The following is a 72,089-nucleotide window of genomic DNA, read 5'->3' on the forward strand; positions in this document are numbered from 1 at the left end:
TCTCACCCATGGCTATTTACTTCTATGTTTAAGATTTGAGCATACTTCAACGATGACAATTCACATATGACAAATTCACTCTAACTTTTGTATATGTTCTAGTCTTAGTAGTATTCTCTCAATCTTATTCTTGTACCTTGTGTGAGTCTTGAATTGAGAGATAAGATTTATGTAATTCCTTTTATAGAGTCCTTCTAGGCTAAAGACCAATTTAGAAGGCTTTTTCGCATGTTAGGCCATGGGATTTTTTTCTTTTTTATACTTATATGTATTTCATAAATTGTATTATTTGAAAGTGAAGATGTCATTTGAAATTCCTTGTTATTTGATGAGTAAAAATTTATTGTTTGGAGTTTGATTCTTCAAATTTTGTTTTATGTCATTATAGTACACTCTAAATACTAAACTTCTACAATCAAATTTAAAAATAGTGAAGATTCTTTAAACCAGGAGTTTGAGCCTGCGTCATATCTCAATGAGGGTACATAAAGATTGATCATGGACAAAAGAGGGATTTTTCAGGATAACTTAGTGAAAACTAAAGAATCAAGGAGATAAGGTTGCAAGCAAGGGAGTTAAACCTAACAATGGGTTAAAGAAAGCATTACTAACAACTAAAGAGAGCAAGAATTAAAATGCAACTAATTAAAGTTCTTGGCTAACATTGATGGTTAAGGATCATAATCCTTATCACTAACCACAATATGATAATTTACTAAGAGTCAACCCAATTGGTTAACCTTTACAAATTGAAAAAAATCAATTAGGCTTAATTAATCCTTATTCACAAGTCCTAACTAACTTAGTAATCAAATTTAGTAAAAGGTTAGTATTAGTGAAGACAAGATTAATTAATAACCGTTGATTACCATTTTACTTGGATATTAGTGACTCAAGATCAACCAAGTTCTCAACCACAAGTCAAGAGTAAAAATCTACTCCATACTTAGTTCAAACTTTTTATCAAACAAATAGAGTGTATAAACATAAAACATCGTAAATTACAATAATAATAATTAAAAACTACAACTACCCATTTCAAAAAAAACAAGTAATAATAACTCAATTCAACTAAGATAAAATACAAACATCAATTTGCATGAATAAAAATCAACATTCAAACATGTTTATTAATTGAAGTGAAATTCAAACTAAAAAGTGAGTAGTAGCATAAAAAAAATATAAGCAAAAACTAAATTTCAACAAGATCAAAATCTAAAACTAGAGAGAAATTGACAAGAAACTAACAAAATCGACCCTAATTCTACAGAGAGGAAAGAGCTTCTCTCTCTAGCAACCCTAAAACTTCATACTAAAACTAACCATAAACTCTTCCTATCTTCCCTCTTTTATATTTTCTCTTTAAATACTCAAAAATCTAATGCTTGGTAGCCTTTTAAGAGTTCCAAAACATGAGCCACACATTTCATTAAAGATGTCATGTGAGGCTTGATTCATGTGTGTAGCTCACATTCACTGTCTACTATAAGATATATGCATATTATTTTATACCACTGGATGTTAGCTTTCTAAAACTACAAAAACTGCGTCAATTGAACCTCTGTAGATCATGTTATGGTCAAATTAGTACAAAGAGGTCATGAGTCATGATTGATAGCATCCAAAATATTTTTAGCACTAATCTTTGATTGGAAATTATACCTAGAATTCTGAGAATCGAATAATGTGTTCAACATAAAAGTTTGCTCCAATCCAATTATTATATCTCTTTGTGATACTTTTTCCTTAAACAATGCCATGTATTTTGATGAGCGGATATTTTATACGCTTTTTGGTATCATTTTCATATAGTTTTTAGTATGTTTTGTTTAGTTTTTATTAAGTTTTTATAGGTTTTAGTAGAGTTAAATTCACATTTTTGGATCCTACTATGAGTTTGTGTATTTTTTTACAATTTTATTTTTTGGCTGAAATTGAAGAGCTGGAGCAAAAGTCTGATTCAGAGACAGAGAAAGCACTGCAGATGCTGTCCGAATCTGACCTCCTTGCATTCGTAAGAGCTTTTCTGGAGCTATAGAAGTCCAAATGGAGCGTTCTTCACGGCTATGAAAAGCTGACTTCCAGAGCTTTCTAGAAATGTAGAATAGTCCATACTCTGTTTTAGATTTAAAGGCCCAAAACTGGCGTCCAACGCCAGCTTCCTGCCCCTTCCAGGCGTCCATCACCCAAGGAGAAGAGACCAGTGTCAAAACGTCCAAATAGGACCCCCTAGCCAGTGCTCAACACCCTAGAGGCCTCCTAACACGTGGATCTTATCAAAGCTCAGTCTAAACACTCACCAAGTGGGCCCTAGAAGTGGATTTTAGCACTAAAAAGACTATTTTTAGCCTTTTTATGTAATCCTTAGTCATTAGCTTAGTATTTAAAGAACTTTTACACCTCTCATTGAGGGAGATCTGCCATATTTTCATTTTTACCATTGTATTTTCTATCAGTATGAGTTTTTAAACCTCCTAGGTTGAGGGGAGGAGCCCTGCTCAGTCCTATGAATTAATAAAAGTATTACTGTTTCTCTTCGATCCGTGTTTGATTTAATTCTAAGATGTATACTCGTTCTTCAACATTGTGAATAGGATGACCAGTGACAATCAGCTCTGTTCATCATACTAAGACCGCGTGCCTAACAACCACCCGTGTCTACTTAGGTTCGTGTGAATACGTGACTAGAAAGTACGAATCGCGAGCTTGATTATACATCTTTCAGACGGCTAACCCACGACTTCGTTGGGGTCTTCTCGAGACACCAGTTCTGCCAATTTCTGGGGAGATTAGGGTCTCTGTGGTAGAGGCTAGAACCCAATGGAGCAGCATTCTCTGATCTGGAAGATTCGACCTTGTCTGTGGCGTTTTGAGTAAGATCACCAAAGAGAATGAACTGCTAGAGCTTCACCCTCGTTCAGATTAGATGACCGCGGCCATACGGCGTTTGATTTGAAGCAGAGAAGATTGATGATCGTGGCCCACGACGTTGATCACGTACAACCCACCATAGAAGAAATCATTCACAAGCAAAGAAGACAGTAATACCAGAGTTAATTCAAAAAGTCAAAGCAACTCCAATCCTTAACTATATTCCTATTTCTGATTCCATTTAATTCACACTGTATTTTATACATTTTTCTTTATTCCTTTAATGTAATTAAGCCTCAATAAAGGAATAAAAAAATGTATTAAAATTCCAACACTTGAATGGGATTGGTTAGGACTTCCCAATACCTCACTTTCTCGAACTGTGGTGCTCCAATTCTTTGGATTTGGGTTCACACTAGTGTCATGGTTTTTAGTAACCCATGCATTAGAATAGAACTCTTGCACCATTAAAATCCCAACATCTTGAATGGGATTAGTTAGGACTTCCCAACCTCTTCTCGGGATCTCTCTTCAGATTTTTGGATACTCATTCTTTTTGAGTCTGAAAGGGACTTCAGAAATCACTTTCTTTTCTGCCACTAGTTCATACAAGTGGTCTTGGTGAGCTTTGGTGATGAATCTTTCCATCTCCCAAGATTCAGAGGTGGCGGCTACTGCCTTTCCTTTCCTCTTTCTAGAGGGTTATCCAACCTTGGGTGCCATGAATGGGAATGGAAAGAAAAAAAGATAGGCTTTTCCAACACCAAACTTAAAACTTTGCTCGTCCTGATCAAAAATAAAGAAAAGGGAAGACTGGAGTAGAAGAAGAAGAAAATAGAGGAAGATAGAGGGAGAGAGAGGGCTCGGCCGTGGGGTGCTTTATGGTGTATGAGAGGTGTGTGTATGAAGGGTTATGAAGAAGGGTATTTATAGAGGTGGAGTAGGGTTAAGTTCGTCCATGGGTGGGGTTTTATGTGAGAAATTTGATTTTGAAGTGGGTGGGGGTCGGTGGGAGTTATGATGGTTTTGGGGAAGTGATATGGATGTGATTGGGCTAGGGTTTATAGGGAAGTGTGTAAGGGGAAGTGTGAAAGTAAGTGGGGTAGGTTTAGATGCTGTGGGACCCACTGGTCCTGAGAGGCTAGGGAATTCAGATTCCCTGCCCTCTGCACTAGTGTTTGAACGCCCAGGGTCTGCTCCCTGGCTAGCGTTCAATGCTAGCAATGCTGCCCATTTGGGGCGTTGGATGCCTAGCCAGTGCTCATTGGCTAGCGTTTAACTTTAACAACACTCCATCCAGAGTGTTCTGTTTTCACTACTGAATAATTCTGTCTCTATTCTGACTGCTGCATATGATCATTACCCTAAAAATAACTGAAAGAAAAATAAAACGAAAGAAGATAAAAATAATTAATTAAGGTTAGGTTGCCTCCCAACAAGCGCTTCTTTAACGTCATTAGCTTGACGGTTAGCTCCTTACGGAGGTGAGTATGGGCTCAGATTTTTCACCCTTTACAGTGAATTTTCCTCCTGTCTTCTCATGAATGAGCTCCGCATTCTAGAGATAGGACATGACTCATTGTATGTGGTATGACTGGTTTCTTAGTGAAGACAACTCTCATGCCAGGTGAGAGGCCTTCAGTTGGGACTTTCTTATCCCTCCAGCCATTAGGTACTTTCTTCCTAGTACCTTTGTGCTTAGAGCTTGTTGATGACTGCCAAACACTAAACTTAGAATTGATGTTTGGGGGCTCAGTAAAGCTCTGCATAGAAAGAGAAGGTTGGAACACTCGGTGTTGCACAGTTATCTCTCTTTTATTTGAGGGAGAATTGGGATGAGGCATCTTGAACAAGATGTGGTCCTCCCCTAGTTGTAGAGTCAGTTTTCCCTTAGCCACATTAATGATAGCATTGGTAGTGTCTAGGAAAGGTCTTCCAAGGATGACAGGGTCATCCTCATCCTCTCCAATATCAAAGACTATGAAGTTTATAGGGATGTAGTAGTTTTCAACTTTTACCAAGACATCCTCTACTAAGCTATATGGCTTCTTCATTGTCTTGTCTGCCATCTCTAATGAGATGTTTGTAGCCTGCACCTCAAGGATGCCCAGCTTCTCCATTACAGAGAGTGACATGAGGTTTATGCTTGACCCTAGGTCACACTGAGCCTTGTCAAAGGTCATGGTGCCTATGGTGCAAAGGATCAGAAAGCATCCAGGATCTGGAAGCTTCTGACGTAGCTTCGGCTGAACCAAAGCATGGAGTTCTTTGGAAAGTAGTGGAGGTTCTTCCTCTAGAGGCATTCAGCTTTATGAGAGCTCCTAGGTACCGAGCAACTTGCTCTTCCCTAGTGTCCTCATCCTCATCAAAGGATGAGTATTCATCAGAACTCATGCACTGTAGAAGTGCATACAAAGGAACCTCTATAGTTTTTATGTGAGCCTTAGCTTCCTTTAGTTCTAGGATAGGGGTTTCTTGAGTGGGCATTGAGCACTCAGAGGGTGTGCTTTTACCAGCGTTCAACGCCAGCTCTGATAGCTCTTTGGGCATTGAACACCCATGCTGTGCACCCTTACTGGCATTAAACGCCAGTTCCTCTATCCTTTTGGGCGTTGAATGCCTAGTGAGGGGTTCCTCACTGGTGTTCAGTGCCAGAGTACCTGCCTGTTTGGGCGTTGAACGCCCAGCCAGTGCTCCCTGGCTGGCGTTCAACGCCGGCTCTGCTTCTAGGATGGGCGTTGAATGCCCATCCAGTGCTATCAAGCTGGTGTTAAACGCCAGGTTTGCTGTCTGTATGGGCGTTAAACGCCTAGTGAGGGGTTCCTCAGTGGCATTTAGCGCCAAGCTCTTGGCCATTTTGGCCGTTGAACGCCCAGTGCGGACTTCTTCACTAGCATTCAATGCCTTCCCAATTTCTCCAGATTCAGCCTCAAAGGTGATGGCCTTGCACTCTTTTCTTAGGTTTACTTCAGTCTTACTAGGAAGAGTGTCAGGAGGAGTCTCAGGGATCCTCTTGCTCAGTTGACCAACTTGTACCTCCAAGTTTCTAATGGAGGACCGTGTTTCATTCATGAAACTTTGAGTGGTCTTAGAGAGGTTGGAGACCAGAGTGACTAAGTCAGAAAAGCTCTGCTTAGGGGTCTCCATATTCCCTTGAGAAGATGGGAATGGTGGTCTGTTGTTGAACCTATTCTGCTTCCTTCCACCTTGATTATTATTAAAGCCTTGTTGAGGCTTCTGTTGATCCTTCCATGAAAGGTTAGCATGATTCCTCCATGAAGGGTTGTAGGTATTTCCATAGGGTTCTTCTATGTAATTCACCTCCTCTATGGTGGCGTGATCAGGTTCATAAGCATTTACATTAGGAGATACTTCTTGGGTACTGCCAGCTGCAGTTTGCATTCCAGTTAAATGCTGAGAGATCATATTGACCTGTTGGGTTAAGATTTTATTCTGAGCCAATTTGGCATTCAGAGTATCAACTTCAAGAACTCCTTTCTTCTGATGGTTCCCATGGTTTACAGGTTTTCTTTCAGAAGTGTACATGAACTGGTTATTTGCAACCATCTAAATGAGTTCACTTGCTTCTGCAAGTATTTTCTTCAAGTGGAGCGATCCACCTGTAGAGTTGTCCAATATTATTTTGGACATCTCAGACAGACCATCATAGAACATGCCTATGATAGAGAATTCTGAGAGCATGTCAGGAGGACATCTCCTGATTAGTTGCTTGTATCTTTCCCAAGCTTCATAGAGGGATTCACCTTCTCTTTGTTTGAAGGTTTGAACTTCCACTCCAATTTTGCTCATCCTTTGAGGGAGAGAGAATTTAGCCAGAAAAGCATTAACCAGCTTTTCCCAGGAGTCTAAGCTCTCCTTTGGTTGAGAATCCAACCATATCTTAGCTCTGTCTCTTACAGCAAAGGGAAAGAGCATAAGCTTGTAAACTTTAGGATTCACTCCATTAGTCTTTACAGTATCATAGATTTGCAAGAATTCAGCCAAGAACTAATGTGGGTCTTCCATTGGAAGTCCATGAAACTTGTAATTCTGTTGCAGAAGAGAGACTAAGTGAGGCTTTAGCTCAAAATTGTTAGCTCCATTGGCAGGTACAGAGATGCTTCTGCCACGAAAGTCAGAGGTAGGCATGGTGAAGTCACCAAGAACCTTTTTGGCATTACGTTCAGGTTCGGCCATGTCTCCAATTTCTTGTTCAAAGTTTTCTGAAAGGTTTCTTCTGGAGTGTTGTGCTCTAGCTTATTGTAAGCTTTTCTTTAAAGTCCTTTCAGGTTCAGGATCAAGATTAAAAAGAGGTTCTTTATCCCTGTTCCTGGTCATAAACAAGAAAAGAAAAAAAGAAAGAAAGAAAGGAAGCTTCTATGTCTGATTTGAGTATAGAAGACTCCCAGTGAGATGTGAAGAAAGAAGAGGAAGATAGAAAAGTGAAGATGGAGGATGAGAGAGGAGTAGAATTCAAATAAATAGAAGTGAATAGGAGAAGAACTAGAAATAGAAGAGATAAATAAGAATTAAAATATTTTTGTTTTTATTTTATTTGTTAATTAATTTTGAAGATTAGGTTAATAATTTAAAAAGGAATTGAAAATTAGTTAATGAATTTTCGAAAATAGAAGAGGGAGAAGAAGAAAGAATTTTTGAAAATAAGGAGAGAAGAGTTAGTTAGGAAGTTTTGAAAAAGAGGAGAGAGAAATAAGTAATTAATTAAGAAAAAGTTTTAAAAACTAGATAAGGTAGAAGATAAGAAAAGATATGAATTTAAAAATTTGAAACTAAAAAAGATAAGAAGAGATAAAATAAGAAATTAAAAAGATTTAAAAGAGATTTGATTTTAAAAATTGAAATTAGAAAAGATAAGATAAGAAACAAAAAAAGATTTGAAAAAGATAAGATTTGAAATTTGATTTTGAAAAAGATTTGATTTTAAAGTTTGAATTTTGAAATTTTAAAGTTTTAAATTTTGAAAATTGAAAATTGAAAATTGGATTTTGAAATTTGAATTTTGTATTTTAAATTTTGAAATTTGAAAAAGATAAGATAAGATTTTGAAAAAGATATGATTTTGAAAAGATTTGATTTTTGAAATTTAAAGCTAAGATAAGATAAGATAAAAATTTAAAAATTAAAATCTGAATTTTTATTTAAAATTCTCAAAAATAATTTGTAAATAAAGATAGAAAAATATTTTTTTTTTCATTTTTGAATTTAATGAGGAAAGTAAAAAACAAGTAAAAGACATAAAACTTAAAATTTTTATATCAAAAGCACCTAATTTTCGAAAATTTTAAGAAAAACACAAAGGGATACTAAACTTAAAAACTTTTAAGATCAAAACAAAAAGAAAACACAAGAACACTTTGAAGATTTAAAAGAACATAAAGAACAAAACTTAAAAAATTCGAAGAACACAAGAACATGCAAAAGACACCAAACTTAAAAAATTTTGAGAACCAAGCATAAAATTTTCGAAAATCTAAAAGAAAAACACAAGAAGACACCAAACTTAAAGATTTGACTCAAGATTTAAACAAAGAAACTATTTTTGAAAATTTTTTAGAAGAAAGACTCAAGATATTCGAAAAACTCAACAAGAACAAACACAAAAGACTCAAACCAAAAACAAAGATTAAACAAAGAAAAGAAATATATTTTTGAAAAAGGTTTTATTTTTTTGAAAATAAAGAAGAAGAAAATAAAAATAAAAGTCTCAAACAAAATAAAATAAAATACCTGATCTAGGGAATAAGATAATCCGTCAGTTGTCCAAACTCGAACAATCCCCGGTAATGACGCCAAAAACTTGTTGCAAGAAGCCCCACACTCCATACAGCTTTACCAGCAAGTGCACTGGGTCGTCCAAGTAATACCTGAGCGAGTTAGGGTCGATCCCATGAGGATTGTGGTTTGAAGCAAGCTTTGGTTATCTTGCAGGTCTTAGTCAGGAGAAATCAAGAAGTCATTGGATCCAGGCTTAATTGCATTAAAGTAATAAAGAAAAATGTATAAAATACTTTGTGAATTAAATGGAATCAGTAATAGGAATATGGTTAAGGATTGGAGTTGCTTTGTCTTTCTGAATTAACTCTGGTATTACTGTCTTCTTTGCTTGTGAATGATTTTTTCTATGGCAGGCTATATCTGATCAACGCCGTGGGCTGCTGTCATCAATCTCCTCTGCTTCAGATCAAATGCCGTATGGCCGCGGTCATCTAATCTGAACGAGGGTGAAGCTCTAGCAGTTCATTTTCTTTGGTGATCCTACTCAAAACACCACAGACAAGGTCGAATCTTCCGGATCATAGAATGCTGCTCTTTTGGGTTCTAGCCTCTACCACAGAGACCCTAGTCTCCCCGAAAATTGGCTGAACTGGTGTCTCAAGAAGTCCCTAAGGAAGTCATAGATTAGCCGTCTGAGAGATGTATAATCAAGCTGGCGGTTCGTACTTTCCAGTCACGTAGTCACACGAACCCAAGTAAACACGAGTGGTTGTCAGGCACGCGGTCCTAGTATGATGAAGAGAGCTAATTGTCACTGATCATCCTATTCACCATGTTGAAGAACAAGTATACATCTTAGAATTAAATCAAACACAGATCGAAGAGAAACAGTAATACTTTTATTAATTCATAAGACTCAGTAGGGCTCCTCCCCTCAACCTAGGAGGTTTAGAAACTCATACTGATAGAAAATACAATCGTAAAAACTAAAATATGGCAGATCCCCCTCAATGAGAGGTGTAAAAGTTCTTTAAATACTAAGCTAATGACTAAGGATTACATAAAAAGGATAAAACAGTCTTTTTAGTGGAAAAATCCACTTCTAGGGCCCACTTGGTGAGTGTTTGGACTGAGTTTTGATGAGATCCACGTGCTAGGAGGCCTCTAAGGCATTAAATGCTGGCTAAGGGGTCCTCTTTGGGCGTTTGAATGCTGGTCTCTTCTCTTTGGGCGTTGGACACCTGGAAGGGGGTAGGAAGCTGTTGTTGGACACCAGTTTTGGGCTTTCTAAACTAAAGCAAAGTATAGAATATTATACATTTCTGGAAAGCTCTGGAAGTCAGCTTTCCAGAGTCATTGAGAACGTTCCATTTGGACTTCTGTAGCTTTAGAAAAGCTCTCCTGAATGCAAGGAAGTCAGATTCGGACAGCATCTGCAGTGCTTTCTCTGTCTCTGAATCAGACTTTTGCTCCAGCTCCTCAATTTCAGCTAGAAAATACCTGAAATTGTACAAAAATACACAAACTCATAGTAGAATCTAAAAATGTGAATTTAACACTAAAACCTATAAAAACTTAATAAAAACTAAACAAAACATACTAAAAACTATATGAAAATGATGCCAAAAAGCGTATAAAATATCCGCTCATCAAAATACATGGCATTGTTTAAGGAAAAAGTATCACAAAGAGCTATAATGATTGGATTCGAGCAAACTTTTATGTTGAACACATTTTCGATTCTCAGAATTCTTGGAATAATTTCCAATCAAAGATTAGTGCTAAAAATATTTTGGATGCTATCAATCATGATCTTATTGTACTAATTTGACCATAACATGATCTACAAAGGTTCAATTGATGCAGTTTCAATAGTATTAGAAAGCTAACATCTAGTGGTATAAAATAATATGCATATATCTTATAGTGGATAGTGAATGTGAGCTACACACATGAATCAAGCCTCACACGACATCTTTAATGAAGTGTGTGGCTCATGTATAAAATTTTAAGGTTGCTAGAGAGAGAAGCTCTTTTCTCTCTATAGAATTAGGGTCGATTTTGTTAGTTTCTTGTCAATTTCTCTCTAGTTTTAGATTTTGATCTTGTTGAAATTTAATTTTTGCTTATATTTTTTTATGCTACTACTCCCTTTTTAGTTTGAATTTCACTTCAATTAATAAACATGTTTGAATGTTGATTTTAATTAATGCAAATTGATGTTTGTATTTTATCTTAGTTGAATTGAGTTATTATTACTTGTTTTTTTTGAAGTAGGTAGTTATAGTTTTTAATTATTATTATTGTAATTTATGATGTTTTATGTTTATACACTCTATTTGTTTAATAAAAAGTTTGAACTAAGTATGGAGTAGATTTTTACTCTTGACTTGTGGTTGAGAACTTGGTTGATCTTGAATCACTAATATCCAAGTAAAATGGTAATCAACAGTTATTAATTAATCTTGTCTTCACTAATACTAACCTTTTACTAAATTCGATTACTAAGTTACTTAGGACTTGTAAATTAGGATTAATTAAGCCTAATTGACTTTTTCAATTTGTAAAGGTTAACGAATTGGGTTGACTCTTAGTAAATTATCATGTTGTTGTTAGTGATAAGGATTATGATCCTTAACCATCCATGTTAGCCAAGAACTTTAATTTGTTGCATTTTAATTCTTGCTCTCTTTAGTTGTTAGTAATGCTTTCTTTATCCCATTGTTAGGTTTAACTCCCTCGCTTGCAACCTTATTTCCTTGATTATTTAGTTTTCACTAAGTTATCTTGAAAAACCCCTCTTTTGTCCATGATCAATCTATATGTACCCTCATTGAGATATGACACAGGCTCAAACTCCTGGTTTAAAGAATCTTCACTATTTTTAAATTTGATTGTAGAAGTTTAGTATTTAGAGTGTTATCATAATTAGAAAAAATAATTTAAAACCAACTAAAATTGCATAAAATGTATGAAAAATTGATTAAAATCCAAGTGAATATATACATTTTCTAGTCAATAAATTAAGTATCAACTCTACCACACTTGAACCATGGCATGTCCTCATGCAATAATCTCCAAAAGAAAAGAGAACTTATAGAGAAAGGCTAGTGCCTAAACATCTCAACATGATATCCTAAGCATTTGTGATCTAAGAACTTAGTTTTAGAACTTTGACAATATTCAAATTAAATATATATGATTTAGAAATATCTAATACTTCCAAACAATTAAAACCAATTAAGTTACTATTTACCCATTCATGCATTGATCAACATGGAATTCCACCAAAAGAATAGTGTATCACTCATTCTTTCAAGTGTATAAGTGGTGCGCGAAATTAGAACTCGCACAACTGAACCGGCAAGTACACCGGGTTGTGCAAGTAATACCTCAAGTGAGTGAGGGTCGATCCCATGAGGATTGTTGGATTGAGCAAGCTGTAGTTCTCTTGCAGATCTTAGTCAGGCAAATAGAAAGATAGTTGTTGTTGTAAACACATGAAATAGAAGAATAAAGAAAGTAATACCAAACTGGTGTAGAAACAATAATGAGAAATCAGTTAAGGCCTCGGAGATGCTTATCCTTCTGGATTAATACCTCTTACTGACTACTTTGAGTGATTTATTCAATGGCAAGGCTGTAAGTGATTAAAGCTAGGGTTAGTGGTCATTAATCTCCTCTGACCTATACCAAATGCCAAGGTCAGTGGTCATTCAATCTGAATGAGAGTGAAGCCCATGCGATTCAATCTCTGGTGATCCTACTCAAAACGCCACAGACAAGGTCAGATCTTCTGGATTGGAAAATGAAGCTTAGGATTCTATTCTTAGCATCACAGAAACCTCAATTATCCATGACTAACGAGATTTTATGTCACTTATCCCAATTAGCCCAGAAACTCTATTGGAACCTGTAATGCACTCTCAAACTGCAGCTCAATACTATCCTGACAGGGACTCACAAGAACTCATGTAGAATAAGGGATCAGACTTCTGTTCCTCCCCAGATTTATAAGGATGAAGAATGACAATACATCATAGAATAGAATTAAACATATATTAAAATAGAAAAGTAATGATATTAATCCATGGGAATAAGCAGAGCTCCTATCCTTAACTTAGGAGGTTTAGCTGCTCATACTTTACAAAGAAAAACAAAAATCATGTATGATTAGTCGGAAGAAGATATTAAACATGGGTAATCTTCTCCTATATATACTAATCTAATAATTAGAAATTATAAAAATCAGATAAACTAAGCTAAAAGGTGTGAAAATCCACTTTTGGGCCCACTTGGTGAGTGTTTGGGTTGAGCTTGGCATCCAACTTAGATGAGTGGGCGTTGAACGCCCACTAGGGGGTGTCAATGCTGCCTTGTGCTCCTTTGGTGGTGTTGAACACCAGTTTTTGGGTGTTCAATGCTGGCCTTGGTCCTTTTTGGGCGTTGAACACCAGATAGGGGGTAAGTTGGGCGTTCAACGCCTGTTTTGGGTAGTCATTTCCAAAGAAAAGTATAGACTATTATTATATATTGCTGAAAAGCCCTGGAAGTTAGCTTTCTAACACTGTTGAGAGCTCATCAATTGGTCCTCTGTAGCTCAAGATATGCTCGTTAGAATGCATGGAGGTCAGGATTTGAGAACATCTGCTATCCTTTCTTTGCCTCTGAATCAGACTTTGCCAAAACTTGCCAGTTTCACCCAAAAATCACCTAACATCATAAGAAAAACACAAAAATGCATAGTATCCAAAATGTGAATTTTACAGTAAAACATATTAAAACTAAATAAAATACTACTAAAAACACTCTAAAAATGCAATGAAAAAGGGTATAAGATGCTCTGTCATCAGAACACCAAACTTAAACTGTTGCCTGTCCTCAAGCAACCAAAAACAAGATGGTACAAATGGAAGGGAAAAATACAATTGGTCTCACAGTTGTCAATGAAGCTTGATGAGTGGATAATTTATACCCTTTTTGGCATTGTTTTTACATAGTTTTTAGTATGTTTTTGTCACATTTTATTATATTTTTATTAGTTTTTATTCAAAAATCACATTTCTGGACTTTACTATGAGTTTGTGTGATTTTTTGTAATTTCAAGTATTTTCTGACTGAAATTGAGGGATCTGAGCAAAAATTTGATTCAGAGGGTGAAAAAGGACTGCAGATGCTATTGGATTCTGACCCTCCTGCACTCGAAATAGATTTTCTCGAGCTACAGAAGTCCAATTGGTGCACTCTTAATTGTGTTGGAAAGTAGACATCCTGATCTTTCCAGCAATATATAATAGTCTATATTTTGCCCGAGATTGGATGGCCCAAATAGGCGTCCAAAGTCAGCCTAAAACTTTCTGGTGTAAAACGCCAGAACTGGCACCTTTTTCGGCATTAAACGCCCATTATGGCACCCAGGGTGGCGTTTAACGCCAACTTTGGGCATATGAACGTGAAAGCTTGAAAGCTCAGCCCAGACACACACCAAGTGGGTCCCAGAAGTGGAATTCTGCACTATCTGCACTTAGTTACTCATTTTCTGTAAACCTAAGTTACTAGTTTAGTATAAAAACTACTTTTAGAGATTCATTTTGTAACTTATGACATTTTTTACATTTTATATTGTACCTTTGATGGCATGAGTCTCTAAACCCCATAGGTGGGGGTGAGGAGCTCTGCTGTGTTTCAATGGATTAATGCAATTACTACTATTTTCTATTCAATCACGCTTGATTCTATTCTAAGATACTCACTCGTACTTCAATATGGAGAATATGATGATCCGTGACACTCATCATTATCCTCAACCCTTTGAACATGTTCTTGACAACCACTCTGTTCTATCTGAGCTCAACGTAGTCATTGGGCGACAGCTTGAGTGCGTATCTCTTGGGTTTCTAATCCACAGACCGAGTCCGGAGGTTAGGACCTTCGTGGTATAGGATAGAATCATTGGCAGCATTCCTGGGATCCGGAAAGTCTAAATATTGTCTATGGTATTTCGAGTAAGATCTGGAAGGGATAACTGTGACGAGCTTTAAACTCGCGAATGTTGGGCGCAGTGACAGTGTGCAAAAGGATAATGGTCCTATTCCGACGCTAGTGAGAACCAACAGATGATTAGCCGTGCAGTGACAGCGCCTGATATTTTTCATCCGAGAGGATCATACAGAATGCCTTGGAAGGAAGCCTAGCGTGTTTGGAGAAGAAGACAGTAGGAAACCAGAGATTCAGATGACAGAGCATCTCCGGAACCTCAGCCTGTTCCCCATTACTGAATCACAAGTACTATTTATTTCATGTTATTTATTTTCACAAATATAACCACTATTATCATTAATCTCCTTACTAAAATTTACAAAATAACCATAGCTTGCTTCAAGCCGATAATCTCCGTGGGATCGACCCTTACTCACGTAAGGTATTACTTGGACGATCCAGTGCACTTGCTTGTTTGTTGTGCAGAGTTGTGAAAAGTGTGATTTACAATTTCGTGCACCAAAGCTCAGTTCCAAAGATTGAATGGGACTATGAGCTCTTTACTTCTGAACAGTTTTAGCATCTCACTTTCCTTTGAAGCTCAGAAATACTAACATCCATTGGAACTAGAATCCGGTTGATATTATTAGTTCTCTTTCTCTTGTTTTTCTTGATTCTTGAACACAGCTTCTTTTTGGTGCTTTGCACCTTTGAGCCTAGCCGTGGCTCTAAGCATTTTGTTTTTAAGTATTACCACCAGATACATAAATGCCACACTCACTTTACTGGGGGAACCCCTTTGAATTCGAATTTAGCTTTGCTTAAATCCCCAGACAGTGGTGCCCAGAGTTCTTAAGCGTACTCTTTAGCTTTGGATCATGACTTTAACTGCTCAGTCTCAAGTTTTTTACTTGACACCTTCACACCACAAGCATTTAGTTAGGGATAGCAACTCATTTGAGCTTTTTAGGCCAACTTTAACCTTCCTAACCATTGATGCTCGAAGCCTTGGATCCTTGCCCTTGTCTTTTTCTTTTTGTTGCTTTTTCTTGCTTCAAGAATCAATATTTTTTATTTTTCAGAGAATCAATAATACTTCTCTAAATTACTATCCTTTAAGAGTCAATATGCTCAACTTCAATATCAATTATGCACAGTTAATTCATATATTCAGAAAGTAAATGTAAGGCCACCACATCTAATTCATTGGAATAGCTCATGATATACTTGAAACTTATGTATCTCACTATTCCTTTTCAATTAAAATTTTCTTTTAGGCATGGTGAGGGATACACAGGATATTTTATAACCAGAACAAAAGAAAATAAATTAACACTAGAAAAGAACAAATACTACTTGTGATCATGCATTAGAATAGAAAATAAAGAGTAGAATAAAGTACAATGAAAACAAAATAAACATAAGAAAAGGGGATAATAAAACTCAACCACCTTAGTGACGGCGGCTGCTGCTTCCTCCGGAGAATCCAATGGAGCATTTTAGCTCCTCTATGTCTCGTTCCTGTCTATGCTGTTCCTCCCTCATGATCCTCTAATCCTCCCTTATCTGATAGAGGATGGCAGCTTGATCTTGATGCTCAATCCTTAGCTGATCCACAGAAGAAGTCAGCTCCCTGATAATGCGTAATTGTCATGTCGGTTTAGAATTTCTCTTATAGGAATAAGAACTTCGTTGTAAGCATAGCTCCAAACCAACAAACAATTCTCACATCAAAAATTTGAGTTGTCACAAGTACAAACCCCAATAAAAATTAACCGAAGTATTTAGACTCCGGGTCGTCTCACAAGGAATTACAATGAAGTGGTCAATTATTGGCTATGAAGGAACAAGGGGTTTGATTTATAAAAAGGGCAATAAACTAAATGACAAGAAAAGTAAATCAAGCGAGTGACTAAAGAAAGCAAGTAATAAAAAGAGACAATTAATAAAGAGAGACATTCATAGCAAGAATTGAGAATATAGGCTTTCTATCCTAGTCATGCAATGATTAATTCATCTTATTTAGTCAACTCTATCAAATGGAAGAAGGTATCATGTCATCTTCACATAGGGAGAAAGTCAAACAAGACTAGTTAATCATATCACAATACTAAACAAGAATTTATCTTATTACGTCATCCCCGATGATGGAGGAAGGTATCATGTTATCCTCACACTCGAAGAAAGTCTAATAAGACTAGCTGATCTCAATCCAAAAGTCCTAGTCACTTACTAATTGAATTAGCAAGAGATTAGCATCAATGGAAACAATATTAGCTGACAACTCTAGATCACGAACATGAGTTGGGTACTCTTGACTCAAGATTATCCAATTACTCTTTCCAAGCCAAGAATGCTCAAATTCTACTCTAACATCCAACCAAGCATTTTGTCAAACACTTGGAAGGCATAAAAGGAAAGCATAATAAAAGTGCAAGAAATATAAATCTACCAACTACCAATTGTAAGGAAACTAAGATCAACAACCCAATTCAACAACAAAGGAACATCAAACATCAAATTTCATTAAATGTAACCAAATCCAATAGGAATTCATTATCATAAAAGAGAGCAAAAAGGGAAATTAACACTACAAACTAAGAGAACCAAGGTGTAGAAACAAGAAATTGTAAAGTAAACAAGATGAAAACATGAAATTAGACTTAGATCTAAGAGAAATTAACCTAATCCTAACCTAAATCTAGAGAGAGGAGGGAGCTTCTCTCTCAATCTTCAATTCTGCATCAAATACCCTCAGAAACAAGTTGGAATTGGGCCTGGGCAGCTCAGAAATTGCTCCCAGCGTTTTACCCTTAAGTGATTCACGTGCGAGAATCGACGTGTACGCGTGGGTCACACGTGCGCGTCGCTTGGCGAAATTCCTATCCACGAGTAAGGGTCATGTACGCGTACGCATCGCCATGCAACTTCACTTTCCACGCGTGCGCGTCTGCTGCGCGCGCGCGTGGTTTGATGTACTCCAAATCCTTATTTTCTCATGCATTCTCCACTTTGTATGCTTTTCTCTTCATTTCTTCCATCCAATACTTGCCTTATGAACCTGAAATTACTCAACAAACACATCAAGGCATCTAATGGAATTAAAGTGAATTAAAATCACTAATTTAAGGGCCTAAAAAAACATGTTTTTACACATAAGCACAATTTAAGGGAGAATTGCAAAACGATGCTATTTCATTGAATAATGATGGAAAAAGGTGATAAAATCCCCTAAAATAAGCACAAGATAAACCACAAAATTGGGGTTTATCAAATCTCTCCACACTTAAACTAATCATGTCCTCATGCTAAAATCAAGAAAGAAGCAAAGGGTATCAACATTTATTCAATGCAAACTAACTACATGCAACCTATCTATATGCAATCTATCTATATGAATACATCTGCTTGGTCAAAACAAATCATTTTCCAAGAATACATGTATATAAGCACAAGGGCTAAAGTATTAGCAATCTAAACAACCCACAATTGAATTGAATCATTGAAAGACCTTACAAACTTGCAAGAAAAGATGATCAAGGGTGGAAACATGTAATTGAGCAATCGAACCCTCACCGGATGTGTATCCGCTCTAGTCACTCAAGTGTATGGAGTTCATTCACTCAATTCTCCCCTAATCATGCTTTCCAAGATTTTTTTTTCATCTAATAATCAACAATTATTTCATGCATGCATACAAATATCATGTGGTTTTTCCCATAGGTTGTAATGGGGCTAGGGTCAAGGTAAGGATGCATATAGTCAAGTGGACTTGAAATTTGAATCTTTGATTAACTTAAACTTCCCACCTAACCTATGACAACCTATACACTTCTAAACAAACCTAACCACCCATTCTTCATTTTTTTCACACACTCATGCATTTTCTTTTTGATCACCACATATATATATATATTGATTTTTATTGAACTTTGAGCTTTGGGGCATTTTGTCCCCTTTTTATTACATTTCTTTTTCTTTCCTTTTCTGTTTATATATATTTTTTTTCAAACTAAAATATGTACAAGAACATCGATGCATATGGTTTACACATGATTCATACATGAGTATGTACCCAATTCCCAAGATTTTCAACACAAATACCTAATATACTTTCATTTCTACCCAATGTTCCGAACTTTCTCAAAATCAAATGATGAACACTCTCACTAGCCTAAGTTAACCAAAGACCTAAACAAGGGACATTTATTGTTTTTCACTTAGACTTGTAATGTGCTGCAATTAAGAACAAATAGGTTAAGCATAGGCTCAAAATTGGCTAACAATAGAAGATAAAAGGTAGGCTATTTGGGTAAGTGAGCTATTTGAACATTGGCCTCAATCATATAAATGCATGTATAAATAAAATAATGGACATAAAGAATCAAACAAATCAAGGATTATAATCATAGAAAGAGAATAATGCTCACAAGAATGAAAATAAGTGGTTATATATGATGTAACCACACAATTAAGGCTCAAAACTTACATGCTTGTGTTCTTAACTCGAAACATGATCCACAAAGTGTATAATTCAAGCAAGTTCTAAAAACAAAAAAAAAAAAAAAATTCAATCAATTAGGGTGGTACCTTAGAAATGAATTTCTTGGAAAATTTCATCATTTTGACAGAGCTTATTGATGTAACGTTGTGACTGAGAAAATGTTAAAAAAAAATTTCTTAGTTTACCCCTTTTTCAATCAAACTAAATTTCATATGCAAAAAAGGTAAACCTAGCTCCCATAGTCCATAATTTTCAAATCACAACCACTAACTAAAGCAACTACATATATATACACTATCAACTACAAATGTAAATTCAACTAAAAATCTAAAATGAAGAGTATATCCAAACTATGGTGCAAAATGCAACAACTAAAATAAAAGTATCCAAAATGATAAATATATACAATGATCCAAGAAGTGGGGTAAACAAAGTGCAAAATACTAGAAATAACACAAAATAAAAGATAAATGTCCGAACTTATCACCCAAAATGGCAATTCCACCGACGGCGATGATGGTGACCTCCCCACACTTAGAATAAAGCATCGTCCTCGATGCTACTGATCGGGCTCAGGATGGGTGTCAACAGTCGCATCTGGCTGCTGGAACTGAGGTTGTGGCTGCTCAGGAGGCTACTGAGGATCTGGCTGGGGGTGTGCAGGGGGTTGCTGAGCCTCTGGGATGGCCTGTGTCTGTAAATGTACCTCTGTCTGAGCTGGCTCCTCCTCGTGCTCCTCCTCCTCAGATGTGAAAGAGTCGGGCAGAGGAGGTACCGCCACACCCAGTGCCACAAACATCTGATCCACTCTGTCCAAGCGCCGGATGATACGGCGCTCACTGCGCTCCATGAAGCGGATCAGATGCTGCACTAGAAGATATGTCGGCTGGGGTGCTGCTGGTGGTGCAACGGATGCTGCTAGTGCTGATGAAGAAGAAGGTCTAGCTGCTGATGCTCTGGCTCTAGACCGGCGCTGGGTTGGGGGCTTCTCGTTCACCCATGTCCCCCACGGAATGAACTCCTCCTTTTCGTCGTCTGGGGATGGTGATACATCATCCGCCAACCATAGGGTACCGGCTAGCTACGCCATCTGAGTGACCAGGGTAGAAAAGGGTAGTATGCCACGGACATGTGCTCGCCACATGTATCACCTGATCAACCGGGGGAAGTATACCTCTTTTCCCTCCATAACACACCCGATCAGGACGAGCATGTCCACTAGAATCTCTGTGAAATGGGTGGTAGACATGATGTAGTGAGTAAAGATCTGCTGCCACGTCCTGGACTCCCTCGAAAGATGAGTAAACAGCATCTCTTTTGGCTTCCTGTTGTTAGCATCCATCTCCCAAGGGGCACCCGGGGTGGCAATAACATCCCTCAGAGCATTATAGTCGAAGGTCATGCAATGAATTGCCACTTCTGCCTGCTCAATAGCATCTGTATCACCGGTCTTAGGTAGACAGTGGAGTATGTCCTCTATGGAAGCCTCTGTATCCAACACCTGACCGCCTCGTAGGTGAACTGAATCAAGGGTGTGTTGGAAAAAATTATAGTAAAACTCCTTTACCCATGACGAGTTTATCCTACCAAGCTCCCTCTTAATAAAGACCAAGCCCATCCCCTCAATACAGGTATTAATGGATTGCCTCAGATCAGTGGGGAGGGCCAGCTTCTTCTCTATGTTCAAGTTCTTCTTCCGGTATTTAGGGAACCGGATCTCACAATAAAGGTTGGGGAACCGGTGAGCATCTGTAGGCGGTTGCTGTTGTTTAGCCTTGTCCTCCTCATTGAGAGGGTTCTTAGCATAGTCATAGTAAGGAGAAGGAGTGAAGGCTTGAGATTTCTTCCTCTTCTTTGAACTGACCTTGGCTTTTCCCCTGTCGGCCATCCTGAAAAAGAGATATACAGGATATAAACAATTAAGACACGTAGAGGAATAGAAAGCAAGGAATGACATATTCAGAAACAAGGGGATTGACATATGACCATGAAGTGAGTTAAGAGAGAAGAATTCTTGGAATGTAAGAAATATAATTCAGAAATCCAACAAAGTCACAAACCAAGAGTTCAAACCATATTCGCACAATGCTTTGTTTATTAAGTCCAAGAAACGTCACACCCAAAAGAACGATTAAAGGAGTTAAGTTGAAAACAAAAGAAAAATTAGTTCGTTAGTCAAGTTAGAAGTTAGAAAACCGGTTCAAAAATTAGTGGTGTGATGGTTCTTGGCTCAATTCAAAAGAAAAGCACAAAGTATGGCCAATAAGCATACTCACATCCATGAAAAAGATGCAGTCATTGATGATGAATTATAAAATTGTATCAAAGCATATAAATGGAACAAGTCACAAACAATGTCATGGTCACCAAGTTTGCAATAATTGGTGTTGAAAGAATGAAATATGCACTAATACAACCAAAACCAAGTTGAGAATTTATTTGAATCAAAAGAGGGTTACCTCGTGGGATAGGCCAATTATTGCAAATGAATGAACCATATTCAAGAGAATTCAAGTCAATGTCAACTGGGTAAACTTAGAATGAGTTGAAAGGCATTTGACTTAACTTGAATAGTGAAAGCACATGTAGGTTCACATAAATGAGTTAGGCAAGGTATTACTTGTCACATAAATCTGACAAACAACTCTTTGAACTAACCATTCCAATGCATATCACGGGAGACAAAATAAGCACGGAAATGCCAACCCAGGCAACCTATGAAATGAACTTGTTGAAGTCAAGGAAAACTCAATTTGAGAAGTGTCAAGTTCAATTCTTAGGTTGCAAGTTGAAGAACAGAACAATTTTCAAAAATTTGGGCAGTATTCTGGCAGTAAATTGGACGTTCCCGGATAGTAAATAGTAGCAAAATTCATATATGAATCCAAGAATGCAACAAATATGGTAAGAGCATGGATTACATATATTCAAGCAGCATCAAACACAATTACACAATTGAATCTCAGCAAAGCAGTAGTAGATAATAGCATGTAAAATAGAAAGCATCACAGCAACCATCATTCAGCAAAGCATTCAACATACAGAAAGTAAACAAGAACGGAGCACTTATCAGGCCTAGAATCCTCTAACAACATCCTAACTACCTAACAGCATGCATTTCTATCTAACCTAACAACCAGAATGAAACAACTAATCTAATCTAACATTAACTAACAAAATTAATCAAAGAAAGAAAAATAGAGCAGAAGCAGGGAAACTTGGAAACAGAGCAGAATCCGAATTAAAGATGGAAAGGGGGTGTAATGGAAGCAGCGGAGGAAGGCAGAACCACCAAGGATGGTGGCCTGGCTCACGGTGGTGCTGCATGGCAGCGTGGAGCAGAGAGTGACGAGGTAGGGGTAGAGGTGTGTGTACAGAGCAGAGGGAGAAATGAGGTGCTAGGGCAGGGATTGGCTGGGGAAGAAGAAGAAAGTTGGTGGTGGTTGGGGGTTCATCGTCATTAATGGTGAGTCACGGCGGTGCTTGGCAGAGAATAGAGAGAGAGGAATGGTGAGAGAGCGGTGACTGCGAGAATGAGAAAGAGAAGGAGAAAAAAAGAAGGAGGAAAAGGAAGAAGATGGGGCGGCGGTGGTGGCTATGAGGTCGCCGGCTGGTGGTTGAAGGTGATAGTTATGGAGGGAGAAGCGAGAAGGAGAAGAGACGTTGAAGAAGAGAAAATAGGAAGAAGTACGCGACTGCGTTAGGGTTCCTCATGTGGATGGGTTAAAGTTTTTGAATCCACGCGTACGTGTCCCTGACACGTCCGCGTGGGTGCGAAAAATGATGGACGCGCAAGTGGCAGATGCGCGTATGTGTGGAAGGGGAATTGCGTGCCGATGCGTACATGTGAGGTACGCGTCCGCGTGGGATGAAACTTGCGCAAGAAGCGCATTGCACGCGTGATGTACGTGCAACTCTCGGGTCCATCTATTGGGGTTGCACCAACACATCGACGCGTGCGCACGCGTCCCTACCCCCTTTTTTTGAGGGTTTTTCAAACAATTTGAGAAAACTTGTAATTCAAGCAAAAAATCAAATTCAAAGAACTATCCTTATTTAATGCATAAAATGTATAAACAACCTAGCAAGCAAGACAAAATATACTAAAGAGTAAAGAAGCTACCTACAATGGTGACTCAATTCATTCATTCATTATATCTACAAGAGAATGGAAAGAGTTTACCATGGTGGGGTGTCTCTCACCAAGCACTTTTAGTTTAAGTCCTTAAGTTGGACATATGGGAGGCTCATTGTCAAGGTGGCTTATGCTTGTATTCATCTTTGAACCTCGAAGAATGCTTGCTCTGCAACTGGTTGTCAGAACTTTCAACCATCTTCACCAAGCTTGGGGGAAGTTCTTCCCAAGATATGAGCTCCCAAAATTGGTCTTCATGTTGTGATCCGGGATCCCATATCTTATTTTCACACCCATCTTCAAGTTGATCAAGACTATTCCATTTGGGTGGCAAGTGATCCGAATTCTCATGCGACCATCAAACCATTCTCCTAGACCCATCCAATTGGGCACTACACCAATCCATGCTCCTCAATTTCGAGCCTCCAACCATAATGAACTTGGAGGGATGTCTCCAACCACTACACAACTCTCCCCGACTCTTAACTCCACAAAGGGCTCTAAATTGACCATCATTTTCAAGCAAACCATATTCAAGAGAGAAATTAAAGCTTATGGATAGGAGTTTTACCCACTTGAATGTTGTGTTGGATGATGGTTGTTTAGGGAGGGGGACCTCTCCACACTTGGCCAATGCAAGGTCCACTCCCACGTGGTCTTCCTTTGCAACTTCCACCTCTTTGCAAGCTTGATAAACCCATATTTCATGAGTTCTTTTGTGCTTAATTTGAGTGATTTATACAATCCTTCACCTACTTATTCACATTAATTGCATGGTTTTACATTCCCTTCCTTATTATGTGATGTAAATGAAAAACACGTTTCCTAAGCTTTAAAATTAATTAATTTAATTACCTTTATTTCCATTCGATGCCGTGATTAGTGTGTTGAGTAGTTTCAGATTTTCTAAGGCAGAATGACTTAAAGGATGGAAAAGGAAACACACTAAAATGAAAGGAGAAAGCAAAACGGAGCTTTAAGGAAACTGGTATCCACGCGATCGCATGGATGACGCGATCGCGTGCCATAAGCGAAGATGCAGCAACGCGACCGCATGACTGACGGGACCGCGCGCCTTAAGCAGAACGCACATGACGTGGTCGCATGAATGACGCGACCGCGTGGCAAGGAAAAGCTCCGAATGACGCGACCGCGTGACCCACGCGGACGCGTGACAGAGGCCACGTATCAGAATTTACAGAATACGCCCCTAGCAAATTCTGAAGCCCTTTTTGGCCCAGATCCAAGTACAGACAGCATAGACCAGAGGTTATAAAGTGTGGGAATGCACCCATTCAAAGGGAGAGCTCGCATATTTTATTTTTCAATGATTTAGATTTAGTTGAGAGGGAGATCTTCTCCTCTCTCTCTCTTAGGATTTAGGATTTCTTCTTGTTTTAAGAGTGACTCTCAATCCAGGTTTTACGTTTCTTTGTTTTAGCTTCCTTTTACTTTTATTTATTCCAGCACTTGAATTGATCAGTTAATTTATGAATTTCTTCCATGTTACAGACTGTTATTTGAATTAATGATAATCGAGGTATTTTCAGTTTATGATTGTTCTCTTTGATTTAAGTTACCATTGCTTCCCATCTAAGGACATTTTTATTATTCCAGCAATTTTACTTCTTTCCCTTTTGGTCCTGGTTAAGAATTCAGTAACTCAACAGTTATTAAACTCAACATAACTGATAATCGTTATCTTGCTAATTGAGCTGAACTTAAGTAATCCCAACCTTTTCTTAGGAAATAAATAGGATTCAAAGGTCAATTTAATTAGTCCCCTGACTTTTCTTTGCCCTAGTAAAGGTTGACCAAGTGGAATTTAGATTTAACTTTTATTATAGTTGAGAGAGACAACTACGTTGGACCTCTAACTTCTCTTACCTTGCCTAAAGTCTGCTTTACAGTATTTATTTATTTTAATTGCCATTTACTTTACTTGTCATTTAAATTACTTGCTTCTCATCCTCTAAACCCCGATTACAACCTTTATAGCCAATAATAAGAACATACTTGTAAATATTTTTATTGGTTATTGTAAATATTATTGGTTATTGTAAATATTTAAATGGCGCCGTTGCCGGGGAACTGCTAACGTGTGCCTTATTATTGGTTATTGTAAATATTTTTATTTTTCTTGTTTATTTATTTTTGTTTTTCCTTTTTATCTTTATTTGCTACTATGAACTCTCACCCCTCTCACTTTGAGTTTGGTTCTAATATTGTTAAAGGAAATAGAAGTTACAGCAGGAATGTGTACCAAGGTCAGACCAATCAAGGATGGATGAAACCAAGAGGATCTAATCAAACCTTTTGGCAGCAACACCCTCCGAGATATCCTGGACAAAGACCATTCTACAGTGCATACCCAGCTGAAAGACATGGTGGACAACCTTGTAACTACCAACAAGCCCCACCCCGTGCATATAAACCATCCTTTCAACATAACCTCGGACCACCACACTCACAAGATTCTCTTCACTAGTCGCCACCATATGATCCTTCCTTACCCCAATACCAATCCGATCATTCCCAATCACCACCACTTTCCTTTGTATCATGTCCAAGTCCAGAAACCCGAGAAGCAGAGGATCGCCTAAAGGAAACAGTAATTAAATTTCAAACAACCATTCAACAACTGGAGCAAGCGATAATTCAATGGGCTTCTAGGCGCTCAAATATACAAGGATCAGCCACAGCTCCATGTGGACAGCCCAATGAAGAGCGTAGCATGAAGGAGCTACCAGAAACTCCAGTGGACAAGACAGAGAATGAATTTGTACTAGAACAATTAGAAGAAGCTGTCTTTGTTCAAGAAGAAGAGTTGGTTGAAGACCTAGGAGATGTTGAACCTCCATGGGAATCCAGAATTGAGGAAAACTCTGTCCAAGATGCTACAGTTGATGCTAAGGAGGATACTGTACAATCTCCAAGGCAAGTCGTTTATGAGGAATCAGACAGAATAATCCAAGAAGCAAATTCCCTTGATGATGATAGTCACAAGTCTAGCTCTCTTGGTGATGAACTTGCATCCGCAAGTGAATTCTCTGAGAACGAAGAATCTTCCCCAAGTGAATATGAAGATGATGCGGAAGTAGATTTCTCTCAACCTCCAATCTATGACTCAAGTGATGAGGAAGACGCAGAAGACTTTGACCAGGACACAGATACAATTGAAGATCTTTGCAAAGAAGTGGAGGAATTCACAGAAGAGCACAAGGAAACGGAACTTGCAGAACCACCAAAAACACCTATCCCAAGGCCATTACCACCTAATACAAGCTTCAAGTGGGTACAATCCTTAACTTATAACTTTACTTATTCACTTGAATATGGTTTGCTTGAAACAGATGGCCAGCTTAGAGCTCTCTGCGACTTTAAGAGTAAGAGGGAAATGGCTCGTACTCAGAGCTGGTGCACAAGGTTCAATAAGGTTCCGCGCTTCACCTCGAAGTACACAGATTGGTACCATGCTCAATTACATGGATCACGGAAAATGTTTGGTCACCAAGGTGAGATTCTACTTTTTAACCCGCCCGAATGGAAACATGCAGATCACGACGGAGGCGGATTTAAAAGCAAGGCTTGGAATCCTGGTGTTTATTCTGACATTTGTCATCCCGGGAGCCTAACAATATATTTGAAGCTGCTCGGAAGCTTTGCATGCCTAGTTTAGGACCCCGGAGGCCATTGGCATTCCAAACACTGGTGGAGATTTTTGGATGAATTTAAACATAAGCCGCCATAACAGGATACTCCTCCAATGTCCAACTTAAGGACTTTAACTAAAAGTGCTAGGTGGGAGACAACCCACCATGGTATGGTCGCCTTTTTTTCAATTTATTTCTTGTTAATTGCTTTCATTTTTTTTTCTTTTTCATTTTAATTTATTAAACCTGGAATCATGCATAGCATTCAAGTTAATCGTTGCATTCTGCATTTTTCATGCATAAAAAAAAGGGTGCACGACGCGACCGCATGCCCCATGCGATTGCGTCATATTGCGAAAAACACCACCCGCGCGACCGCGTGACCTACGCGGCCACGTGATATATATATCGGCGTAAGGATCCAACGAACAGAAAGTTAGGCTGGAATCGTGCGGCCCTTGTGCGTTTTGCACAAATTGACCCACGCGATCACATGCCCCATGCGATCGCGTCACTTGCACAATACCAATCCCACGCGACCGCGTGCGCGACGCGATCGCGTCGCATGGATTACACATCACCCCAAAAGGAGACAGAGAGTTGCGCTAAAACGGCACTGGAGTCGTGCATTTAGCACGAATTCCAGTGACGCGATCGCGTGACCAACGCGATCGCGTCACCCCTATTTCCCCCCTCTCATGCGATCGCGCACCCCACGCGATCGCGTCACTCCCATTTTCACCCCAACCACGCGACCGCGTGCCCGACGCGGCCGCATGGATTCGAAAGTATAACCCCCCAGCCACGCGAACCCTATCAGTCGCGCAGCCCCCCACCCCCAACCTTCTTCTCCCTTTCTGCTTCCTCTTCCTCCAGCCACCACCCAGCACCACCCAACTGCCACCGTGCCACCACCCAGACGCCGCCGCCGTCCAGACACCACCGCCGTACCACCCCCTCCCCTTGTTTCTTCTTCTTTCTTCCTCTCTCCTCCCCTCTCCACCACTGCCCTCCGCGACCACCGCCCACCACCGCCGGCCATCTAGCCACGCCCCCCCCTCCGCCACCCACCCGCAAACCCCCTTCTTCTATCACTAACCCTAAACCCTCTCTCCGCCACTGGCCCCCTCAGCCGCCACCGCGACACCGTGCCCCGCCGCCGCAGCTACCTTCTTCCCCGTTCCACCCCACCCGCCTACCAGGTTCCGCAAAATGCAACCCCCTTTTATCCGTTCGTCATTTTTCTTTATTTTTTTCCGTTTTTGTTCATACTTAGGATAGATAGATATGCATGCTGTAGTGGATTTTTAGGTTGTTAGGTAGCTTAGGCTGTGGTTAGTGGATCTAGGTCTGTTTACTTGCACTGTTCATGTTTATGTTTTATCATAACTGCAATTCTGCTGTTCCTGTGACCTCGTTCATATGCTGTGATTTCTTGCAATTGCTGCTTGTTACTCTACATTTTCCTGTTTCTATTCATCACTGGTAACTGCAGCAAGTTTTTAATTCATATGAACTGCTATGATTGCTGTTTATTTTCCGGGACAATCCAATTTTAGCCGGAATGCTGCCCAAATTTTTTGTAAATTGTTTTCATTCTTGTTTTGGTTTGGCATTTCTGACCTCTGTTTTACTCTGCTTTACCCAAACCATTTCATGAATGCTATGGCAGACTTTCTTATCCTCTTTGATTTCCTGGTTCATAAACTGCATTTGCGATTCACTGATTCCAATTTTTGCTTTCTTTATTTCTATTCGAATCAGCATCACCCTGTTTTCCTTGTTCGATTATGAGTACTTCTATTCTTACCTGTGAATCCTTGTTATATGGAATTTTTCTATGCCACTTACTTTAACCCGCACTTTACTAACTCACTAATTTTAATTTACTAATTTCTTTTTCAAATTCTAACCATACTAACCCTTTTGATCTCTTTTCGGATTATTTTCACTTTCCTCTAACTTTCTAACCATAGGATATTGATTATTTTTCTATTTAACATAAATTAATCACATTTCATTTACTCATTTTCCTTATCTTATTTCTCCTTTGCCGCTTTGAGTTTCCTTTGTTTAATTGCCTATTTGCTTTCCTATTTTATCCATTTCCTGGTTTTCTGTTTTTCAGGATGTCTGCCTCACAAAGGAAAGGAAAAGGCAAGGCTACTGGCAATCGCAAGAGAGGAGATTCCTCCCAGTGGATCATCGCTCTAATGCACGATTCTTCATGGCGGGAGAAGAACTTCACACAGCAGGAAAAAGCTGACCAGCTGCTCCCTGCGAATGATCCTATAAAATTTGCAAACCGGTACTGTGAGCTGAAGTACCCGGCTTTTGCAAACTCCAGAAATCTATACCTGGAGCGAACTCTGAAGATTCCAGAAGCACTCCAGCAGTACACCACTGAGCAAATCAAGCAAAGGGACTGGTTCTTTCTGGAAAGAACACTGACAGAGGTTAATTCATCTTGGGTACGAGAATTCTACTGCAACTACTATCTCACTACCCTAGATGCAGTGAACCTGAGAGGAAAACAAATTCTGGTCACTGAAGAGGCCTTAGAGGACATTCTCCGGCTCCCAGCCAAGTCCGATCAGCCTGATGTTTATTCAAAGGCTGAGGAGGACATGCGTCAGATGCAGTTTGATTGGGATACCGTGAAGGCACGGATAGCTCTCGACCCGATAGTCCCTTGGGAGATGGGTCAGGACACTACCATGCCTAAAGGGATTAAGAGAGCATACTTAAACGATGAGGCTCGGTTATGGCATCAGATCTTGAGTAATTATGTGATGCCGAGTACTCACGAGACGGAGATCCCGGCTGCTATGGTCACCCTCTTTTGGTGTGTGCTGGAGGTTAAGGACCTTTATCTGCCACGTTTCATTCGGCACTATATGGCCAGGGTCCACGTCTGAGGCACCCTCCCTTTTCCATATCTAGTTACACAGCTTGGCCGTCGAGCTGACGTGCCATGGGAGGCTGCCGATGAGAGACCACCAGCGGCGGATTGCTGGAAGATCATTCCGCACAGCCGGAACTTCTTAGCCTTGGGCCACAGACCACCACCATTCACTGCTACTGATGAGTCAGCCCCACCGTCTGCTGAACCCTCTTCTTCCACTGCTGCACCACCTACCCCTGCTACCACCACTGAGACTCCAGCTACCATCCCTTCCAGTGATGACACTCCTTCACACCCGGCTTGATTGAGCATCGGGGACGATGCTTCCTTTTAAGTGTGGGGAGGTCGCCATCTCTGGCGTTTATTTTGGTGAACCACTACATACTTTTTCTTTTATTTTGGATATTTTTTTGTATTTTTCTCTTTTTCTTTTACTGTTATTTTCCGAGTACTTATACATTGCTTTTATGTATTTTTACTCTATTTTCTGCATTTTGCATCTTTAGTTCATATTTTAGCCATTTAGTTTATTTTAGTTATTTAGTTTAGTTTGTAATTCTGATTTATTAGTGGATTAATTAGTATAGTTTACCCTTTTTAGCATAAGATAGTATAGTTTAAATAGAAAAGTATAAAAAGGAAGTAAGCTAGGAAATTGAATATATCAGATTTAAATCCAAAAACCTTATATATAGCATTACATGATGTAGTTAAGCTGACAACATTTTATCAAGGAGGAACATTAAAACTTTAAAAGCTACCCTAAATAAATTTTTTATGAGAATAATGGGAATTTTTAACTAAACCTGCATACAAAATATAAATGATATATGATGCTTGAGTTAGAGAACACACAACCTGTGAGTCTTGAGCTTAATTGTATGGTTGCATTCAAACCATAATTTTATTTCTGTGTGTTTCATTTCTTTTTATTCTGATGTTCTTTACTTTGCTTTAATCTATATGTCCAATTATAGAATATAGAATGTAGATACATACCAAGAGAATGATTGAGGCCATCAATTGATTTCAGCTCACTTACCCCAAATTAGCCTACCTTTTACATCAACCTTGTTAGTCCCCTTGAGACTTTTAAAACCCCTTTATTCTATTTAGCCAAATTACTAGCCTTAAGCAGAAAAACAAAAGAAAATCCCAAGTGAATCCTTGGTTAGCTTAAGATAGAAAATCATGAATAGAGTTAAATGTGGGGAACCTTTTGGGAACATGGATGATAGAAACAAAAGGTAGAGAAGTTAAAAGAAATAAAATAAATTTGGGAAGCATGCTCATGAGAAAATCAAAGTGATTTAATTGCCATGTGCCTTGGAATAAAAAAAAATAAAAAAAATAAAATAAAATAAATAGAAAGTGAAACATGAGTATGTAACAATAAGTGGGATAATATGGGAAAATAGGTAAAGAGATTTTGTTTTACTAAATATGTATGTTAGGTGAGATCTTAGTCTAATTAAGGATTCACTTATTAGCTCACTTGACCCTATACATAAATCCTTACCTTTACCTTGGCTCCATTACAACCTTAATTAAAGACCTCATGACTTTTTGGTATGACTATATTCTATAATTGTTGATTGGTTAGATGAAGAATAAAGCTATAGAAAGTAAGAATAAAAAGAAAAATAGAGTGAATAAACCCAATAAACACTGAGTGACTAGAGAGTAAACACAAAATCCAGTGAGGGTTCAATAACTCATCAACATATATCAATGCTTAAATCTAATAATTGTTTTGCAAGTTTGTACAATGTTTTCTTTCCCATCTCATTTGCTAAAATGCTTTATTATTTAAGGGTTAGCTATATATATATATATATATATATACATGACTCCTTGAGAATATGAACTAACTTAACTACATGTAAGCCTTATATTTGAGTGAATAAGATAAGAGTTGCATGATGCATCATTCATTTAGGTAGTTGCATTTAAATTAGGTTGCATTGCATGACATTCCATCACTTTAACCTTAATTATTTACCTTGGATTTAGCATGAGGACATGCTAGTGTTTAAGTGCGGGGAGGTTGATAAACCCATATTTCATGAGTTCTTTTGTGCTTAATTTGAGTGATTTATACAATCCTTCACCTACTTATTCACATTAATTGCATGGTTTTACTTTCCCTTCCTTATTATGTGATGTAAATGAAAAACATGTTTTCTAAGCTTTAAAATTAATTAATTTAATTACCTTTATTTCCATTCGATGCCGTGATTAGTGTGTTGAGTAGTTTCAGATTTTCTAAGGCAGAATGACTTAAAGGATGGAAAAGGAAACACACTAAACTGAAAGGAGAAAGCAAAAAGGAGCTTTAAGGAAACTGGTATCCACGCGATCGCATGGATGACGCGATCGCGTGCCAGAAGCAAAGATGCAGCGACGTGACCGCATGACTGACGCGACCGCGCGCCTTAAGCAGAACGCACATGACGCGGTCACATGAATGACGCGACCGCGTGGCAAGGAAAAGCTCCGAATGACGCGACCGCGTGACCCATGCGGACACGTGACAGAGGCCTCGTATCAGAATTTACAGAATACGCCCCCAGCAAATTTTGAAGCCCTTTTTGGCCCAGATCAAGTACAGACAGCATAGACCAGAGGTTATAAAGTGTGGGAATGCACCCATTCAAAAGGAGAGCTCGCATATTTTATTTTTCAATGATTTAGATTTAGTTGAGAGGGAGATCTTCTCCTCTCTCTCTCTTAGGATTTAGGATTTCTTATTGTTTTAAGAGTGACTCTCAATCCAGGTTTTACGTTTCTTTGTTTTAGCTTCCTTTTACTTTTATTTATTCCAGCACTTGAATTGATCAGTGAATTTATGAATTTCTTCCATGTTACAGACTGTTATTTGAATTAATGATAATTGAGGTATTTTCAGTTTATGATTGTTCTCTTTGATTTAAGTTACCATTGCTTCCCATCTAAGGACATTTTTATTATTCCAGCAATTTTACTTCTTTCCCTTTTGGTCCTGGTTAAGAATTCAGTAACTCAACAGTTATTAAACTCAACATAACTGATAATCGTTATCTTGCTAGTTGAGCTGAACTTAAGTAATCCCAACCTTTTCCTAGGAAATAAATAGGATTCAAAGGTCAATTTAATTAGTCCCCTGACTTTCCTTTGCCCTAGTAAAGGTTGACCAAGTGGAATTTAGATTCAACTTTCATTATAGTTGAGAGAGATAACTACGTTGGACCTCCAACTTCTCTTACCTTGCCTAAAGTCTGCTTTACAGTATTTATTTATTTTAATTGCCATTTACTTTACTTGTCATTTAAATTACTTGCTTCTCATCTTCTAAACCCCGATTACAACCTTTATAGCCAATAATAAGAACATACTTCCTTGCAGTTCCTTGAGAAGACGACCCGAGGTTTGAATACTCGGTCAACAATTTCTAAAGGGGTTTGTTACTTGTGACACCCAAAACATTTGTACGAAGGGATTTTTGTCGGTTTAGAGACTATATCTACAACGCAACTATTTCTATGAATCTCTTTATTGGTAAAAATCCTAACGTCAAAGCTTCTTCAATTTCAATTCCTTGCTCACCAACTTCTTCTATCTCTTCCTTGTCACTCAAATCATAAATAGGAGGTTTAGTGAAGTCTACCTCAACATCAATTCTAAGCATCACGGGGAAGGACTCATCAAGATTAAAAGGATTATATGTTGATGTGGAATCAACATGTATATGAGAGCTTCTTGCTTGAAACACTTCTTCCAATTCTTCACTCACAATATGCTTTGGAGGTTGCACATCCTCCTCAACATTTCTTTCTAGTCCAATGGAAGAAGGCTCAACAAAATCATCAAGGGGATTGATCAATGTGGACAAAAAATCACTAATGATGGAATCCACTTCTTGATCAATTTCCCTCAACTCTCTATCTAATTCCTTAACATCACTCTCCTCCTTAACTTCCCTTCTAAACTCCGTGAAAGAAGGCTCTTCAACTTGAGATTCCTCTATGTACTTAACATATCCTAAGTACCCAACCACTACTTCCTTTTGTTCGATAATCTCTACCTTCTCCTCTTGTTGCACTTCTTGCTTCAACTTCTCTTCCTCATCTTGGAGCTCCAAATTCACTCCATCACTATGCTCCTTGATTGCTTCTCCACATTCAACAATGGGAGTACTTGGGATGTTTGAGCTTAGGTGGGAGGCTATGTGACTCACGGCTTCTACTACGATAGCCATCTTGGCTTCTAGCTCCTTAAACTCCTTTTTCGTCCCTTCTTGTTGTCTTAGGATATGAGATTCAAGATCTCTTAGTTCTTGTGTGAGGGCTTCATCAGGGGGCGGTGGTGGAAGAGAAGGTTCATTGTTTGAGAGAAAGGCATTGTAGTGGGATGGTAGTTCATGTTGGTGAAAGTCTTAAGGTGGTGTATATGGAATTTGTGGTTCTTGGGAGTATTAGTATTGGAATGGTGGATATGGATTGGGGGTATATGGAGGTGATTGGTGGTATGATGCTTGTGAGTGTGGTGGTTCAAAACTATGTTGGGGAAAGGGGTTATATGTATATGGTGGTTGTGGTTGACAATCACAATAAGGGTCATCACATACATTAGATTGGTATGCATTAGGATTAGGAGTATACCCATAAGAATCCAAAGAGTAGTCATGTTGGGGTGGTGCTTGAATGGATCGGATGAAATAAAATGCCTTTTGGTCCTTGCGCATCTCCATGAGGAGAGTAGTCATATCCCCAAGCACTCTTGTCAAACTTAGTTTGGGAGGGGGTTGTTGCCAAGAAGGCTGTTCATAAGCTTGGGACTCCTCCCACCTTTGATTTCCAAATCCTTGATGCACATCCTCATTGAAGCTTCCATTTTCTACAACATATTTTGAACCAAACTCATGGCCAAAGGGGTGAGAATTCATAGTGAAAGAGAGAATAAAAAACAAAAGCTAACAAGAAATAAAGAAAGCTAAAGTCCTACAACTAGCAAAAACCATCAAACAAACCAAAAATCAAGCTATTCACAATATATACAATAGCCAATAACATAGCACCATTGAAAATGGGTAATTGTCGTGTCGGTTTAGAATTTCTCTTATAGGAATAAGAACTTCGTTGTAAGCATAGCTCCAAACCAACAAACAATTCTGACATCAAAAATTTGAGTTGTCACAAGTACAAACCCCAATGAAAATTAACCGAAGTATTTAGACTCCGGGACATCTCACAAGGAATTACAATGAAGTGGTCAATTATTGGCTATGAAAGAACAAGGGGTTTGATTTTTAAAAAGGGCAATAAACTAAATGACAAGAAAAGTAAATCAAGCGAGTGACTAAAGAAAGCAAGTAATAAAAAGAGACAATTAATAAAGAGAGACATTCATGGCAAGAATTGAGAATATAGGCTTTCTATTCTAGTCATGCAATGATTAATTCATCTTATTTAGTCAAATCCATCAAATGGAAGAAGGTATCATGTCATCTTCACATAGGGAGAAAGTCAAACAAGATTAGTTAATCATATCACGATACTAAACAAGAATTTATCTTATTACGTCATCCCCGATGATGGAGGAAGGTATCATGTTATCCTCACACTCGAAGAAAGTCTAATAAGACTAGCTGATCTCAATCCAAAAGTCCTAGTCACTTACTAATTGAATTAGCAAGAGATTAGCGTCACTGGAAACAATATTAGTTGACAACTCTAGATCATGAACATGAGTTGGGTACTCATGACTCAATATTACCCAATTACTCTTTCCAAGCCAAGAATGCTCAAATTCTACTCTAACATCCAACCAATCATTTTGTCAAACACTTGGAACGCATAAAAGGAAAGCATAATAAAAGTGCAAGAAATATAAATCTACCAACTACAAATTGTAAGGAAAGTAAGATCAACAACCCAATTCAACAACAAAGGAACCTCAAATATCAAATTTCATTAAATGTAACCAAATCCAACAGGAGTTCATTATCATAAAAGAGAGCAAAAAGAGAAATTAACACTACCAACTAAGAGAACCATGGTGTAGAAACAAGAAATTGTAAAGGAAACAAGATGAAAACATGAAATTGGACTTAGATCTAAGAGAAATTAACCTAATGGTAACCTAATTCTAGAGAGAAGAGGGAGCTTCTCTCTCTAGAAAACTAAGTAAAGGCTCATGTTGACTAATTAAGTGCTCCCCCTTGCTCAATCTTTAATTCCGCATCAAATACCATCAGAAACAAGTTGGAATTGGGCCTGGGCAGCTCAGAAATCACCCCCACTGTTTTTCCCTTAAGTGAGTCACGTGAGAGAATCGACGCGTATGCGTAGGTCACGCGTGTGCGTCGCTTGGCAAAATTCCTATCCACGCGTACGCGTCATGTACACGTATGCGTCGCCATGCAACTTCACTTTCCACGTGTGCGCGTCTGCTGCGCGGGCGCGTGGGTTGATGAATTCCAAATCCTTGTTTTCTCATGTATTCTACACTTTGTATGCTTTTCTCTTCATTTTTTCCATCCAATACTTGCCTTATGAACCTGAAATCACTCAATAAACACATCAAGGCATCGAATGGAATTAAAGTGAATTAAAATCACTAATTTAAGGGCCTAAAAAAATATGTTTTTACATTTAATTTAACGGAGAATTGAAAAACCATGCTATTTAATTGAATAAATATGGGAAAAGGTGATAAAATCCCCTAAAATAAGCACAAGATAAATGATAAAATTGGGGTTTATCACTCCCCTAGAGATGTGCTCAGTTGGTCTCAAGAACGGCGGTTTTAGAAAGCGATATAATTCTGGGCGACATTCTGGATATTACGGCCGTTTTCAAAAAACCGCCACAATTTCCTAGGTTAAAATGGTGGTTTTCAGATAGGTTAAAACGGCGGTTTGAACTGCCATTATTTCCAAATGAAATGGCATTTTCTGGTTGGTTAAAACGGCAGTTCAAACCGCCGTTATTTTCAGGATAAAAACGGCATTTTTGGTTGGTTAAAATGGCATTTTTGTACCGCCATTTTTACCTTGATAGAGTGCCATTTTAGTTGGCTTAAATGGCATTTGAAACCGCCGTTTTTACCGGGTTAAAATGGTGTTTTGAACCGCCATTTTTACCCTGACATTTGCATTTTTATTGGTTAAAACAACATTTGAAACTGCCATTTTTACTTGGTTAAAACGGCATTTTTGGTTGGTTAAAATGATGTTTTTGAACCGCCATTTTTACCTTGGCATTGGTTGGTTAAAGTGACATTTTTTATTGTTTAAAAAGGTAGTTTTTGCCGTCGTTTTTATCGCGTTAAACAAATAATTTTTTTATTAAAATTTCACAATTGCAAAAAATCATAATCCAGAAACGAAATATTATATAACTCATAAACAAAGTACTAAACATAATATATGATTTTTTTGTATTGAAAATCAAAAGTAATAACTACTATACAAAAACTTGTCTTACTAGACTAACCAAGATACAAGCATTGCAATATGCAATAATCAATCAAATCTACCATCCAGTTCCCTAAACTATGTTAATATCTAATAATGTATTTAAACCATCTAATAAGTGCTATTTTTACTACTTAGAATATGAATACAAGTAACTTAGCTAAGTGATGAATAAGATTTGGAGGCCAAAAGTTTCCTCCTTTGGTAATTAGCTTTAAAGCAAGCCAGATTTAGTTTCTTGGTCTCTTATGTGAGTTTCATCCCTAGAGCTTGCTCCAATATCTTTGTTTCTTACTTTGACACTCCAACTTTCATTATTCCGACCCATCTCCTACATTCAAATTAAAATAATCAGTTTTCATTCAATCAGCTTTTTCTTCCACAGTTTAAGCATCATGATTCAGATATGCCTAAATTAAGACTCAAAATAAAAATGTCATAAATTACTCATACATACATAGACTAAGTCAAATATGATTATATTTGGAAATAGCGTGTAGGAACGAAACAGTTGCTTGCCGCTTTCAAAAATAAATTTTCTATTTTCTATTCACTTTTTCAAACTCTTTGAGAACAGGTTTTAGGATTCCCACCTGAATCTGAATCAAGATCATATGAAAAGCTAACTTCAATAAGAAAAGAGCATGACAATTTGTTCAGGAAAAGAAGAGAAAATCCATAAAATTACATCACATGGTAAATGCTGGAACAACTACCATTCTTTGATAGGTGACTTCAATGAAAAAAACCTCAGTGATATGTATATTGAAATTTCCATAAAACTCTAAAATAATATAGCTTACCACCACCAATCAAACAAGAGTAACCAATAAAAAGATTTAAATCAGTATAATAGTCTCATACACGAGAGGGAAGAGCAATTGACTTGGCCTTCTTGTACTTATTCTGAAATATTAAAAAAGATACCACAAGAAAATGTAAAATTATAGCACTTATTTCAATAAATTATCTTTATATATATTAATGAGAAAACTAAATGCCACCAAAACCAGATGAAATAAAAGAGGTATTGAAGAAATAGTTTCTAACCAAAAAGTTGCTGTCATATATACCTACTAGTCTTCTGGAAAGTATTCTTCTTCATCACTGCAAGATTTTTCATCTCATGATTGTAAAATTAGAAAAGACAAATGGGTCAATATTTATAAAATAAAATTATACAACAAAACAACCATAATTATATTACTAATTTATTTTGCCCAACATATGATCATTGATATGATGAAAAGAAATTATTATAAACCTTAAGGCCCCTACTTCTATCTAGCATTATAAGTTACCTCTTTAGAAATTCTATCTTTGACTTCTTCATTATGTTGCTCTTCAAATTTGACACATTGTAACCTGGTCCATCTACAACAGATCCTCAAAGATTAAACAACTAAAGGTCCAACCTGATGAAACATAAATAAAATATAAAGAAGAGTAGTAGAGTGAACTAGTTACCTCCCCAGAATCTTTTTTTACTCGAAAGTGGAGTTTTAGTGCACAGCCGTACTTGCCTACTCTATTTTTCTATAGGATTCCAATACATTGTTCATCAAGCTAACAGTTAACATGTATGTTTATCAAGTTATATTAGCATTTTGTTTGGATAAAACAAACATGTATGTTAAAAGGTTGAGGAAGATTCAAATTAGGTAGACAAAAGGATATTCACGTTCAGCAAAGCGGGAAAGGAAAGAAAAACTAAAACAAATAGCTAATAATGCACACACTAGGAACATACTTGCATATTCTTTCTTGTACAGATTCCTAATTTGATTAGATACTTCCTTCTCAGCCTCGGCTATTTCTTTCTGTTTTCCCTGCAGAGAGTTAACATGGTGAGTGCAACTAACAATTTTTATTGAATACACCCCATTCATCCAAAATATAACCAAGTCGAACCAAAAAGAATTATGACAAAGAAAGCAAAGAATGGCCAAGTAAAAAATTCACCTCGTACAACTGCTTCCATTTAAATGACACTTTCTTTTCTCTCATCCTCCTCATTACTTTCTTGGTGCAATTTTTGACCTGTACTGCTTTTCAAAGAATCCTTTCCATAACTTATCAGTCACTGGACTCAAATCAGCTCACTGCATAGCATATTGGGCAAATTAGGCAAACCATTTCACCTGGTGATAGCTCCATACATAGTTGACAAAAGCGAGAAACATAACTTACTTCACTTCTCCACACGCATCAACTGATCAACTGTGTAGTGTGGCAAAATTCGCTCGAGTAGGTGTAGATCAACATCACCAACATTTTCAAGGTATCTTTTATTATCTATTATTTTCTGAACCGTTAAACACATCGCAAAAGCTAAAAAGATAAAAAGATAACATGCCAAATTAATCACAAACAGTAAGTCTCATAAACAATGATCACATAGGCCATATACTTGAACAATTGGGAAAACTAAAGAGTAGGACACGAAACAAGAAGAAAAAGTGAATGAAATCTAGATTTATAGTTCATAATCTTACTTTAAATACAATGTAGCAGCCATGGTGCTTTGATGGTGACATGGTACTGAAATAAAATTATTAAAATTCGGGATTTGCATGAAATATTAAGAGAATTATAAGTGAAAGTAAAGATAATTGAGAAAGAAGAAAAGAATAACTCAAATATTCTGTAATGGTGAATTTATATTTTTACCATTTACTTTTATTGATCATAAAAATTTGAACAACAACAAATTAATGATAAATTAATCACCTATTATCTATCTTAAATATAATAATATTTTTCAAACAAACAAGAAAAAGTAAATATAAATTTTAAACAAAATCAGTAAATCACAATAAATTTCACAAAATTTTTGACTGAAGTGGGAGAAGAAAGCTAAAGAGGATAGAACATAGAACTAGTTCACATGCAACTCATAGCTCAAAACTGAATTGAACCTCATAGCTCTTAAACTGAGTGAACAATACGAAGATGGTTTTTCTCAATTCCGCCCTAAAGTATTGAAAATGAAAAAGGAAAACAAGTAGATCTCAGTGCTTCACATGAATTACTTTTGAAGTTTAGGTAACATGCAAATTGAATATCTTTACATTAAATTATCTTTTAGGTTCAAGGTAATTCATATCCCTAAAAGTTTATTTGAGTGTTACCTTGCTTAGCCTACCGAAAATGCTTATTGAAACATCTTGCTATATGCCTTTTTCTTCTGGTCACGCCTATCAGCAACTTACAACATAATATAATGAGTTAAATTTGCAATACGCTTATAATGCACCTTCATGCTTGCTCAACTTAGATATACACTCACCTTCTTCCTGGCAGCAGCAAGTTCCTTCTTAATCCCAGCTGTAAGTAACAAAATTAAATGTCCACCTATATAAGTACACTAGTAGTTCTTGTCTAACTAAGGCTTTATACAAAATCACAACTTACCATCATTTGGCTCTAAGACCAGTGCATTTTTAAAGCTTTCAACTGCAGCATCTATGTCAAAATTATGTAGATTAGAAACAGGACTTGATGGAAAATGTATTAAAATGAATGCATTTTGAAGTATAGAAATAGTAACTTAAACTTACAGAACTGTTTGTAAAAATTTAAGACTTAGTTTTCCTCAAGGCTATGCTTTTCTTTGCAAAATCATAAGGATGTTACCATAAGTGGATGAAGTGGTGAGCATCTACAGAATAGTCACTATACAATCCATTCATTCATTTGTAGGAAAAGCTAGCATACCTCCCTCAATCCCTTCTTTCTCCTAACAAACAGAACCTAGTTTTCTACCTGATGATTGGATTTTTGATGGTTTAGAATTTCACAATAAATTCTTGTTGCAAGTATAGTTTCTAAACCAACAATAATCCTTTCATACAAAAATTTGGTTGTCACAAGTAACAAACCCCTATAAAAATAACTGAAGTATTCAAACCTTGGGTCGTTCTCCCTAGGAATTGCAATAAAGTGTTCTTGTTATTGGCTATGAGGTATATTTTGGGGTTTTGGATAAGAAACAAGAAAAGTAAATTGCAATGAAATTCAAATGATAAAAAGGTCTTCGCAAGGTTTGGTGGTCAAGGATCTCTATCCTTATCACTAACCACAATATGATAATTGTAAGGATTAATCACATTAAATCATCCTCTAACAAGTAAAGGAAAGTCAAATGAGCTATATCAATCCAAGTCCATAAGTCCTAGCTATTCATTATTTGAATTAATGAGAGCTAGAGTCAATGGCTACCAACTATCAATCACTTGGACATTAGTAACTCAAGAATTCCTAAGTTACCTTCCCAAGCGAAGAACATAAAATTCTACTCTAACATCCTTCCAAGCATTTTGTCAAACACTTGGAAGGTATAAAAGGAAAGTAAAATCAAATTGCAAGGAAAGTAAATCTACAACTATCAATTACAAGGAAATTAAAAACAATATTTCAATTAAGCAATAAAAGAACATGAAACATGAAATTGCATTAAAGGAAAATGGAAGAACAAAAGTGCAACAACATTAAAGTATAGAATTACAAGAATTAAATGCTAAACTAGGGAGAGGAGATGTAGAAGAACAAGAATTACAAAAGGAAAAGTAAATCAAAGCATGAAATTAACCTAGATCTAAGAAATCCTAATCTACCTCTAACCAAGTTCTAGAGAGAAAAGAGAGCTTCTCTCTCTAGAAACTAACTTTCCCTCCAAAACTAAACTAAACTAAACTAAACTAAACTAATGTGATCTCATGTGTTGATTCCCTTTCAATCCTTGAGTTAAATAGCATCAGAGATGAGTTGGATTTGTGCCTGGGAAGCCCAGAAATTGCCCCCAGCAGATTCACTTTAAGTGGGTCACGTGCGAGCACCGACGCGTGCGCGTGGGTCACGCGTACGCGTCGCTTGACAAATTGCTATCCATGTGTATGCGTATGTCATGCGTATGCATCGCCTTGTGACGTCACTTTCCACACGTGTGCGTCGATCTCAGCATCCCAAATCCTTGTTTCTTCATGAGTTCTCCACTTGCATGCTTTTCCTTTCCATTCCTTTGATCCATTCCTAGCCTTTCCAATCTAGATTCACCAGCAAACATATCAAGGCATCTAGTGGAATCAAAGGTGAATCAAAATTAGCAATTAAGGGACTAAAAAGCATGTTTTAACACTTAAGCACAAATTAGGAGACAATCATGAAACCATGCTATTTCCTTGGATAAATGTGAGAAAATGTGATAAAATCCCCTAAATTAAGCACAAGAAAAACCCTAAAAGGGGTTTATCACAACCAAAGGGAATTAAACTTTTACTTTCTCAACCAAAAGGAATTAAACTTTTACCTCTCAACCAAAAGGCAATTTATTTCATCCATTGCAGATACTTTGTTTATTTCAGAACAATCATGGCCTAATAACTAGTGTGTTGCAGAACAAAATTTTTTATTAGAACTTATGCAGAATAGGTTAAAAAAGGGCGAAGGAGGAGGATGCTTTGGAATGAACCTTTTCCAGAGATCGCATTGAGATTTGGTGGCGATGGAGTGCTAGAATCGATCCATCTGGACGCATAGGGATTGGATCTGAGAGATGTAGTTGGAGAGGGAGAGGGAGAGATTGGAGGAGGCGGAGTAGTCGAGGCGCTCGAGGGGTTCCACGCCGTCGCGCATATTCAGGAGGAGCTTCTTCGCACTTTGGTAAACATATAATAGCGTTGCTTCGCTGCCTTCCATGGGGGCCGTAACGATCCAACTTCCAGTACGTCATGATCGTACCAAAAGTAAGGCGTTACTGACCTATTTTCCTTATTAACTATCTAATATTGAGCTTTTAGTTCGATATCGCATTTCTATTTTAGTAGAAAATGCCAGAAAATTTTGTTTCCATTCATTAAAGTCATGGTTCAAAGATTTCCAACAAATAATAATCACATAAATATTATTAATAATAAGTCTTATACAAAAGAAACCGAATGAAACTCAAATACAATATTCTAAACCTACCCCTTTATGTAAAATAAAATCTCAGGGGACAACAGCTATGAAAGAAACTTAACTCATAAACTTAACTTATAAATAAATTCTATATTCACCTGCAGTTTCAAACGGAGTCTTCGAACCTGTGTCACTGAAAGGGTGAAATATTTTGGGGTGAGAACACACCACACGTTCTCAGTAGGGAATGGGAATGCCGTAAAAGTAATGATTAACATGCAAATAATTAACATACTCAAGGAAACTATATTTTTATCAAATTCTTTTGAAAATACTCTTGGTTTTACTTTAGCTAATTAATTACCTCTTTAAAAAAAATCTCTAAACTCAAAACAAATTCCAAAATGTAAAACTGGTCACACTAACCATCTCTCAGCCACACAATTAATTCTCAATCAAAAAATCAATTCTTAATCACCTTCATACATTCACAGCTAATAACGCTAACAAGAGATTCAATTCAACATACAAACAAGTCACAGCAAGGCAAACAACACGATCACAGGGAAATACAATGAGCAAACCCAATCAAATGCAAGTGCAAAAACAAGGATGATGCATGTCTAGCCCTAGTGCAGGTAATGAGCTCATTTGTCGGTTTTTACCCGCTCCCGACGTAACCCGAAGCAACTGAAACGGGTATGGTTTTCCAGTGAGCATAGGTACAGTTCTCACTAACTAACGTATGCATCATATCCTCTGTAAGCAGACTCTGCCTTAAAGGTGGCAGCATTCTAGCCGTGTATGAAATGATATCCTCTGTAAGCAATCCTTGCCTTACAGGTGCGGCATTCAAGCCGTGTATGAATTAATATCCTCTGCAAGTGATCCCAGGTTATCAGTTGCAGGTATAGCTCTCAATAGCTGTGTAGCACTGGAATACACTCTGTGGTCGTACTACTATCTATCTGACTGCCTTCACGCAGCAGATCATCACATAATCATTCTCATTACCATCATTCATTATCATTCTCATTATTCATCATCACTTTCACATTCTTATACAGCACCTCTTTCTTTCTCTGTTCAATCATACTATACAAACTTTACATCTTTCACTTTTACAACATCTTGGCTCAAACCATTTCTCTTTATCATTTGAATCCAAATATTATAAAATTCACCAAACTCCTGAAAAGTAATCCTTTATTTCAAGCACAAAACATAACTCCTTTCATATTAAATTGAATTCAAAACATAATTCCTTTCTTAAATAATTCAAACTTGAAACATAAACCTTTCCTTGGTAATTCAGATTCAAAATAGTATATTTCTTTTCTCATCTAAATAAAACTCAAATAATATGATTTTCCAAATTCAAATCTTCTAAAATTAATTTTCAAATAAAACCTCAGATTTTTATAAAATTTCGACAGCACTTCCCCTAAAATTCAGACTTAGCCACCCTTACGTGTTCCCTCTTTCTCAACAAATCACTAGCCCTTTTATCAGCAGTTTTCACAACAACAGAATCTCAGTAATCGTTTCATCATAAATCAGTTTAACAATCAACATCCTAACATTAATTAAAATCAGAGTTTTCATAAAGCATTCTATAAAGGTAGATCAGTCCAGCCTCAAGAATTCATAACTAATATTCCAAACACCATCTTTCATATTTCTAGTTATTTTTAAAGTTATTTAGTTATTAGCAAAGTTACCATTTTATTCTAAAGATCATGCTTCAAGAAAATAGTTCAGTAGTCAACCTTCAATCCTTTAACCGTCCTCAATTAGAAAACCAATAACAATCACAGCCTCAAACCAAAGTAAATCTCATCAGTTAATTACTCACGATAATGAAGCCAGTCAATATCACAACCATAACTCAAACTCAATTCACATCTGCATCCAACTTCAAAAATAAGTTAGAATAATCACCACAACTAACTTCTCTCAAATACATTTCATTCAGTAATTAACTCATCATGTTTCAATTTAATAAGTAACATTAAATGAATCACCTTTTGCAGCTACATTTCAACCAATTCCAACCTGTCACAAATCCATTTTACAGCCATTCCAATATATTAAATTTCTATTTCAATATCAAACAATTCAAAGTAATCCATTCAGGATCAGAATCTCAACCAATTCATCGCCAAAATCAATAATTCGAAATACAATTCACAACCACATCTAATTTCAATTACAATTCAGCGTAATCACAACCACATTCAATTCTAATAACACATCAGAATAATCACTCCAACTAGCTATTCTCAAACATATTTCAAACAATTCACATTAATTAATCAACCCTTAATCATTATTAAATATTTGCAATTATCCGAATAACTTTACAGGCATTCTAAAATTAAAAAACGTTTTAACTTTTAAAATAAATCCCCTACCTCAAAGTCAAAACTCACAAAAATCACTAAACACAGCAGCTCCATTGGCAGTTCTAACACCCGTTCTACTCTCTTGGCAGCTACCATGATGATTTTGGGCAGCTCCAGTGATGGCGAAAGGTCTCAGCATCAGAAAAACAGTGGCGGTAACGGTTCAGAGTGGAGCCAGGGCAGGGCCAGAACAACAATAGCAGCAACGGTAGCTCCAGCAGTGTCAGTGGTGTTCTAGTCAGTGATAAACCACTATTTTATGGTTTATATTGTGTTTAATTGTGTGGTTTTATCATGATCCTGACCCACTTATTCATTAAAATAGCATGCATTTATATTTCCTTCTTGAAATTATTACATGAGTGAAAATTGCCTCCTAGTGACTTTTAATTATACATTTTACTTTTCCTTTATTCCATTCGATGCCGTGATCTGTGTGTTAAGCGTTTCAGGCTTTATAGGGCAAGAATAAGTTGGAGACTAGAAAGGAAGCTAGCAAAAATGGAAGGAACACAAGAAATTGAGGAGATGACCAGCGAGAAGCGACGTGGCCGCATGGACGACGCGACCGCGCGGAAAAGATCAAATCACAGTGACGCGGCCGCATGGATGACGCGATCGCGCGAAATGGAAAAGCACGAGCGACGCGGAGGCGTGGACGACGCGTCCGCGTGGTGAAGCGAAATGCGAAAGACACGTCCGCATGAGTGACGCGATCGCGTGGCATGCGTGATCTGCATAATTTGCAGAATCACTGGGGGCGATTTTGGATCCTATTTTGACCCAATTTTTGGCCCAGAACAGCAGACTAGAGCCAGAGAACATGCAGAAACCAGAGAGAATATTCATTCTACACAGTTTTTAGTTTTTAGATCTAGTTTTACTCCTCCCCTAGGTTTTTCTCTCAAGACATTGATAGTTCTTAGGATTTTAGTTTCTCTAGCTTTTTGCATTGGGATATTGAGAAGAGTTATTACCTCATCAAGACTTCGTCCTTCTAGTTCGTTTTCTTTACTTGGCTTACTCTTCCATATTCTTTGCTTTGTTTAATTTTACCATTGGAATATTTTTAGGATTATTTAATACAAGGATCACTTTTATTTTTAATTGACTATTTTTAATTTTTATTTACAATATCTTTCTTTAATTCTTTTTTATATGCTATGAATTTTACCTTTACAATGAGTGAGTAGTTCCCTAACTTGATGGGGAGTTGATTGAAAGGAACCCTTGAGTTGGAAGATTCAAGAGAAAGATTGTAATTTGGTTATTGTTGGTTTGCTTTCTAATTCCTGACACCAATCCTCCCAAGAGTGGATTGGGTCTTGTGGATAGAACAGTATTCCAACTTGTTTTTCCTTCCCTTACTTAGTAAAGGATAACTAAACGAAATAACTCTCAATTGTCAATTAATCTTAAGAGTGTTCCATCAAGAATAGGGCTTCCATGTAATCAACTCCCAGTCAAGGATTTTATTTACATTATTCAATTTCATCAATTTAATTTCCTGTTTACTCAACTCAAACCTTTTCGAAAACATCTGATTAATAAAATAGCACCCTTTCCTGCAACTCGTTGGGAGACGACCTGGGATTCATACTCCCAGTATTTTAAATTTCAATTTTCTGTGACACCTTTCTAAATTGAGCGGTGGATTTCTGGCGAGTTAAGAACTATACTTACAACGCATATATTCTAATAATTTTTAATTCACCAATTTCTGCCCGCATCAATTTTTGGCGCCGTTGCCGGGGTGTTGCAATAGAGTGCTAAAGTTATTAATTAGAATTTATTTATTTGCATTTTATTTTATTTTGCTACTGTGAGCTGCATGTTTTTTTTGCTAGATGACGCGTTCACTTCCTGATCCACGCTTGCCAGTATTCGATCCTGAGATTGAAGGAACCATCTCATGAATAAGGCAAGCTCGGTGTCGGTTAGTCCTCTCTGAGGGCGGATTTGAAACGCCATCTGAGGAAGAAACCAGCCCCCGTTCTACTGATTTGGTTTATTTATGTACAGGTAACATGGCGGCAGCCAGAAGAGTTACCATCCAGGAGGAAGGAGCCCCTGATTTTACAATGCAACCGTTTCAAGCGCATCACCCAGTGGTGGCTACAGATTTTGAAATAAAGACCGCACTGCTGAATTTGATGCCCAAGTTTCATGGCTTACCTGCTCAAGAGCCTATCAAGCACCTGAGAGATTTTCAAGCAGCCTGTTCTACTGTCAGGCGTGATGGTGCTGATGAAACTTCAATTTTGCTGAAAGCTTTCCCATTTTCTCTTAAGGGAAAAGCAAGAGAGTGGTACTACACTCAACCCCTAGCAAATGTATCCAACTAGGATACGCTCAGAAAAGAGTTTTTGGAGAAATTCTTTCCATCTGAAGTTACTGATAAACTGAGGAAAGATATTTCCACAATTGTTCAAGATGACAACGAGACTCTCTTTGAATACTGGGAGCACTTCAATAATCTTCTGGAAGCATGCCCCCACCACAGGATCAACAAGATAGTGTTACTCAGCTATATCATACAGGACATGAGGCCCCAAGATAAGACCACATTGGAAAGTGCTAGCAAGGGGTCTATGAAGAAGTACAAAACCACTGATGAGGCATGGCAATTGATCAGTGACTTAGCTGAATCTACTAGGAACCACAGGCAGAAACAAGGCCGTTCAAAAGCCGTTGCAGAAGTATCCTCTAGCAGAGAGACTACTGCTCTAGCTTAGAGTATCTGTGAAATGACCAACTTGCTGAAGCAGATGCAATTGAATCAACAACAAGTTCAGCAAGCTCAACCTTCTCCAGCACAGCAAAGCCAACAGTTAGTCCCACAGAGAGTTTGCGGAATTTGTGCTGATTATAGCCATTATACTGATGAATGCCTGCAACTCCAACAGGAAGACAACATGGTGGCATCCACTCATAACTTCTATGATCGCCCCAACCAAGGGTACAATCAAGGTGGAAATAATAACCATGGATGGCAGGACAATTCTAACCAGAATTAGAGGGACAACAATAACAGAGGAGGTAGAGATAATCAGGGAAATCTGAGGTGGAATAATAACAACAACAGGCAGCAGAACTAACCTTACAGAGCACCTCACCTGAGACAGTCCCAAGGACCACAGAATACCCAACAGCAGACCTCTCAATTTACTCATCCTTCTTCATCTCCTAATGAAGAGCCACTAAAATTTTTTGAGCGAAGTCAACAGACCATGGAAAATAATATTAATGCCAGTCTGAATGGTCTAACTGCTACTTTGCAAGCTCTTGTCTCACCGATTGGATCAATGCAAAATTCCAATAACCAACCTTCAAGTTCCACTGGAATTCCCTCTCAACCATTACCCAATCCGAAGGGGGGCATTAATGCCATCACCCTAAGGTCTGGAACCACACTGCAGGAGAGGAATCACGAGGAGCCAAGCCCACCAGAGCAAGCCTCAGATGAAGAGGTCGTAGGAATAGAAGATGTTGAAGAGGAAGAAGACATACAGGACATAACTGAAAAAGAAGAAGCTCAACCACAGGAGGAAGTACCAAGAGGCGCAGACACTGTAGAAAACACCACTCCCATTCCATTTCCACAACTTGTAAGGAAGCCCAGGAAGCAGCTGGAACCCGATCCCAAAATAGTAGAAATATTCAAAAAGGTTGAGGTAACCATTTCTTTTTTTTTATGTTATTCAACAAGTACCTAAATATGCAAAGTTTCTAAAAGACTTATGTATACATAAGGACAAAATTCATGAGTTAGAAACTATTCCTTTAGGTAGTTCCATATCTGCTTTAATGGGAGGATTACCTGAGAAGTGTAGTGACCCAGGTCCTTGTATAGTTAGTTGTACTATTGGTGGAGTAGTAATTTATGATTGCATGTGTGATTTAGGAGCCTGTGTTAGTATAATGCCTTTGTCTATATATGATATTTTGAGGCTCCCTCCCTTAAAAAGGTCGGCAGCTCGTTTTGTGTTAGCAGATAAAAGCATCATTACAGTTGCTGGAGTTGCTGAAGATGTTTTGGTGAACATTAAAGGGCTTACATTCCCCACTGATTTTTATATCTTGGAGATGCCCCATAATGACTCAGATAATCCATCATCAATCCTACTTGGAAGACCATTCCTGAAGATATCAAAATTCAAATTGGATACTTTTTCAGGAACATACTCTTTTGAAATAGATGGCTGCATAGTAATCTTCAATCTGAATGGAGTCATAAACAACCCTACAGAAGATCATTCTATCTTCCAGTGTGATGTTATAGATGAAACTGTAGCTGAAGTTCACAAGGAAGAGTTAGAAGAGAGGAACATTGGACAAGGTCCAAGTGTGGGGACCCTCTTGACTGACAATGAGGGCACCTCAGCATTTTCACAAGCTCCAGACAATCCAGAGCCTACCCATGATCAGATGTTGGAACTGAAACCTCTTCCTCCATATCTCAAATATGCTTCTCTTGAAGATGAGCAGAAGTTCCCCGTTATCATTGCAAGGGAACTCACTTCCCAAAAAGAAGAGCAGTTACTTGATGTACTGAGGAGGCATAAGAAAGTAATTGGGTGGAGTTTGGCAGACATAGTAGGCATCAACCCTCAAGTATGTGAGCATAGAATATTTTTAGAAGAGGGAGCAAGACCTGTCTGTCAACCCCAAAGAAGATTGAATCCCACTATCTTGGAAGTTGTCAAAAAGGAAGTGACCAGACTATTGGAGGCAGGTATCATCTATCCCATTTCAGACAGTGAATGGGTTAGCCCAGTACAAATGGTGCCCAAGAAGTCTGGAGTCACTACAGTGAAGAATGAGCATGGAGAGCTCATAGCAACTAGAGTTCAGAATGCTTGGAGAGTCTGCATTGATTACAGGCGTCTCAACTAAGCTACCCGTAAGGATCACTACCCACTTCCATTCATTGATCAAATGCTGGATCGCCTATCAGCTAAATCACATTATTGCTTTTTAGATGGTTACACAGGTTATTTCCAGATTCATATAGCTCCTGAGGACCAGGAAAATACCATTTTTACATGTCTTTTTGGGACTTATGCTTACAAGAGAATGCCCTTTGGCTTGTGCAATGCACCAGCTACTTTCCAAAGGTGTATGATGAGTCTTTTCTCTGATCTTATTGAGAACTGTATGGAGGTTTTTATGGATGATTTTAGCGTTTATGGTGATTCTTTTAGCCTTTGCTTAGATGGATTATCTAGAGTATTAGATAGATGTGTTAATACAAACCTTGTATTGAATTTTGAAAAATGTCATTTTATGGTAAAACAAGGGATTGTATTAAGACATGTGGTATCTAATAATGGCATTTCTGTAGACCCAGCAAAGGTGAGTGTTATTTCTAGTTTACCTTACCCCTCCTCTGTGAGGGAAGTCCGTTCGTTCCTTGGCCATGCAGGTTTTTACAGGAGATTTATTAAGGACCTTAGTAAGGTAGCACTTCCCTTATCCAGATTACTACAGAAGGATATTGAGTTCGAGTTCGGTGAAGATTGCAAGCAAGCGTTTGATAAGCTGAAGGCCGCCCTGACTCAAGCTCCAATTGTGAGAGGGCCAGACTGGAGCCAGCCATTTGAAATCATGTGCGATGCTTCCAACCATGCAGTAGGAGCAGCGTTGGCTCAGCGCGAAGGTAAGGATCCTTTTGTTATTGCTTATGCGTCTAAGACTTTAGACGCTGCCCAGTCCAATTATACTACTACTGAGAAAGAGCTTCTTGCTATTGTTTTTGCTCTGGATAAATTCCGAGCTTATTTACTTGGTACTAGAGTAGTAGTGTATTCGAACCATGCAGCTTTAAAGTATCTATTATCTAAAAAGGAGTCCAAACCAAGGCTCATACGTTGGATACTATTATTACAAGAATTTGATTTAAAAATAAAAGATAGGAGTGGTAACCAAAATTTAGTGGCAGACCACTTGAGTCGTCTTGAGCACATTAAGGATGATTCTACTCCTATAGATGATAATTTTCCATCTGATAACCTGCAAGCAGTATCTGAGGTATCTCCCTGGTACGCACCTGTAGCTAATTATCTAGTTAGCTGCACATTTCCTCCTAACTTTTCTAAGCATCAAAGAGACAAGCTGAAAAGCGAGTCTAAATATTATATATGGGATGACCCATATTTGTGGAGATATGGCGCTGATCAGGTAATTAGACGGTGTGTGCCTCAATTAGAATTCCAGTCCATCTTAGAGGCATGTCACTCATCTGAGAGTGGAGGAAATTTTGACCCTTAAAGAACTGCTAGAAAAATCTTGGACTGTGGATTCTGGTGGCCTACTCTTTTTAGAGACGCTGCTAAATTTTGTAAATCTTGCCCCCCATGCCAAAAATTTGGTAATATATCCAGGAGGGATGAGATGCCTCAACAAATTATGATTTTCTGTGAAATTTTTGATGTTTAGGGCATTAACTTCATGGGTCCATTTCCAAATTCTAATGGTTATTTTTATATATTATTAGCTGTGGACTACGTTTCCAAATGGGTGGAAGCAATTCCTACCCGCACTGATGATGCTAACACTGTTGTTTCCTTTGTGAGAAACCACATTATTTGTCGCTTTGGATCACCACGAGCAATCGTGAGCGATCAAGGCACCCATTTTTGTAACAGGAGACTAACAGGATTAATGAAGAGGCATGAGATAATTTATAAGGTTGCAACAGCATACCATTCTCAGACCAATGGGCAAGCCGAGGTGTCGAACAGAGAGATAAAGCGTATCTTGCAGAAGATAGTCAAACCTCATAGAAAGGACTGGAGCACCAGGCTACAAGATGCACTATGGGCATACAGAACAGCATACAAAACACCCATTGGGATGAGTCCGTTCCACTTAGTTTATGGAAAAGCTTGTCATCTCCCTGTTGAGGTAGAGCACAAAGCCTTTTGGGCAGTCAAGGAGTGCAACATGGGGATGGAGAACGCCGGAGCTGAAAGGAAGTTGCAACTACAAGAACTGGAAAGCCTTCGCCTAGAAGCTTATGAGAACTCAAGACTATACAAGAAAAAGATGAAGGCTGCACATGATCAGCACATCAAGAGGAAAGAGTTCCAACCTGGGGATTTAGTCCTCCTTTACAAATCTCGTCTGAGGCTCATGCCAGGCAAGTTGAGATCCAGATGGGAAGGTCCATACAGAGTAGAGAAGGCCAAACCGTACGGAGTTTATCACCTAAGTCATCCTTCAAGTTCTGAACTTATCAAAGTTAAAGGACAACGCCTGAAGCAATACCATGGCGAGAAGATGCAGAAAAACAAGGAGCTTGAGATCTTCCTCTTGGAGGATCCCCACATAGCAGAAGATTGAGCTAGTGGAGCGTCCAACTTACGGACGTTAAAGCAAAGTGCTAGGTGGGAGACAACCCACCATGGTATGATCGTTCTTTTCTTTATTTTTAGTTTTTCATATTCAATAACTCTTCTCTTTATCAGTACTTTCGTGCATCTGCATCTGCATATATATAAAAAAAAAAAAGAGGAAGGTGCCACGCGACGCAACCGCATCAGCGACGCGTCCGCGTCGCAAGGAGAGGGGAGAAAAATAAAAACGAACAGAGAGTCAGCCCACGCGACTGTGTCGCCGACGCGTCCGTGTCGTATGGGCATAATGACCTCCCACACGACCGCGTGCCCTGATTTTCGACGTAGAAAGGGTGCACAGCTGAAAGTTGTGCTAGAGTGGTGCTGGACTGGCGCTGGACGCGCAATCCCCCTCACGCGACCGCGTTGTACCCCATAAACTGCCCACTCACGCGATCGCATGCCCCATGCGACCGCGTCACCTAAAATTTGGCATTTAATGATTTTGAACAGAGAGTTGTGCGAGTGCGAGGCAATCCTCGCGCCACTGGCACAAACTAGGTCACGCGACCGCGTGACCGACGTGACCGCGTCCCTCACCTTAAGCGAAAGTCGCGCAACCGCGTGCCCCATGCGATCGTGTCGCTTGTGCTGCACAGCTCAACCTAATTTTGCCAATTATCATATCTTTTTCTTCTCCAAATCCTAATTTTTCTTTTCCCTCCTTATTTCTTCATCTTCCCTTCTTCCTTCTATCTCACCTTTCACCCTCTCTCCCTCACCTCCATTAACAAGGTTTTATTTTCTTCTTCATCCTTTTCTTTTCTATCATTCTTCTTATTTTATATGTTATTTTCTTTTCTTTTCTTTTTCTTTTCATTATTCATATTTTCTTTCTTCTTCTTTCCTTTTTACATGGTGTTAGAATTTTATTTGAGTCATTATTCTTCATTATATGCTTGTGGATTGTTGCAAATTGTTTGGCAATTATATATTATTTTCTTTAAAGGTTTGCTTGCATGTTCACTTTAATCCTTTCTATACCTTATTTACCATGCACGCTATGTGTTTGTGAAAAAGCCCATATAGCATTATGCACTTCTCTATGTTATTCTACTATTCAATGCTTGCTTTTCACAAATTCCCTTTACTATTATATTAATTGAATTTAATTGTCAATACAAACGTGATGGTTTGCTACAAAGTGATGCTTGATCTATGCTACTCATGCCCTTTGCCGGCATGCCAATAAACACCTTGCATTCACTTGTCATCATATGCACTAACTATTTTCCATTAATGATCTTTCACATGTACTCATGAGCGTGTGTTAACATCATTTACCTTTTAATGTGCATGTATAACCATCCTTTTTTGTTCTCTTCATTGCTATATATCTCTTTGAATTCAATTTACTTTCTCTTCCCCTTTCAGGATGGCCACTAAGAAAGGAAAAGAGAAAGCTACTCCCAAACCCCCAGCAAGGAGAGGAACTAAAAGAGCACTAGTGGCAGAGCCTTCTTCAACTACAGTCAAGCCCTCAACAAAAAGAGTTAAGAGGATCATCAAGGTTGATGAAAAGGAGAAAGCCTTTCCAACAAAGGACACTGCGCGATTTCCAAATCGCTACTGTGAGCAGATGTTCCCTATTCTAGTTGAAAGGAGTTACAACAACGAACACCTTCTTATCCTCCCACCCAATATTGCTACTTTTGTTGAGCCGCAAATTGAACAAAGACAATGGGGTTTCCTACAGAGACAATAGAAGCAGGTCAATCTTTCTTGGGTAGTCGAGTTCTACTCTAACTTCTACCTGCCTACCCTGCAGTCTGTCTTTGTTCGTCAGAAGCAAGTACCCATTAAAGAAGAGGCTATTCAACAAGCTTTGAGTCTTCCCCCTATTCCAGAAGGAATGGACGCCTTTCAAAAAGCTGCACTCAAGTGCCAGATGTACTAATTTGACTGGGAAGCTGTTCTCAGAGTTATCGCACTACCTGGCAGCCGTTGGATCTACGGATACCATCGTACCCGCCCTAAGGGAATATCACCTTCAGCACTTTCCTTGGAGGCTCGTGTATGGGTACAGATCATGTCCCATTACGTCTTTCCGAGCACTCACGAGTCCTCCTTCACTGCAGACATGGCCGTTCTACTATGGTGCATCCTTACAGACCAGCCTCTGAATCTACCAAGACATATCCGGAATGCCATGGGATACGTACAAATTACGGGCAACTTATCTTTTCCTGCCTTGGTCTCAGATCTTGTCTCAGCTGCCGGAGTTTCCTACAGAGCTGGAGACACCAAAGCCATGCTTCCACGGGATGATCAGTATGTCCCCAATGGGAAGTACCTCATACTTCCAGCAGCCACTACAAGCCTTCCCACTGCTCCGGTTGAAAATATCCCTTCTTCAACACCACAAGCACCTACAACAGATGAACTGCTCCAGCAGATAATCATAAAATTGGATCGGCAAGAACAGAAAGCAAAGTTAAGAGAGCGTCGTAACGAGCGCCGATTCAAACACCTCAAGGAGCTACTCAAGGGACACTTCAAGGACTCAGACACCCCGGACTCCACTTCCTTTACCAGCACAGGGAGCCATGATGGTTCCGACTGTGGAGATACTGCTACCAGCCCACCCCTGTTCCTGACAGATGGCACCGAGGACGGTGCAAAGCCTTAAGTGTGGGGAGGTCGGCAGTACCTGACTTTCGGAGGTAATTTCTCTTCCCTAGCACCAATAAATTAGGATATTTTAGTTAGATTTTCTTTCTTTTATAGAATAGGATAAATTGCATAGTAATAGGTTAGTTGCATGCATGCTCTACTTGATTGAAAAGACAATAAGTTCCTTCTAAGACTCTATCTTTGGAACAAAATTTCACTAATTTTTAAAAATTTTTATGATAAATATTCTTGAAGTTGTATTTGGAACATGATTATTTTTGAGCTAAAGAACACACAACCTATGAAGATTTGAGCCTTTATGCATGGTTACATTATTTAACCATAATTATTTTATTCTTGTGTGTTTACTTCTCTATGATTGTAATTTATATTTTGTTTTATCTTATATGTCCAATATTTATTATATTTATATGCTTGAACATGATTGAGGCCATTATTTGTTTAAACTCACTCATCCAAATTAAGCCTACCCTTTTCAATTACCTTTGTTAACCAATTTGAGCCTTTAAATCCCATTTGTTCTATATTTCACCACATTACTAGCCTTAAGCGAAAAAACAATTGTATATCCCAAATTGAATCTTTGGTTAGCTTAAGATAGAATTGTGTGTGCTAGTTAAGTATGGGAAATTGTGGAAACAAAAGTTATTAAGGGAATGTGTCATGATAATTTAATGGGAATTTGGATACCTACTCATGTAAAACTATAAGAATTAAAAATCTATGTGCATTGATAAGCTATGTTTATTTTTGCTTCTATTTAAAAAAAATATTTTAATAAATAAATGAATAAGGGGACAAAATTACCCCAATGCTGAATTAAGAATTCAAAGATCAATGCACATATGATAAAAAAAATTTTAAAATAAAAAGTTGATACATGAGTATGGAATGTAAAAGGGGAATTCTGGGTGGCTAGGTATGAATTCTAAGGTTATACAAGTTATATAGGTTGGGTTGAAGCTTGGGTTAATTAAAGATTCAATTTATAAGCTCACTTGACCATACATGTATCCCTACCTACCTTGGCCCCATTACAACCTTGAAAAGACGTCATGATGTTTGCATTGGTATATTAACTATTGTTGACTGGTTAGGAGAAGAACAAAAGTTAGAAAGCATGATTAGAGAAGGAAAGAGTGATTACCCTATACACTAGAGAGATCAGAGCGTACATACATCATCAGTGAGGGTTCAATGCTTGAATTTTCATGTTCCCTGCTTTCTTGAGCTATCCTCTTGCACCTTTGTCTGTCTTACTGTATAATGATAGAATTAGTGGAATCTGATTTGTAATTGTTTTGAAGAGCTTATTTACTTTCGATCAAGTGGGCAAGAATCATATAGTTGCATTCATATATATAGGATTGCATTGCATTGCATGAGTTTCTACATGTTCATACTTGTTTATTTTATCTCCTTCAATTGAGCATGAGGACATGCTAATGTTTAAGTGTGGGAGGTTGATAAACCACTATTTTATGGTTTATATTGTGTTTAATTGTGTGGTTTTATCATGATCCTGACCCACTTATTCATTAAAATAGCATGCATTTATATTTCCTTCCTGAAATTATTACATGAGTGAAAACTGCTTTCTAGAGACTTTTAGTTATACATTTTACTTCTCCTTTATTCCAGTCGATGCCGTGATCTGTGTGTTAAGCGTTTCAGGCTTTATAGGGCAAGAATAAGTTGGAGATTGGAAAGGAAGCTAGCAAAAATGGAAGGAACACAAGAAATTGAGGAGATGACCAGCGAGAAGCGACGCGGCCGCATGGACGACGCGACCGCACGGAAAAGATCAAATCGCAGTGACGCGGCCGCATGGATGACGCGACCGCACGAAATGGAAAAGCACGAGCGACGCGGAGGCGTGGACGACGCGCCCGCGTGGTGAAGCAAAACGCGAATGACGCGTCCGCATGAGCGACGCGATTGCGTGGCATGCGCGATCTGCATAATTTGCAAAATTGCTGGGGGCGATTTTGGACCCTATTTTGACCCAATTTTCGGCCCAGAACAGCAGACTAGAGCCAGAGAACATGCAGAAACTAGAGAGAACATTCATTCTACACAGTTTTTAGTTTTTAGATCTAGTTTTACTCCTCCCCTAGGTTTTTCTCTCTAGACATTGATAGTTCTTAGGATTTTAGTTTCTCTAGCTTTTTGCATTGGGATATTGAGAAGAGTTATTACCTCATCAGGACTTCGTCATTCTAGTTCATTTTTTTTACTTGGCTTACTCTTCCATGTTCTTTGCTTTGTTTAATTTTACCATTGGAATATTTTTAGGATTATTTAATACAAGGACCACTTTTATTTTTAATTGACTATTTTTAATTTTTATTTACAATGTCTTTCTTTAATTCTTTTTTATATGCTATGAATTTTACCTTTACAATGAGTGAGTAGTTCCCTAACTTGATGGGGAGTTGATTGAAAGAAACCCTTGAGTTGGAAGATTCAAGAGAAAGATTATAATTGGGTTATTGTTAGTTTGCTTTCTAATTCTTGACACCAATCCTCCCAAGAGTGGATTGGGACTTGTGGATAGAACAGTATTCCAACTTGTTTTACCTTCCCTTACTTAGTAAAGGATAACTAAACGAAATAACTCTCAATTGTCAATTAATCTTAAGAGTGTTCCATCAAGAATAGGGCTTCCATGTAATCAACTCCCAGTCAAGGCTTTTATTTACATTATTCAATTTCATCAATTTAATTTCCTGTTTACTCCACTCAAACCTTTTCGAAAACATCTGATTAATAAAATGGCACCCTTTCCTGCAACTCGTTAGGAGACGACCTGGGATTCATACTCCCAGTATTTTAAATTTCAATTTTCTGTGACACCTGTCTAAATTGAGCGGTGGATTTATGGTGAGTTAAGAACTATACTTACAACGCATATATTCTAATAATTTTTAATTCACCAATTTCTGCCCGCATCAGTCAGATTTCAGAAACTAGAAGCAGAGGCAGAACTGGCGAGCTTTCCTCCTCCAGCGGTGCTGCAGATTAGTAACGGCGACGCGGTGGCAGCTCGTGAGGATGGCGACGGCAACACGCGGCGCTGACGGTGACAAGGCTGGTCAAGGGCTTCTCTTCTTCGTGCGTCTCTCTCTCTCTATTCTTCGTCGGTGACGCGTGACACAATGGCTCCAAGGCAGATCGACGGCGACAGTGAACAAGACGCGACGGTGGCCTTTCTCCCTCTCGGCGCTGCTCCCTGCCTCTACTCTGGTTTTCCCCTGCGACAGCGTTGGCGACAGGACGGCGGCTGCGTGGCGACGACATCTCCCTTCCCACCTTTCCTGGATCACAATCTGATTTCCTTTCTCTCCGTGTCTAATTTTTCTTTCCGTTTCTGTGTTAGGTTTAGAAAGAAAGGGGGTGAGGCTGCGTTCAAACGTTGGGGAAAGGGGGAAATTAAGGTTAGGGTTTCCTAATTTGGGAATTAGGGTTTTTGATTTAATTTGGGAATTAAGGTTAGAAATTAGGGATTTTATAAAGGAATATGGACAGATATGAATAGATATTTTGATAAAATTGGAGGGTAGAATAATTTTAAAATCAAATATACTCTATTAAAAATATTTAAGAACATTATTTATCAACATATTTCTAAGTTCAATCAATTATTTCTAATTTAAATTATAAAATGAACAAGTTAATTATATTTTGTAAAATACAATTTAAATTCAAATATCAATTTTCTAGATTAAATCATATAAATCTCTATTATTTTTCTATCTCTGAAACTTTAATTTAAATTTATAAATAAATTAATTATAATAACATAATTCATTCAAAATAGAATTTATTTAAATTAAATTATACAATTCTTCTTATTTTTCAATTATTAAAATTATAATTTCAATTATACCAAATATCTAATAAAGATTATATAAAAATTCTAATTAATTTAAACTTCAATTATCATGAAACCCTATTTAATTACCTTTAGCAAAATAATTTTCTTAAAATAAAATTATCATTAAATCACAAATATCTAATTATTTGATTTTTAAAAACTAGGGTTGTTACATTCTACCCACCTTAGAAAAATTTTCGTCCTCGAAAATTGCTAGAATAAAATAAGTTCAAACTAAAATAAAAGAAAATAGAAGTATAGGCATGGATAAGAATGAAGATTCAAGGAGAATCAGGTAAGCAGTTAGATTACAAGCAAGCAAAGGTATACAGGATCGATAAGGTACGTTTAAAAAAAATAAACAAATCACAGGCTGACGAGAAAATCCAAAATAAGGAATTTAAATGAATACAATGAAGAGATAGCACGAGTTCGCGTCGCACGAATAAAGATTATACGTCAAACCGGAACTAACTCCATAACTTCTAACGCTCCCAAACCCCGTGAATCGCATCACCTATTACTTATATTTTGTCTATGATAACCCGTTAGTGTTCCCATATACATAAATCAATAGTGTTAAGTTGGCCAGACTTAATACCATGAGGTATGCAATGGTAGACTAACAGCGTTAATCATCAGACAGTCATGCATATAAAACTCAAACTCTCGCTATCAGAACAAGTCATAAAGCATGACAGACACTCAGAGTATGCAATGAAGCATAGTCAGTCCATTCCCAAGGCTCTAACAGGAATGAACTGCTCTGATACCATTTGTAACGACCCAACTTCCAGTACGTCATGATCGTACCAAAAGTAAGGCGTTACTAACCTGTTTTCCTTATTAACTATCTAATATTAAGCCTTTAGTTCAATATCGCGTTTCAATTTTAGTAGAAAATGCCAGAAAATTTTGTTTTCATTCATTAAACTCATGTTTCAAAGATTTCCAACAAATAATAATCACATAAATATTATTAATAATAACTCTTATACAAAAGAAACCGAATGAAACTCAAATACAATATTCTAAACCTACCCCTCTATGTAAAATAAAATCTCAAGGGACAACAGTGAGGAGTGATAAACCACTATTTCATGGTTTATCCTGTGCTTAATCTAGTGGATTTTATTCATTATTCTTACACTTATTCATACAATTCACATGTTTTACGTTTTCCTTCCTGATTTTGTGCTATGATTGAAAACATGCTTCTTTGGCCTTTAAATTTGCTATGTTTAATCCTCTCTTATTATCATTCGATGCCGTGATATGTGTGTTAAGTGATTTCAAGGTTTATAGGGCAGGAATGGCTTAGAGGATGGAAAGGAAGCATGCAAAAGTGGAAGGAATACAAGAAACTGAAGGAACTGCTAAAGTTGTCCAGCCTAACCTCTTGGTACTAAATCGAACGTAACTTAAGCTACAGAGTTCAAATGACGCGGTTCCAGTTGCATTGGAAAGCTAACATCCAGGGCTTCGCAACGATATATAATTTGCCATAGCTGCTTCAAAGCCAGGCAATGCGCACGCGGACGAGTGACCTGGCAAAAACTCAATCCGCGTGAACGCGTGGACGACGCTTCCGCGTGACTTTGCAGCGACTTGTACGTAGGAGCAATTTCTGGGCTGTTTTTGACCCAGTTTTCGGCCCAAAAAACACAGATTAGAGGCTATAAAGTGGGGGAATCCATTCATTCAAACAACAATTGATACAATAACATAAGACAACATTCATAATTCACAATTATTAGGTTTTGGATGTAGTTTTAGAGAGAGAGAGGCTCTCTCCTCTCTCTTAGGTTTTAGGATTAGGATTTCTCTTAATTTTAGGATTGCTTCTTCATTCCAGGTTTGATGTTCCTTTAATTTATGTTTCTCTTCTACTTTTATTTACTCTATTACTTTAGTTACTCTAATGCTTTTATTTGTTAATTATTTATGTTGCCAAATTGGCTTATGAACCCTTCATGTTAGGATTTTCTTAATTAATACACATTGAGGTATTTTAGATTGATGATTGTTTTCTTCTATTTATTATATAAATAATTTGGATTTTCCCCCTTTGCTTGGGTTGAGTAATTGGTGACACTTGAGTTATCAAACGCAGCTGTTGATTGAAAATTGGAAATTACTGATTGATTTGGATCCCTCTAAAGCTAGTCTTTCCACAGGAGTTGACTAGGACTTGAGGAATCAAGTTGATTAGTCCACCTAACTTTCTTTTATTTAGTAAGGGTTAACTAAGTGGGAGCAATAAACAATTCTCATCACACCTGATAAGGATAACTAGGATGGGATTTCCAGTTCTTATACCATGCACTGGTGTTCATGATAATTAAGATTATTTTTCTTGCCATTTAAATTACTTGTTCCCTATTTCAAAAACCCAAAAATATACCTTTTTTCCATAACCAATAATAAATCATACTTCCCTGCAATTCCTTGAGAGACGACCCGAGGTTTAAATACTTCGGTTATAAATTTTATTGGGTTTTGTTACTTGTGACAACCAAATTTTTGTACGAAAGGATTTTCTGCTGGTTTAGAAGCTATAATTATAACATGATTATTTTTATGAAATTTCTTTACCGATAGAAAATCAGTTCGTCAAAATGGCACCGTTGCCGGGGAATTACAAATGTGTGCCTTATTATTGGTTATTGTAAATATTTTATTTTGCTTGTTTATTTGTTTTTATTTTTGCTTTTAATTTTTATTAGTTACTATGAGTTCTCACCTCCGTCGCTTTGAGTTTGGTCCTAATGTTGTTGAAAGGAATGGAAGCTATAACAGGAACATGCGTCAAGGTCGAAACAATCACAGATGGAAAGAGCCACGAGAACTAATCAATCCTTTCGGCAACAACGCCTTCCAAGGTACCATGGACAACGACCATCTTACAATGCATGCCAAGACAATAGTTATGGTGGACCTTTCCGTGACAACCAACCTCCACCAGATTACTATGGTCAAGAGCCATTCCGAGGTGCATACCAAGATGATAGATATAATGGACCCCCTTGTAGTTGCCAACAAGCCCCATCATATGCCAATGAACCACCTCCTCAACATAGCTTTGAACCACCATACTCACAAGCCCCTTTACACCATTCACCTCCATATGACCCTAACCCTTATCCACCCCAACCTCCACTAGATGACAACACCCTTGGTGTTATTCACCAAGGGCAAACAGAGCTTCATACCACACTTGCCTCTATCACTAGTCTCACCTCTACTCTTCAAGCTCTTATATCCTGCATGGACCAATCCTCTACCTCGAATACTCAGCCCTCTATGGAAGACATCAAGGAGGAGTTTGATTTTGTACTAGAACAACTGGAGGAAGCCGTAATTATTAAAGAGGAAGAAACGGTTGAAGACTTAGGAAATGCTGAACCTCCATGGAAAAGTCAAGTCCTAGAGCCTCCTTCCAAGACATTTGAAATTGATGTTGAGGAGGGTGTACAACCTCCAAGGTATATCATGGTTGAAGACTTTGAAGGGGATGATCAAGAGATAGATTCAATCATTGAGGAATTCTTATCTACAATTGAACCCTCTCCTATTGGACTAGACATGGAGATCAAAGAAAAAGAAGCACAGCCTTCCATGCCCTTGGTAAGTGATACGTCGCAGAAGTTAACCAATTAAGAAGTTCCAAATAAGAGAATAACGTTGCACGTATAGCTCTTAACCAGCTAAGATCTGAGTTGCAGGGAAGAGTGCTAATTTATTAATAAAAAAATTCCCAAAAAGTCTGAGTTGGATAATGAATAATTAAAAGTGATTGTAAATTAAAGCAATAAAAATAAACTAAGAATAATTATTGATATTCTAAATAAAAGGCCTTGACTGGGGGAATAATTAAGTGGAAGTCCTATCCTTGTTGGAATCTTCTCAAGTGTAGTGTAAAGAGGTTGTTGTTCTCACTTGGTTAACCCTTACTGAATAAAGGAAAGTATAGTGATTGAACTAACTCTTACCCGTAAATCCTAGTCTTCTCCCTTAGGAAGGTCCAGCGTTAGCAGGTACAGAATTAGACAACAACGTCCAATTTAACTAGACACTTGAGCATTCCAGCTCAAGTGTCTCCTCTTAATCAACCCCCATGTCAAGTGGAGGATCTACTCCATTGACATGAAATTAATTATCATAAAAATATAAGAAGACATAATTAATTAAAATTAAATAGAGAATCAAAATTAATTAAAAATAAAAATAACTCTATATATTAATAAACTCAGAATGTAACATACTTATTTGAATGGAGTCAATAATCAACTGAAAAGAGTAAGAAATAAGGAAACAAACTAAAGTAGTATCTTCACGGAGGCAATGGCTCTTCAACATCCACAATCCAAAGCAAAAGCATAAACTATCAATGTAACACTCCTCTAGATTCAGATCTAAAACTAACAGTAATCCTAATATCGATGTATCTAAATGTGTGTGGATGCGTGTTGAGTCTCTGTATGTTCCCTAGGTTTAGTCTGTGTTTCTGGGCCGAAAATTGGGTTAAAACACGGCCCGAAATCGCCCTAGCGTATTCTGTTATTTCTGCAGATCCCGCAGGTCACGCGTACGCATCATCCATGCATTCGCGTCATTCAGCGATTTTCCTTGTCACGCGTTCGCGTCGTCCACGCATTCGCGTCATTCGTGCAGACTTCAAATGCGTCAGGCACGCGTTCGCATCACTGCGATTTTTCCATTTCGCGCTTTCGCGTGAGCCATGCGCTCGCGTCAGTGTTCGCTGGTCATCTCCTTAGTTTCTTGTGTTCCTTCCATTGTTGCAAGCTTCCTCTCCATTCTCCAAGCTATTCCCTATGAAGTCTGAAACACTTAACACACGGATCACAGCATCGAGTAGTATAAAGGAGAGTTAAAATGTATTATTTTATGGTTTCTAGGAAGCAAGTTTTCAACCATAACAATACTAGGAATGAATTATAAAATTCATGAAATCTATATGAATAAGTAGGTAAAGACTTGATAAAACCACTCAATTAAACACAATATAAGTCATAAAATAATGGTTTATCAACCTCCCCACACTTAAACATTAGCATGTCCTCATGCTTAATTTAAAGGAGATAAAGTAAATGAATAGGGAAATGTAAGACTCATGCAATGCAATGCAACCTATATATATATATATATATATGAATGCAACTATATGATTCTTGTCTGCTTGCTTAAAAATAAATAAGCTCTTCAAGACAAACGTAAATCAAATTCCACTAATTCAATTTATTTAGTAAAAACAGGTAACATTGTAAGAAGATAGCTCATGAAAGCAGGGAACATAAAATTAAGCACTGAACCCTCACTGATGGTGTATATGCACTCTAGTCTCTCAAGTGTATAGGGTAATCACTCTACTCTTCTCTAATCATGCTTTCTAAACTTTGTTCTTCACCTAACCAATCAACAATATTTAATGTACTAATGCAAACATCATGAGGTCTTTTTAAGGTTGTAATGGGGCTAAGGTAGGGGTAAGGGTATCTATATATGGCTAAGTGAGTTATAAGTTGAATCTTTAGTTAACCCAAGCTTCTCACCTAACATACATACACTCTATATAACTTTTAGAATCATGCCTAGCTACCCATAATTTTCACTTTTGCATTTCATACTCATGTATTAACTTTTTCTTAAATTTTTATCACATATGCATCGATCTTTTTGAACTTAACTTAATTTAGAATTGGGGTAATTTTGTCCCCTTATTTATTTAAATAAATATTTTGGATTTTTTTTGGAACTAAGGAAATAAACATAGCTTATCAATGCACATGGATTTTTAATTTTTCTAGTTTTTACATGAGTAGGTACCCAAATTCCCATTATTTTATCATGACACATTCCCTTATTAAGCCATGTTCCCACAATCCTCCCATACTCAATTAACACACAATTTCTATCTTAAACTAACCAAAGATTCAATTGGGATATTTAATTGTTTTTCTGCTTAAGGCTAGTAATGTGGTAAAATATAGAACAAATTGGATAAAAAGGCTCAAAGTGGCTAACAAAGGTAATTGAAAGGGTAGGCTTATTTAGGATAAGTGAGCTAAACAATTAATGGCCTCAATCATATGCATGCATATAAATACATTAAGCATTGGACATATAGGATGAAACAAAATAAAGATTACAATCATAGAGAAGTGAACACACAAGAATAATATTTATGGTTAAATAATGTAACCATGTAATTAAGCTCAAAATCTCACAGGTTGTGTGTTCTTAGCTTTTTAAGCTATGTTCCAAATACAACTTCTAACAAGTTTAACACAAATGATTTATTTTAAATTAGTGAAAATTTTCAAAAATAGGGTCTTAAAAAGAAACTTATTTTTTTTCAATCAAGTAGAACATGCATGCAATTAACCTTTTATTATGCAATTTATTCTATCCTAAACAAAAGAAAAATTAACTAAATATCCTATTTTATTAGTATTTTAAGGAAAAGAAATTACCTCCGGAAGTTAGGTACTGACCGACCTCCCCATACTTAAGGTTTTGCACTGTCCTCGGTGCCATCTGTTAGGAACAAAGGGGGGCAGGTAGCAGTATCTCCACCGTCGGGATCGTCATGGCTCCCTGTGTTGGTAAATGAAGTGGAGTCCGGGGTGTCTGGGTCTTCTCTAGATGGTTGATTTCCAACAATCAGCTCCTTGAGGTATGTAAATCTGCACTTGTTACAACGCTCTCTTTGCTTTTCTTTCCGGTCGAGCCGGTCTAGCCTCTCAAGTATCTGGTTGAGCAGTTGATTTGTTGAAGGTGCTTGTGGTGTGGAAAAAGAATGGTTATCTTCTGCTGGTTCTGTGCTCCGGTTAATAGTTGTTGCTGGAGGTCTGATATACTTTCTGTTAGGGACGTATTGATCATCTCGTGGAAGCATGGCTTTGGTATCCCAGCTCTATAAAAGACTCCGGCTGCTGAAACTAGATCTGAAACCAAAGCGGGGAAAAGTAAGTTGCCCGCAATTTGTACGTGTCCCATAGCATTCCGAATGTGTCTTGGTAAGTTGAGGTGCTGGTTTGTAATTAGAATTATTTAGTATATTTGAATATTTATTATAGAATATTATGCATTGATTATTACGATTCTCTTAGCACCTATAAATACCCTTCTATATTGTATCATTCCAGACAACTTGACTAGACAACTTGAATACACTCAATAATACACAAATCCTTTCTCCAGTTTACTCTCTTGTTTCTAACATGGTATCAGAGCCATGGTATCCTCCTTGAAGAGGATAGGCTATTTTTCTTATGGTGAAATCGCAGGATACACCAAAGTAAAATAGCCATGTCTGCAGTGAAGGAGGACTCGTGAGTGCTCGGAAAGATGTAATGAGACATAAGTTGTGCCCATACTCGAGCTTCCAAAGTAAGTGCTGAAGCCGATATGCCCTTAGGTCAGCAATGATGGTACCCGTAGATCCATCTGCTGCCAGGTTGTGCGTTAACTCTGAGAATGGCGTCCCAGTCAAATTGTTATGTCTGGCGCTTGAGTGAGGCTTCTTGGAATGCGTCTAATCCTTCTGGAGTAGGGGGAAGATCTAAGGCTTGTTGAATAGCCTCTTCAGTTATGGGGACTTGCTTCTGACGGACATAGACAGATTGCATGGTTGGCATGTGAAAATTTGAGTAGAACTCTACTACCCATGAAAGATTAACCTGCCGTGGCTGTCTCCCTAGGAATCCCCAGTGTCTCTACTCAATGCGGGGCTCAACAATTTCAGCAATGCGGGTTGGGAGGATGAGAAGGTGCTCATTGTTATAGTTCCTTGCTGCCAGGATGGGGAACATCTGCTCACAGTAGCGGTTAGTGAACCGCGCAGTGTCTTTTGCTGGGAAGGCTCTTTCTTTTATCGACCTTGATGATCCTCTTGATTCGCTTTGTTGAGGGTTTCACCGCTGTTGAAGATGGTTCTTCCACTAATGCTCTTTATGTTCCTCTCCTTGCTAGTGGTTTGGGAGTAGCTTTCTCTTTACCTTTCTTGGTGGCCATCCTGAAAAAGAAAAGAGAAAGTAATATGTAAAGTTAAGGGTTCGAGCAAGGGAGCGAACACTATGGGTGGTAATCAATACACGGTAAAGAAGGATATCGTTAACACATGGTCTAGACTACATGTGAAAAGTTCATCAAAGGTAATATAGTAAGTGCATGTTATGGCAATTAAATGCAAGATGTTTATTGGCATGCTGGCAAAGGCATGAGTAGCATAGATCAAGCATTCAATGTCCAAGTTAGATTACAAAGTCATTCAAACTGACAATCTATTTGTATTAACAATTAAATTAAATTAATAAAATATAAAAGGGGTTTTGTGAAAAATAGGCATTAAAGGAGTAGAGTTGAGTAATTTAGAATAAACCACATTGCCATGCGGGCTTTTTCACAAACACTTAGCATGCATGGGAATATGTTGTTGAAAATATAAGATAGAACATGCAAGCAACCATTTAAAAGGTAATATTAATTGTCAAACAATTTCATAATAATCCACAAGTAAAATATAGAAATAAATAATGACCCAATTAAATTTCTAACACCAATTTAAGGAAATAAAAAGAAGGAAAAGAAAATATAGATAATGAGAAAAAAATAAAAATAAATAAGAAAACATGAATAAAAGAAAAGGAATAATAATTAAGAACTAAAGAAGGAGGAAGAAAAGAACCTTAATAATGGAGGTGAAAAGGAAAGAGGGAGAAAGTAAAAAGTGAGAAGGAATAGAGAAGGAAGAAGAGAGATGAAAGAAGTAAGAAGGGATAAGAAAAATTAGGATTTGGGGAGGAAAAGATAAGATATTTTGGCTGATCTGGATAAGCTGTGCATCGCATGTGACGCGGACGCGTGAGTCACACAGTCGCGTGGTGTGTGATTTATGTCAAGTGACGCAGATGCGTGGGTCACGCGGTCGCGTGACTTGATTTATGCGAATATCGCGAGGGCAGCCATGCGTTCGCGCAACTCTCTGTTTCAAACCCATTTTGCCAAAAATTTGGGGTGACGCGATCGTGTGGGTGACGTGATCGCGTGGATGGCTATACTTTGAAAATGACGTGGTCGCGTAGGGCACGCGGTCGCGTGATGGGGCTGGTGCTTCCAGCATCATTCCAGCCCAGCTCCATCACAACTTACGGCCATACACCTCCTTTACGTCGAATTTTAGGGGCATGCGTTCGCGTGGGTGACGTGGACACGTGGGAATGTTTGTGCCTAAGGCACGCCTTCAGCCACGATTTCACGTGACTTTCTGTCCAATTTGCTTTTCTTCTCAACACACCTGTGACGCGGACGCGTCGGCGACGCTTACGCGTCGCGTGCGTGTTTTTTTTTTTTTATTAGGATATGCAGAATGTTAATGCAAACTATATGCAGCTATATGAATGGATGATGAGAAGAGTCATTGACATCATAAAAAACAAAATAAAGTGAAAATAAAGCTAAGACTGAAACGGAACGATCATACCATGGTGGGTTGTCTCCCACCTAGCACTTTGCTTTTACGTCCTTAAGTTGGACGCTCTTCAGGCTCATTCTATTACTATTGGTGGGTCTTCCAAGAGGAAAACCTCTAGTTCTTTGTGATCCTTCATCTTCTCACCATGATAAAGCTTCAGGCGATGTCCATTGACCTTCAGAAATTTGGAACTAGTAGGATGATGCAGGTGGAAAACTCCGTATGGCTCTGCCTTTTCTACTCTGTAGGGGTCTTCCCATCTTGATCGCAGTTTGTCTGGCATGAGCCTCTGTCTGGAGTTATATAGAAGAACTAACTCCCCTAGTCTGAATTCTCTCCTTTTAATGTGTTTGTCATGGACAGCCTTCATTTTCTCCTTGTAACGCCTGGAGTTGTCATATGCTTCTAGGCGAAGATCCTCCAGTTCCGCTAGTTACAGCTTTCTTTCAGCACCAGCTTTCTCAAGATTTATGTTGCACTCTCTTACAGCCCAGAAAGCCTTGTGTTCCACCTCTACTGGAAGGTGGCAAGCCTTTCCGTATACCAAGCGGAAGGGGCTCATCCCAATGGGTGTCTTGTACGCTGTTCTATATGCCCAGAGTGCATCTTGTAACATGGCACTCCAGTCCTTCCTATGAGGTTTTACTATCTTCTCCAGAATACGCTTGATTTCTCTGTTAGAGACTTCTGCTTGCCCATTGGTCTGGGGATGGTAAGCTGTTGCTACCTTGTGAACTATCCCATGCTTCTTCAGTAATCCTGTTAGTCTCCTGTTACAAAAGTGGGCGCCTTGATCGCTCACGATTGCTCATGGTGATCCAAAGCGACAGATAATATGGTTTCTAACAAAGAAAACAACAGTGTTAGCATCATCAGTGCGGGTAGGAATTGCTTTCACCCATTTAGAAACATAATCTACAGCTAACAGTATATAAAAGTAACCATTAGAATTTGGAAATGGACCCATGAAGTCAATGCCCCAAACATAAAAAATTTCATAGAAAAGCATAATCTATTGAGGCATCTCATCCCTCTTTGATATATTACCAAACCTTTGGCATGGGAAACAAGATTTACAAAATTCAGCAGCATCTTTAAAAAGGGTAGGCCACCAAAATCCACAGTCTAGAATTTTTCTAGCTGTTCTTTGAGGGCCAAAATGTCCTCTACTCTCAGATGAGTGGCAAGCCTCTAAAATGGACTGGAATTCTGATTGAGGCACACACCGTCTAATTACCTGGTCAGCACCACATCTCCATAAATATGGATCATCCCATATATATTATTTGGACTCGCTTTTTAGCTTGTCTCTTTGATGCTTAGTAAAGTTTGGAGGAAAAGTGTTGCTAACTAGATAATTAGCTACAGGTGCATACCAAGGAACTACTTCAGATACTGCTTGTAAGCCATCAAATGGGAAATTATCATTTATAGGAGTGGAGTCATCCTTAATGTGCTCAAGGCGACTCAAGTGATCTGCCACTAAATTCTGTTTACCGCTCCTATCCTTAATTTCTAAATCAAATTCTTGTAGCAGCAGTATCCAACGTATTAGCGTTAGTTTGGACTCCTTTTTAGCTAATAAATATTTTAGAGCTGCATGGTCTGAGTACACTACTACCTTAGTACCAAGTAAATAGGCTCGAAATTTGTCCGGAGCGAAAACAATAGCTAGAAGCTCTTTTTCCGTAGTAGTGTAATTAGATTGAGCAGCGTCTAAAGTCTTAGATGCATAGGCGATTACAAAAGGATCCTTATCTTCGCGCTGAGCCAGTGCTGCTCCTACTGCATGGCTGGAAGCATCACACATAATTTCAAATGGCTAGCTCCAGTCTGGTCCTCTCATAATTGGAGCTTGAGTCAGGGCGATCTTCAGCTTATCAAACACTTACATACAGCTCTCACTGAACTCGAACTCAATATCCTTCTGCAGCAATCTGGATAAAGGCAGTGCTACCTTACTGAAGTCCTTAATAAATCTCCTGTAAAAACCTGCGTGGCCAAGGAACGAATGGACTTCCCTCACGGAGGAGGGGTAAGGTAAACTAGAAATAACATCCACCTTTGCTGGATCTACAGAAATGCCAGTATTAGACACAACATGTCCTAGTACAATTCTTTGTTTTACCATAAAGTGACATTTTTCAAAATTTAATACAAGCTTGGTACTGACACACCTGTCTAATACTTTAGATAAACTATCTAAGCAAAGGCTAAATGAATCACCATATATACTAAAATCATCCATAAAAACTTCCATACAGTTCTCAATGAGATCAGAGAAAAGACTCATCATGCATCTTTGGAAAGTAGCTGGTGCATTGCATAAACCAAAAGGCATTCTTTTATAAGCATATGTTCCAAAGGATCGTGTAAAAGTAGTCTTTTCCTAATCCTCAGGAGCTATATGAATCTGAAAATATCCTGTATAACCATCTAAAAAACAATAATGAGATTTACCCGACAGGCAATCAAGCATCTGATCAATGAATGGCAAGGGGTAGTAATCCTTGCGAGTTGCTTGGTTGAGACGCCTATAGTCAATGCAAACTCTCCATGAATTCTGCACTCTAGTTGTCAGGAGCTCTCCATGCTCATTTCTTATTGTTGTGACTCCAGACTTCTAGGGCACCACTTGTACTAGACTGACCCATTCACTATCTGAGATGGGATAAATGATATCCGCTTCAAGTAGCCTGGTCACTTCTTTCTTGACAACTTCTAAGATGGTGGGATTCAATCTTCTGTGAGGTTGACGGACAGGCTTTGCTCCTTCTTCTAAGAATATTTGGTGTTCAGAAACTTGAGGGCTAATGCCTACTATATCCGCCAAGCTCCATCCAATTGCTTTCTTATGTTTTCTCAGCACACTGAGCAGTTGCTCTTCTTGTTGAGAGGTGAGTTCCTTTGCAATGATAACTGGAAACTTCTGCTTGTCCTCAAGGTAAGCGTATTTGACGTGTGGAGGAAGGGGATTTAATTCCAATTTCTTCTCATAACTAGGCTCTGGATCATCTGGGGATGTTGATAATGGTAAAGTGTTCTCATTGTTTTCAGAAAGTGTCCCCACACTTGGACCTTGCTCCATGTACTTCTCTTCTAATTCCTCCTGGTGAACTTCAGCTACGGTTTCATCAATAATG

The 72,089-nt window shown here is 38.0% G+C and overlaps 1 pseudogene; it reads right to left on the reverse strand.

Annotated features, from left to right (window-relative positions):
* Positions 1-38,536: 38,536 nt before the first annotated feature.
* Positions 38,537-39,246, reverse strand: LOC110272044 (uncharacterized; annotated as a pseudogene).
* Positions 39,247-72,089: the final 32,843 nt, after the last annotated feature.

The sequence above is a fragment of the Arachis ipaensis genome, chromosome B5 (assembly GCF_059453495.1).
Source record: "Arachis ipaensis isolate K30076 ecotype BB chromosome B5, ASM5945349v1, whole genome shotgun sequence".
Lineage (NCBI taxonomy): Eukaryota > Viridiplantae > Streptophyta > Magnoliopsida > Fabales > Fabaceae > Arachis > Arachis ipaensis.